At 44.2% G+C, this 60,948-nt stretch overlaps 1 protein-coding gene across 1 annotated transcript; it reads left to right on the top strand.

Annotated features, from left to right (window-relative positions):
- The first annotated feature begins 1,006 nt into the window (after positions 1-1,006).
- UBE2U (ubiquitin conjugating enzyme E2 U) lies at positions 1,007-35,123 on the top strand. The gene is made up of 11 exons (XM_040408826.1): positions 1,007-1,143; positions 1,578-1,666; positions 3,160-3,241; positions 3,788-3,880; positions 13,755-13,852; positions 13,943-14,069; positions 19,957-20,023; positions 25,982-26,127; positions 29,966-30,017; positions 30,108-30,193; positions 34,569-35,123. Exons 2-11 carry the CDS (start codon positions 1,601-1,603, stop codon positions 34,748-34,750), a joined length of 999 nt encoding a protein of 332 aa, XP_040264760.1. The 5' UTR covers positions 1,007-1,143; positions 1,578-1,600; the 3' UTR covers positions 34,751-35,123.
- The last annotated feature ends 25,825 nt before the right edge of the window (positions 35,124-60,948 follow it).

Here is a 60,948-nt window from a genome sequence, read left to right as displayed (position 1 = left end):
GATGGAGATGCAAAGAAACAAAATTCGTTTTTTCCAAAGTTTTTATTTTTTTTAAGCATTAAAACACAAGACGAATTACATAAATGTGGTATCGCTGTAATCGTACTGATCCGGAGAATGAAGAGCACAGGTCAGTTTTACCGCACAGGGAACGCCGTAGAAACAAAACCCATAAAACTGCGGCTGAATTGCATGTTTTTTTTTGCCAATTCCATCCTATTTGGAATTTTCCCCAGCTTCCCACTACACGGTATGTGATAGTAAATTATACCATTAGAAAGTACAACTTCCCCCCCCCCCCCAAAAAAACAAACCCTCATATGGCTATGTGAACAGAAAAAAAAAATATATATATAGGGCTCTGGGAAGGCAGGAGGTAAAAAACGGAAATGTAAAAAAACAGAAAACCCAGACCAGTTTTGATAAATCTCCCTTGTGGGGAGGGTGCAGCAGCTCAGTCTACCCCCCCCTCCCCGCCCCCTCCACCCCCTAGGCCGGTTAACCCTTTCTGCAACCTCTATACAAAACCAAATGTATTGCATGAAGACATTTTAACCCTTTACGCAGTGGGCTGCACTATAGATACAAGTGAGAAGATGACGTGGGCGATATGTCCGGGATCGTGGACCGCCACTGATTTACAGAATAAAAGGGTCAGGCCCTTTGGTACGGCGCAGAGATTTCTACTACTGACATATTGCAGAACTTTCGATGCAAAGTTTAAGGTTCCTCTATATTCCCAGCTCCATTTAGTTTCCCAGTTACCGGATCTCACTTCATGTCATAAAAGCAATTATCGGAAACCGTTCCGTACATGTAGCAGAGCTGAACATGAGGGGCGCTGCACTGTTCCGACACTGTGTGCAGTCCCTGCGGTAATGAAATGGTTAAGTCTTTATTCCGTCCCCTGTCGGCCTCGGTGCTATAGAAACGCAGACAATGGAGTCTAACAAACTGGGCTCCCAGTGCTCCCAGTCACCTGCGAACCCAGAACTGGGAAGGTAACGTCTAGCAGCGCTCCCACCTCCCGATCTGGGGAGGAATTCATGGAAAGTGGAAGCAGGACTGAACGACAACTAATATAAGAGAGAAATCCAGAAACTGGGAGATCGGGATGTGGTGAGGGCGCCCGGAGACTCCTCTGTAAGTGCTGCTAGTTTAAAGGGGGTCTACAAGAGTCCTAAAGGGCCTGCCACAGCGCCTCCCTTGTCTACAGGCTGTGTCTGGTATTGCAGCTCAAGAGCACCACTGATGACTATAGGCACTGCGACATGCTGCGACGCGTCGGTCGCAAAAAATCCATTCGAAATGGAGTGCGACACCATAGACTATCATTATAAAAATCGTTGTGCGACACATGTTGCAGTGTAGTTGTGCCCTATGTGTCGCGCGACACATGTCATCGTGTAGACTTAGCCTAAGTATTGTCTACATTCTCATAGAGAGGGCTCTTACTGAAGGCTGTCAGGACATGCTGGGAGTTGTAGTTTCCCAATAGCTGGAGAGCACGGACTACACTGTAATATAACATACTGTCTGATACTGGCGATGTGTAATTATATCTGTATATCGTGCAGATCGGAGCGCGGAGCCGGAGAACATGCATTCAAGAAGCTATTTATTACTGGAGAGGGAATATCAGGAGCTGCAGGACGCCCGGCTATATGTGAGTCTACTGCCATACTTCATGTCCTGCCTCTTATATCTGTGGTTCGCCTGGAACGATCATTGTGATTAATGTCATAAATGAATGAAGTTCTGCCCATCCCCCACCCTACGAACGCTGGAAGCCTCGACTAAAGCAGAAGTACAGTTCACTAGGACACAGCTACCAGAAGTGACTCCAACTTAGTAGCTTCTTCTGTTGGCGTCTAAGGAAGTCTGAAATCCATCTCCTGCCTCGCCAGAGGTCCAAGCTGCTGTTCTGTCCTTTCCCCATGCTTTACACCAGGCATCCTCAAACTGCGGCCCTCCAGCTGTTGCAAAACTACAACTCCCAGCATGCCCGAACAGCCTACAGGTATCAGCCTACAGCGGGGCATTGTGGGAGCTGTAGTTTTACAACAGCTGGAGGGCCGCAGTTTGAGGATGCCTGCTTTATACTGTAGCACTGCTTCAGATTAAAAAGTGCAAATTTTTACTTGTTTTCAGTTTAAGGCTACATGCACAAGACCGCACCATGTTTTGCAGCCCACAAATTGAAGATTTGCAAAACACGGATGCCGCCTGTGTACGTTCCTCAATTTGCAGAATGGAACGGGACGTCCATAATAGAAATGCCTATTCTTGTCCGTTAAACGGACAAGAATAGGATGTGTTCTATTGTTTTTTTGGGGGGCCACGGAAGGGAGCAAGGGATGCGGGCAGCGCACACTCCGAGTGCTGTCCGCATCTTTTGCGGCCCCATTAAAGTGAATGGGTCCGCATCCAAGCCGCAAAAATAATGTGGCTCAGATGCGGACCCAAACAACGTTCGTGTGCATGAGGTCATAGGGTGTGCGCTGGAACTGTTGCACTATTGGCACCAAAAAATGCATAAAAATTTAGGATAAAATGTACCATAGATACTTTTACACCAACCAAGGGGTGCGACCTGGAAGGTGAACAGAAAGCGTCAAATTTATTAACGATGTGCAACAATTTTTTTAGCAGCCATGAGGTGGGATAAGAAGAGGTGTCCGACATACCTAAGCACGCCCATTTACCAAGTGGCAGGGGTGGCATATAATTGCAAAACAAAAATTGCACATTTTGGTGAAAAAGAGCACATGCACCAAAATTGGTGATTTTTCTACACCAGAAAACTGGTGCGATGAAATAACTTTGGCGCACCATGTAAGCTACTCTTTAGTAAATCTCTCCAGCTGTCTCCCAGCCTGCCCAGTACCTGTGAATGATGAGGCTTGTAGTAGAGCAGCATCTGCAGAACACATGTTATTCCCCGAGCACTCACCCAGATGCCTGCGATCGGCGTGGCTGCCTTGTTTTCACACCGCTGTGAGCTTACGTGTTGGGTTTGCAGTTTTTGGCACAAGAAACCACAGATAAGTCAGATAAGTCATCTGTACTCAGCGCCCAGCAGAGGAATCCATTATTCATTGTTAGGAAGACGCCGGGCAGCGACTAACATGTAACACGTATGCTTCATTTGTATTTTAGGGGATTAGCGTGACGCCGATATCTGACAACTTGCTCAAATGGATAGTTCAAGTGCAGGGGCTGAAAGACTCGTTATGGGAAGGTTTGTATTCCGATTGTTACTTTGTATCATTGATATTGAATTCTGCTTCATGGGGGCTGTAGACTTTTGCAACATTGTTTTTATTGCTCCGATACATTTCAAATAAACAGTTTGTAAACAGTCCTCACTTAAAAAAAAAAAAAAATATTTTTGTAATCACCGGTATATTGATATAATTCCTAATTTTTTGGGATGGGGATGGGCAGGAATTTTTGCAAAAGTGACAGTCTTGCAGTTGTGTACATTTCCATTTGCAGAAGCTCCTCAGCCAACTGGACCACCTGTCATCAGCTACTGGGACCAAAAGACTAAAGAAATAACCAATATGGCGGTAGATCAGCCGCAATACAATAAAAAAATACATAATATACATAAAAATACATAGATGTAAAAGACAAGCAAAGCCTACAGCTGTTCTGTTCATAATGGATGCTACAACACAGGATTGCTGGATCGGTGGCCCGATGGACCCCATTAGAACTTTAGAAACAAAGAATATTTGAATGAAACCCATGAAAAATTATGTTTTCTTTTTATGTAACCCAGGGGCAGTTCTGCAACTCACCCTGACGTATACTGAGCAATATAACCACCATCCTCCAACTGTCATATTTAATACCATCCCATTCCATCCAAACGGTAAGGAAATGTTTAAGAAAAAAAATTATTATAGATGTTTTCCATCCAGATTAGTAATATGGAGCATGCTGGTATAACCTGGGCATTTCCTGTATATAATTATATATGTACAGCTGGTATAAGTTATATATCTTCTTGTATATAGTGATACGGACCATGCTGGTATAACCTGGGTATCTCCAGTATATAATTTTATATGTACATTGTGACACAGTGAGGGGTTGTGTCTGGCAAGGCAGGTATTCTCCTCCCAGCATGTGCGGCTGGGCTGGTTTCCAGCCAGGTGAGGTCAAATACCGGACCGGAGTTTAAGTGCCGGTCCGGGTTTTGGCAGCACCTGGCTGTCCTTAAATAGGCAGCTGGGCTCAGCAGAGATGTCTCTTTTTGGGATCTGAGGCTTTGTGCCGTGCTGGAGGGCTGAGAACCGCATGCTGGGGAAACAGGCCCCCTAAAGCCTGCTGTGGACTATTGGAGGCAGAACTGCCAGCAAGGTGACTTGTGTTATATGAACTTTCCATTGTGTGTGAATTAACACCGAGACTGCAAAGTTACTGCTGTTCTGTGCAATTGCCTCAAGTGCCTCCATTTGTCTTTTTGCTGATGACACAAAGATATGTAACAGGGTTGATGTTCCTGGAGGGAAACGCCAAATGGAAAAGGATTTAGGAAAACTAGAAGAATGGTCAGAACTCTGGAAATTGAAATTTTATGTGGATAAGTGCAAGATAATGCACCTGGGGCGTAAAAACCCAAGGGCAGAATATAGAATATTTGACACAGTCCTGACCTCAGTATCTGAGGAAAGGGATTTAGGAGTAATTATTTCAGAAGACTTAAAGGTGGGAAGACAATGTAATAGAGCAGCACGAAATGCCAGCAGAATGCTTGGATGTATAGGGAGAGGTATAAGCAGTAGAAAGAGTGAAGTGCTTATGCCGCTGTACAGAACACTGGTGAGACCTCACTTGGAGTATTGTGTGCAGTACTGGAGGCCATATCTCCAGAAGGATATAGATACTCTAGAGAGAGTTCAGAGAAGAGCTACTAAACTAGTACATGGATTGCAGGATAAAACTTACCAGGAAAGGTTAAAGGACCTTAATATGTATAGCTTGGAAGAAAGACGAGACAGAGGGGATATGAGAGAAACTGCTAAATACATAAAGGGAATCAACTCGGTAAAGGAGGAGAGCATATTTAAAAGAAGAAAAACTACCACAAGAGGACACAGTTTTAAATTAGAGGGGCAAAGGTTTAAAAGTAATATCAGGAAGTATTACTTTACTGAGAGAGTAGTGGATGCATGGAATAGCCTTCCTGCAGAAGTGGTAGATGCAAATACAGTGAAGGGGTTTAAGCATGCATGGGATAGGCATAAGGCCATCCTTCATATAAGATAGGGCCAGGGGCTATCCATAGTATTCAGTATATTGGGCAGACTAGATGGGCCAAATGGTTCTTATCTGCCGACACATTCTATGTTTCTATGTTTCTATGTGTGAATAAACACTGACATTTTGAGTTAAGAACTTGTATTTTGCCTCTGTACTGCGCCCGCTTACCCTGTCTACCAGAGCAAAACCCCACAACATCTGGTATAAGTTATACATCTTCTTGCATATAGTGATATGGAGCATGCTGGTATAACCTGGGTATCTCCTGTATATAATTATATATGTACAGCTGGTATAAGTTATACATCTTCTTGTATATAGTGATATGGACCATCCTGGTATAACCTGGGCATCTCCTGTATATAATTATATATGTACAGCTGGTATAAGTTATACATCTTCTTGTATATAGTGATATGGACCATGCTGGTATAACCTGGGCATCTCCTGCATATTATTATATATGTACAGCTGGTAGAAGTTATACATCTTCCTGTATACAGTGATATGGACCATGCTGGTATAACCTGGGTATCTCCTGCATATTATTATATATGTACAGCTGGTAGAAGTTATACATCTTCCTGTATACAGTGATATGGAGCATGCTGGTATAACCTGGGCATCTCCTGTATATAATTATATATGTACAGCTGGTATAAGTTATACATCTTCTTGTATATAGTGATATGGACCATGCTGGTATAACCTGGGCATCTCCTGTATATAATTATATATGTACAGCTGGGATAAGTTATACATCTTCTTGTATATAGTGATATGGACCATGCTGGTATAACCTGGGTATCTCCTGCATATTATTATATATGTACAGCTGGTAGAAGTTATACATCTTCTTGTATATAGTGATATGAATGATGCTGGTATAACCTGGGCATCTCCTGTATATAATTCTATATGTACAGCTGGTATAAGTTATACATCTTCTTGTATATAGTGATATGGACCATGCTGGTATAACCTGGGTATCTCCTGTATATAATTATATATGTACAGCTGGTATAAGTTATACATATTCTTGTATATAGTGATATGGACCATGCTGGTATAACCTGGGTATCTCCTGTATATAATTATATATGTACAGCTGGTAGAAGTTATACATCTTCTTGTATATAGTGATATGGAGCATGCTGGTATAACCTGGGTATCTCCCGTATATAATTATATATGTACAGCTGGTATAAGTTATACATATTCTTGTATATAGTGATATGGACCATGCTGGTATAACCTGGGTATCTCCTGTATATAATTATATATGTACAGCTGGTAGAAGTTATACATCTTCTTATATATAATGATATGGACCATGCTGGTATAACCTGGACATCTACTGTGTATAATTATATATGTACAGCTGGTAAAGGTTATACATCTTCTTGTATATAGTAAAATAGAGCATGCTGGTAGAACCTGGGCGTCTTGGTATGGAATAATATAATATTGCACACCATTCTTGTCATGTATAATCTACAGTAAGTGATGTGACTTCACATGGGGTTGTCAAGTTCTTCTTAAAGCAAATTACATCAGAGTTGAATGCACAGGAGTCATATATGAAAGTCATTTACAGTAGATTTTGCCTAATTGTGACCAGATGTCAGCGTGACCTTCCATACTTCAACTACATTGATTGAAGGACATGGAAGGAAACCCCATGTCATATATAATGGCAGCACTTAACCTGCATTCTTGTGTACATAATTATGCTTATTCCGTATGTGTAACAGTCAGGATTGAATGCACCGTTATATGTAACAGCTTGTTGAGCAGCTGCCTGGTGACCCTAAGGACCTGATGATCTGGCATCTGCTTGGTCTATTGATTGTACGACTATTGGACTATTACAACCAGAGGTTGATTATGGTGCTTTGACACAGTTGCAAAGCCCATTACAATATATCAGACCTTTCTTTTGTAATGGGTTAAGCACCCATGTCAATTGGTCATGATCAAGACTGCAACTGGATAAAGATATATATGTTTTAATTCACAGCATTTTAAAAATGAAAGCAAAAATATTGTACACCTGGATGCCCCTTTAAGAACCCCTTGCAGTTGTGCTCCTACTGTAATTTGTACCTTATCAAAATGTCTAACCTACCGTAGCCGCTATTTTTAAAAGATATTCTACCGGTATCTTAAAGCCCAAAGGAATCCGGAAAAAAAGTTGGATACATATTGGGTTGAGTTACTGGTCTAGAAAAATTGTGGTCTAGACTTTAAGATCACAACTAGTAGACAATTGAAGACTATAGTTCCATCAGTAGGAAAATAATAAAAAGCACCAATTGGAGAAAACCGGTCAAGAAGATTTTAACACTGTGTCTAGAAGACATTGGAAGAGATGAATCAAATAGGAAAACATCAAGTTACCCAAATTAGAGGACACTGGTGTAAAAGACCTTCACTATGGCTAGAAGCTGAATGCATAGGAACACACCGAGCTACACAGATTGGAGAAGACTGGACTAGAAGATTTTAAGACTATGTCTATAAGACATTGGAATAGTTGAATCTCACAGGAAAACATTGAGTTGTCTAAGTTAGAGAACACTGGTGTAAAAGATTTTGATTATGCCTAAAATCTTATTGAGGACTTGAGTAGGTCCATGAGTAGGAAGACACTGAGTTTTACGTGTTGGAGAACGCTAGTCTTAGTGTAAGACTATGGCTAGATGACATTTGAAGACTTGAGTCTTATCTGTAGGAAAACCTTTAGTTGAACAGATTGGAGAACAATAGTCTAGAAGACAAATAAAGACTTGAATTACATGGATAGAAAAACTTTGGGTTGCCAAGGATGGAGAACACTGGTCTAGAGGAAAGTGAATACTATAGAAAAAACATAGTGCTATAGAGTTGCCATGGTTTGAACACACTGATCTAGAAGATAATAAAACTAAGATCAGAAGACGCCTGAAGACTTTATTTCCATCCATAGGAAAGCATTAGATCACTGAATTTGGAGAACAATAGTCTAGAAGATCTTAAGACCAAGTTAGTTGGAGAACTCTGGCCTAGAAGATATTAACACTATGGTTATCAAAAAACAACTGAAATCTTAAGCCTCATCCATAAGAAAATATTGAGTAACACAGGTTAGAAAACACTAATCGGGAAGACCTGAAGGCCAGAAGATAAGTGGAAACCAGATTTCCTTCCATATATTCAGTAACATACGTTGGAGGACACCTATCTTAAATAACTTATGACCAGGAGTTGAAGACATCTGAAGGCTGGAGTTATCAGTGGCACAGGTTGGAGAATACTAGTCTAGAAGATCTTGACTATGGCTAGAACATTACTGAAGACTTAATCTCCATTTGAAGGAGAATATTGAGTTGCACAATTTGGAGAATACTTGAAGACAGAGTGGATGTGCTTCTCTGCTAACGTAGCTCCCATAAAAGTTCATTTCAGTTACAGAAACAGCATAGCAGAGCAAACTATGTTGTTTCTGTACCTCACAAGCTACGGAAACATAGCACGCTGTGAGGCTTATTGTAAAGATAGGTGCAGGTTCAAGAGGTTAAACTTGCATCTATGGGATATACCCCTTTAAGACAGGACAATAAAAACTTGATTTCCATCCTCAGAAAACCATTGAGTCGCCAAGGTTGGAGAACCCTGATGTAGAAGATCTTAAGATTATGGCTACAAGATGACTGAAGAACTTGAGATCCACCCATAGTAAAATAGACTCCAATAGAAATGAAGAGGGACCGTGGCAAATTCACTACTACTAGGGTGATATTCTAGGGGTAAAATTGTATGTCTCAGATTGTACCACACATTTCTGGACAAGTGACTCATCCAAGCATGTAGAAATTTACCCATTTGTGACACAAAAGCTATGATCAGGACATATGATCGCCAAACATTTTGGCCCATGAACCAGTTTGTGAATCGGCAAAGTCAAATCAGAAAACAATTCCATTATACTAAGACATGAGTATAAAAAATATATAAAATGTTCTAATGACTGGACTGTGAAGTTGTTCTTAACATCTAAAACCATAAAGTACAAAACCAAGTAACCGGAAACTTCATATTTTCTGTAAGGATGTTTACTGAATGGTATAGAATTGCGCCAAGGTCCGGCTGGGTCTGGCTCACCAAGGACAAGAAGGGTTTTCTGTAAGACGATACACAGGAGCTCAGTCAGGATGCTGATATCTGTGTTCAATAAAGCAATGGGTCGGTAATTTTCATGACACTGGTGGTCGTGAATGGGTTTTGTGTTCACACAAGTATGTAAAGTATTTACCTCAGTGGCCACGCTAGGTTTTTTGAGGATCCTGTCCTAAGACCAAGAAGCAAGAGACGTGGAAGAGAATGCATCTCAAAAGGCTTCCTTGGGGCTTCGTATGTTTAGTAGTGAAGGAAAAACTTACTCCAGTTGATCAAGATTGAAGTGTTCAGGATTGTGGCCATCAAAGATTGTACTGATTGTGGCGTACAGTGGAAAGAACAAATCGGGAACCTCCTTTGTCAGCTTCACATTGAAGCTGAGTGAAATGATAAATGGGCATTATATATATGGCTAGGCATCTGTCTGACTATTTTTGAGCCAAATGCCCTATAGACCCCGACTAGCTTTGTGACTATGTTTTTCTTTATACTTTGGTGCCAAATGGTCAGGATAATGATGAGTGATCATGTGGACTTCAGAGTGTTAAAACAAAAGCCGAAACGCACATAATGCTGTATCAGAGGTCTGAGGGCTGGAATCTTGGAGGAGGTTTTCTGAATGTGTGGAGAAAGTGTAGAGATTTATGAAACTTTTCTTTATATGTCTTATGAAAAACATGTGAGGCCAGCCGAGATTGTGCCAGGCAGCAGAATCTGTAAGTAATCTGTGCAAACCAAGGGCAAAACGGGCTTGACTGACATTGGCAACGAGGCCATTGACATAGCCTTATAGTCATGTACATCGGGGAAGGACTCTACTCCATCACTAGGCCTATCTGTCCTGAGCCTTGGGTCTGCCTCATTTGTTCATGGGAGGTTTTAGTATGTACACTCCTCAACAATGAAATTACAACACCAAGAAGGAAAAGTCTCGGAATGATGGACATCACAGGATGAATAGAAATGTTAATAATAAGCAAATGATAAAAAATTAGAACAAAAATATTCAAAACATCTCAACTTTATACAGTATGGAGTATGAGCAGAACGTGAAGACAAACATGCACTAATACTCCTTGGCTCTCAATAATGAGGTTATCAAAAGTTGTCACGCTGAGTGCACTTGAGCACACAAATCATCAAGATCTGCTGCTGGCAGCTCCCTTTGCAATTGCTGACCAATGACATCCCAGATGTCCTCGATGGGAGACTAGTTCAGAGATACTGCAGGCCATGGTAGCACATTTAGGCCACACAGGCTGCTCACAGTAGCACGAGCAACATGTGGTCTGGCATTGTCCTGTTCAACAAAAGCTCCTAGGACTCTGGAGAAATGGCTGTACCACTGGATGCACGACCAAATCAATGTAACGCCGAGCTGTTGGTGTACCTAAAATAAAGACTAGAGAGGTCCGGCTACTGTACATTATGCCACATAATCCCAAATTCCAGGAGTAGAACCTATGTGATGTTCCCTTGTGAAGGCCTCTTCATGGTGTTGCCCACGTGGTCTCCAGACCAATGTCCGAATATCATTGCATCCGGGACAAAAGTGTGACTCGTCGTTGAAGAGGACAGACCTCCATTCCAGACTACATTGCCGACTTGCTGTGCAACACTCCTTTAAAAGCGGTGGCGTGAGGTCAGTGGAGCACCTGTAGCTGGACATCTAGCTCATAGCCCAATGTCATGCAGACACCTTCTGATGGTGTGTGTAGACACTGTTTGCCGCCCTAGGCTTGGGATTTTACATCCAATTTCACTGGCAGTACAGAGTGGATCACTATGGGCCATTCTTCTAATCAGACGATCCGTCCATGCAGAGGTTCTTCTCTGTGCACCCCTTGCTGTCATTTCTGTTTGTTGTTGTTCTCCCAACCACCAGGACACAAGTGTCAGTGTCATTATCCTGTACCCCAAGTGTCAGTGTCATTATCCTGTACCCCGAGTGTCAGTGTCATTATCCTGTACCCCAAGTGTCAGTGTCATTATCCTGTACCCCGAGTGTCAGTGTCATCATCCTGTACCCCAAGTGTCAGTGTCATTATCCTGTACCCCAAGTGTCAGTGTCATTATCCTGTACCCCGAGTGTCAGTGTCATTATCCTGTACCCCAAGTGTCAGTGTCATTATCCTGTACCCTGAGTGTCAGCGTCATTATCCTGTACCCCAAGTGTCAGTGTCATTATCCTGTACCCCGAGTGTCAGTGTCATTATCCTGTACCCCGAGTGTCAGTGTCATTATCCTGTACCCCAAGTGTCAGTGTCATTATCCTGTACCCCGAGTGTCAGTGTCATTATCCTGTACCCCGAGTGTCAGTGTCATTATCCTGTACCCCAAGTGTCAGTGTCATTATCCTGTACCCCGAGTGTCAGTGTCATTATCCTGTACCCCGAGTGTCAGTGTCATTATCCTGTACCCCAAGTGTCAGTGTCATTATCCTGTACCCCAAGTGTCAGTGTCATTGTCCTGTACCCCGAGTGTCAGCGTCATCATCCTGTACCCCGAGTGTCTGTGTCATTATCCTGTACTCCGAGTGTCAGTGTCATTGTCCTGTACCCCGAGTGTCAGTGTCATTATCCTGTACCCCAAGTGTCAGTGTCATTGTCCTGTACCCCAAGTGTCAGTGTCATTATCCTGTACCCCAAGTGTCAGCGTCATCATCCTGTACACCGAGTGTCAGTGTCATCATCCTGTACTCCGAGTGTCAGTGTCATTATCCTGTACCCCGAGTGTCAGTGTCATTATCCTGTACCCCGAGTGTCAGCGTCATCATCCTGTACCCCGAGTGTCAGCGTCATTATCCTGTACCCCGAGTGTCCGCGTCCTCATCCTGTACCCCGAGTGTCAGTGTCATTATTCTGTACCCCAAGTGTCAGTGTCATTGTCCTGTACCCCAAGTGTCAGTGTCATTGTTCTGTACCCCGAGTGTCAGTGTCATTATCCTGTACCCCAAGTGTCAGTGTCATTGTCCTGTACCCCAAGTGTCAGCGTCATCATCCTGTACTCCGAGTGTCAGCGTCATTATCCTGTACCCCGAGTGTCAGCGTCATCATCCTGTACCCCAAGTGTCAGTGTCATTGTCCTGTACCCCAAGTGTCAGCGTCATCATCCTGTACTCCGAGTGTCAGCGTCATCATCCTGTACCCCGAGTGTCAGTGTCATCATCCTGTACCCCGAGTGTCAGAGTCATTATCCTGTACCCCGAGTGTGAGCGTCATCATCCTGTACCCCGAGTGCCAGCGTCATCATCCTGTACCCCGAGTGTCAGTGTCATTATCCTGTACCCCAAGTGTCAGTGTCATTATCCTGTACCCCGAGTGTCAGTGTCATTATCCTGTACCCCGAGTGTCAGCGTCATCATCCTGTACCCCGAATGTCAGTGTCATTATCCTGTACCCCAAGTGTCAGTGTCATTATCCTGTACCCCAAGTGTCAGCGTCATTATCCTGTACCCCAAGTGTCAGTGTCATTATCCTGTACCCCGAGTGTCAGTGTCATCATCCTGTACCCCGAGTGTCAGTGTCATTATCCTGTACCCCGAGTGTCAGTGTCATTATCCTGTACCCCGAGTGTCCGCGTCCTCATCCTGTACCCCGAGTGTCCGCGTCATTATCCTGTACCCCGAGTGTCCGCGTCATTATCGCGTACCCCGAATGTCAGTGTCATTATCCTGTACCCCAAGTGTCAGTGTCATTATCCTGTACCCCAAGTGTCAGTGTCATTATCCTGTACCCCAAGTGTCAGTGTCATTATCCTGTACCCCGAGTGTCCGCGTCCTCATCCTGTACCCCGAGTGTCAGTGTCATTATCCTGTACCCCGAGTGTCAGTGTCATTATCCTGTACCCCAAGTGTCAGTGTCATTATCCTGTACCCCAAGTGTCAAAGATGAGTATCCTTTGTTCAGGGTCTCCAAGTGATTTTGGCACCTCAATGTCCCAATATCCATGGTCCAACCTTGCCAGAACATGTTTTGGGGCTGTATTAGTCCTTTTGTCAGGTACAAGGGGGTTGGTGCAACCTCGAAGTGCATTGCAGTTATTCTCAATTTTCATTTGGTGTCTACATTTTATGGCAGCCTCAATGAATAGAATTCAATTGACAGAGAAATGTCATAGTGATGAAGCGCATCCCCTCCCCCAGAGTGCAGGTAGTGACAGGGGAGCTGCGTACAGAGTATAGTGTTACCATCCTAGTAATAATAATGAGATGACTCTGCTCATCCAGTTCCAGTGCATAGAGCAAAGCTGACAAGCCAGATACAGAAATCATTTCTAATGTTCCATTGCTATTACTGTATATGCTCCTTTATCTCTTACAGTTGATCAAACGTCCGGGAAACCTTGCATTGATTTTTTGGATAACCCAGCAGAATGGAATCCAGCCTACACCATGACGTACATCTCACTGGTGATCCAGGTACTGGAAATGTCCACGTATTAATGTCCGGTCTGCATTGATCATATGTGTATAGATATGTCCTATGTTCTGAATACCCCTATGATGCAGGCAATGCTTTCCAATCCAGTACTGGAAAATGCAGTCAACCTGGAGGCAACCAACCTGGTGCTGAATAAAGCAGATCTGTACAGGCAGATGGTTCTCGACTGTGTGAAGACCAGCAGAATGATTGAAGGTAAGTCCATGCCATTTTCAAACAGACTTCTATGTTTGGTGAAGCCAGCCTGTCATGGTAGGCTCCAATAAAGCACCACTTGGAAAAACTGCACAAACATTGCCTTGGGTGAACGTTAATCCAGAGCTTTATTCACACTTCTGCAGACTTAAAATAAAAATAAAAAAAGCCCAGCTTATTCAGTGTCTGCACACAGGGTCAGAGGAGGTAGACCTATGTGGTCCCACAAGATGCATCTGTCACACCTACTAAAGGGGACACCAAAGATGGCCTGACACCAAAGGCTTGTGATACAGCTCTGGAGTATAATACAGAATGTAACTCAGGATCAGTACAGGATAAGTAATGTAATGTATGTACACAGTGACTGCACCAGCAGAATAGTGAGTGCAGCTCTGGAGTATAATACAGGATGTAACTCAGGATCTGTACAGGATAAGTAATGTATGTACACAGTGACTGCACCAGCAGAATAGTGAGTGCAGCTCTGGGGTATAATACAGGATGTAACTCAGGATCAGTACAGGATAAGTAATGTAATGTATGTACACAGTGACTCCACCAGCAGAATAGTGAGTGCAGCTCTGGAGTATAATACAGGATGTAACTCAGGATCAGTACAGGATAAGAAATGTATGAACACAGTGACTGCACCAGCAGAATAGTGAGTGCAGCTCTGGAGTATAATACAGGATGTAACTCAGGATCAGGATAAGTAATGTAATGTATGTACACAGTGACTGCACCAGCAGAATAGTGAGTGCAGCTCTGGGGTATAATACAGGATGTAACTCAGAATCAGTACAGGATAAGTAATGTATGTACACAGTGAATGCACCAGCAGAATAGTGAGTGCAGCTCTGGAGGATAATACAGGATGTAACTCAGGATCAGTACAGGATAAGTAATGTAATGTATTTACACAGTGACTGCACCAGCAGAATAGTGAGTGCAGCTCTGGAGTATAATACAGGATGTAACTCAGGATCAGTACAGGATAAGTAATGTAATGTATGTACACAGGGACTCCACCAGCAGAATAGGGAGTGCAGCTCTGGAGTATAATACAGGATGTAACTCAGGATCAGTACAGGATAAGAAATGTATGAACACAGTGACTGCACCAGCAGAATAGTGAGTGCAGCTCTGGAGTATAATACAGGATGTAACTCAGGATCAGTACAGGATAAGTAATGTATGTACACAGTGACTGCACCAGCAGAATAGTGAGTGCAGTTCTGGAGTATAATACAGGATGTAACTCTGGATCAGTACAGGATAAGTAATGTATGTACACAGTGACTGCACCAGCAGAATAGTGAGTGCAGCTCTGGAGTATAATACAGGATGTAACTCTGGATCAGTACAGGATAAGTAATGTATGTACACAGTGACTCCACCAGCAGAATAGTGAGTGCAGCTCTGGAGTATAGTACAGGATGTAACTCTGGATCAGTACAGGATAAGTAATGTATGTACACAGTGACTGCACCAGCAGAATAGTGAGTGCAGCTCTGGAGTATAATACAGGGTGTAACTCAGGATCAGTACAGGATAAGTAATGTAATGTATGTACACAGTGACTGCACCAGCAGAATAGTGAGTGCAGCTCTGGAGTATGATACAGGATCAGTGATTGACAGCCTTCCCTCTATGACCGTGTAAACAGACATAGCTGTCAATCACTGATAGGACCGCCTTCCTGACTCCAAAGTCCAGAATGAGCAGGAATTTAAATGTATAAAATACAAGCTTAGGCTGCGTGCACACGAACGTTGTTTGTTTCCGTGTCCGTTCAGATTTTTTAGTGGATAGGATGGGGACCTATTCATTCACCATGTGCTGTCCGCATCAGTATGTCCGTTCCATAGCCCCACAAAAAAGATAGAACATGTCCTAATCTTGTCCGTTTTAGGCATTGTTACAATGAATACACACAAAAAAAAAACGGATGTCATCGCATTTTGGGCAGATCCGTCATGGATCTGCAAAAACGGATTTATTACAATAATACAACCGCATGAATCGTCATGAACGGATCCGTTTGTATTATCTGTAACATAGCCAAGACGGATCCGTCCTGACACACAATGTAAGTCAATGGGGACGGATCCGTTTGGCTCAGTTTCGTCAGACGGACACCAAAACGCTGCTTGCCGCCAAAGTGGAATGGAGACGGAATGGAGGCAAACTGATGCATTCTGAGCGCATCTTTTCCCATTCAAAATGCATTAGGGAAAACTGATCCGTTTTGGACCGCTTGTGAGAGCCCTGAACGCATCTCAGAAACGGAAAGCCAAAACACCAGTGTGAAATAACTAAATCTTTTCCATAAAACTCTATATAATCTGCTCAGCACCTCCTGCTCTATAACACGCTGCCTGCAGATTACATGGTGACGGGTTCTCTTTATATATAATCTGCTCAGCTCCTCCTGCTCTATAACACGCTGCCTGCAGATTACACGGTGACCAATTCTCTTTATCTATAATCTGCTCAGCTCCTCCTGCTCTATAACACGCTGCCTGCAGATTACATGGTGACAGGTTCTCTTTATATATAATCTGCTCAGCTCCTCCTGCTCTATAACACACTGCCTGCAGATTACACGGTGACAGGTCCTCTTTATATATAATCTGCTCAGCTCCTCCTGCTCTATAACATGCTGCCTGCAGATTACACGGTGACAGGTCCTCTTTATATATAATCTGCTCAGCTCCTCCTGCTCTATAACACGCCTGCAGATTACACGGTGACAGGTCCTCTTTATATATAATCTGCTCAGCTCCTCCTGCTCTATAACACGCTGCCTGCAGATTACACGGTGACAGGTTCTCTTTATATATAATCTGCTCAGCTCCTCCTGCTCTATAACACACTGCCTGCAGATTACACGGTGACAGGTCCTCTTTATATATAATCTGCTCAGCTCCTCCTGCTCTATAACACGCTGCCTGCAGATTACACGGTGACAGGTTCTCTGTATATATAATCTGCTCAGCTCCTCCTGCTCTATAACACACTGCCTGCAGATTACACAGTGACAGGTTCTCTTTATATATAATCTGCTCAGCTCCTCCTGCTCTATAACACACTGCCTGCAGATTACACGGTGACAGGTCCTCTTTATATATAATTTGCTCAGCTCCTCCTGCTCTATAACATGCTGCCTGCAGATTACACGGTGACAGGTCCTCTTTATATATAATCTGCTCAGCTCCTCCTGCTCTATAACACGCTGCCTGCAGATTACACGGTGACAGGTTCTCTTTATATATAATCTGCTCAGCTCCTCCTGCTCTATAACACACTGCCTGCAGATTACACGGTGACAGGTCCTCTTTATATATAATCTGCTCAGCTCCTCCTGCTCTATAACACGCTGCCTGCAGATTACACGGTGACAGGTTTTCTTTATATATAATCTGCTCAGCTCCTCCTGCTCTATAACACACTGCCTGCAGATTACATGGTGACTGGTCCTCTTTATATATAATCTGCTCAGCTCCTCCTGCTCTTTAACGTGCTGCCTGCAGATTACATGGTGACAGGTTCTCTTTATATATAATCTGCTCAGATCCTCCTGCTCTATAACACGCTGCCTGCAGATTACACGGTGACAGGTTCTCTTTATATATAATCTGCTCAGCTCCTCCTGCTCTATATCACGCTGCCTGCAGATTACACGGTGACAGGTTCTCTTTATATATAATCTGCTCAGCTCCTCCTGCTCTATAACACGCTGCCTGCAGATTACATGGTGACAGGTTCTCTTTATATATAATCTGCTCAGCTCCTCCTGCTCTATAACACGCTGCCTGCAGATTACACGGTGACGGGTTCTCGTTATATATAATCTGCTCAGCTCCTCCTGCTCTATAACACGCTGCCTGCAGATTACACGGTGACAGGTTCTCTTTATATATAATCTGCTCAGCTCCTCCTGCTCTATAACACACTGCCTGCAGATTACACGGTGACGGGTTCTCTTTATATATAATCTGCTCAGCTCCTCCTGCTCTATAACACGCTGCCTGCAGATTACATGGTGACAGGTTCTATTTATATATAATCTGCTCAGCTCCTCCTGCTCTATAACACGCTGCCTGCAGATTACACGGTGACTGGTTCTCTTTATATATAATCTGCTCAGCTCCTCCTGCTCTATAACACGCTGCCTGCAGATTACACGGTGACAGGTCCTCTTTATATATAATCTGCTCAGCTCCTCCTGCTCTATAATACGCTGCCTGCAGATTACACGGTGACCAATTCTCTTTATCTATAATCTGCTCAGCTCCTCCTGCTCTATAACACGCTGCCTGCAGATTACACGGTGACAGGTTCTCTTTATATATAATCTGCTCAGCTCCTCCTGCTCTATAACACGCTGCCTGCAGATTACACGGTGACGGGTTCTCTTTATATATAATCTGCTCAGCTCCTCCTGCTCTATAACACGCTGCCTGCAGATTACATGGTGACAGGTTCTCTTTATATATAATCTGCTCAGTTTCTCCTGCTCTATAACATGCTGCCTGCAGATTACACGGTGACGGGTTCTCTTTATATATAATGTGCTCAGCTCCTCCTGCTCTATAACACGCTGCCTGCAGATTACATGGTGACAGGTTCTCTTTATATATAATCTGCTCAGCTCCTCCTGCTCTATAACACGCTGCCTGCAGATTACACGGTGACAGGTTCTCTTTATATATAATCTGCTCAGCTCCTCCTGCTCTATAACACGTTGCCTGCAGATTACATGGTGACCGGTTCTCTTTATATATAATCTGCTCAGCTCCTCCTGCTCTATAACACGCTGCCTGCAGATTACACGGTGACGGGTTCTCTTTATATATAATATGCTCAGCTCCTCCTGCTCTATAACACGCTGCCTGCAGCTCAAACACCACGTTCAGCATAACACGTTCCCTTTAAACTATTTTACTGGAAAGACTATAAACACAATTTTTGGGGTGACAGTAGACATTTCTGCACTGATCGGGTTGAGGGGAAGTAAAATTAAAAGTTGTGAGATATTGACGCTCTGACATACCAGGAGTGAATTCTTCTCTCTCCGCGAGGCTTCACACAGATCATTGCTTCTTCTGGCAGCCCAGCCCGGTGATCTCACAGGAAGACGTCATCTGGCACCAAAAGATTTGCAAATGGCTTTTGCACAAAGTCCCCAATGAGTACAAGTAATGCTACTTTCCGTCCTGAGATTAGAGCTGAGTGTAGAACTTTCCTGTAAGACTATATCATCTGGCCGCACTCCCATTGCTGATTCTTTTACTTTCAGGTTCTGTTCCCAAAAAAACGATCTATAAAAAGCCATTTCTGACTGTCTTATCGCTGTGTGCGCCGGGCGGGAAGCAGGTGGCGCTCATCACAGAGGACGGGGCTTAGGCCTCGTTCACATTTTCATATCAGCATTACCAACGTGAAAAAAAGCGTCTTTTTTTAATCCGTGAAGGATCCATTGATGGTTCGTGTGTCCGTTTTTTTCCCCCTCTGTGCGTCATCCGTAATCCACAGACGTTGCTCAGCTGAAAATGTAATTTCAAGAGCTTTTTCTATCTATCTTCAGTGAAAAACGGACCCCATCCGTGTTGTGTGCGTGATTTTTTTTTTTTACGGACCCATAGACGCATCACGGACCAAAGTAGTGTGAAAAAATACCGATGTGTGAACAGACACATTCAAATCGATGGGCATGTGTGCTGTCTGTGGAAAATGCGTGAAAAATGGAGGTGTGTGGACGAGGCCTTATGTGTTAACCCCTCTCGACCCACAAAAGCGATTCAAATATTATTTATATAGCGCCGACATATTCCGCAGTGCTGTAGTCAGTCACGGTCATTGCTTCATGTTTAAATTGCAGATGGCTCAATACAACGCAGCAACGTGATAAGAAGGACCCCGCCCCCGCTCTGCACCCCCGCACCCAGGTTTGTAATATCTTCTCATTGGTTATTATGAATTGCACGACCCAGGTCACTTATCTCGGTGACATCGTTTTCAGTTTTTTGCACAATGTTTCAGTTTTTCTACTGTGCTCTTGACTGGAGATCGTCAGCAAGCTGCTGTTGACGGACCTGATTTTCTTATATTGTGCTTGTTTCAGCATTTAATTTCATCCTGTAGTAAAAGGACTGGGAGAGATTGGCGCATAAGCACCTTTATACCCCCCGTCAGTGAGCAACGCTATAATATTACCATTACAGATAGCGTAAGGTGGGCAGAAGATGCCCCGTTTATTGTCACGTGATGCATAGGCGACACCGCTGCGGTCAGGCATTGGCTGCAGCGGCCACATGACCCACGTTATTAATACAGGGAGACCCGGGAGCTGTGGCAGAGCCAGGGGAGCGAAGGAGTCGGAACCCAGCATCGGGGATCAGATTCCCACTGCGGGGGCTGGTCACAGCAGAAATGATCCTCAGGGGTTTACAGCCCCTTTAAGAATGAAAGCAAATGCAGTCTTTACAATAGGGTCTGTCAAATGCTATAAGGGGACGGTCACACGGGGGTGGGGGGAATTTTGGTGATTCTGAGGTCAAAAGGTGGAATTTCTGTGAATTTGTCACAGATTTGCAGCAGATTTTACTGCATTGCAAATAGTCATATCCACATAATGAAATACTGCAACTTAACATGCAGGAAATTTAAAATCCGCACCGCAGGTCAATTTACACTGCCACATTTTTTGCAGCATGTGGATACTTGGTACTTTAGAAGGTAGTGAATCTGCTCCAACAAATCTGCAGCGTCTCCGTCCAGTGTGGATCTAGGCAGAACATCCCCGGCATATTACAGTAGCAGTAAGGTAAATCTCATCCAAATAATACAGAACAATCCACCCCGGAAAGTGACCTGTGGTGCAACACATAGGGTGAAATCACAGTGCACCCTAAACAGAGCCTAACACCCTGCACCCATAAAGAGAGCCTGCCACAGTCCACCCATAAGAGAGCCTGCCACGGTTCACCCATAAGAGAGCCTGCCACGGTGCACCCATAAGAGAGCCTGCCACGGTGCACCCATAAGAGAGCCTGCCACGGTGCACCCATAAGAGAGCCTGCCACGGTGCACCCATAAGAGAGCCTGCCACGGTGCACCCATAAGAGAGCCTGCCACGGTGCACCCGTAAGAGAGCCTGCCACGGTGCACCCGTAAGAGAGCCTGCCACGGTGCACCCGTAAGAGAGCCTGCCACGGTGCACCCATAAGAGAGCCTGCCACGGTGCACCCATAAGAGAGCCTGCCACGGTGCACCCATAAGAGAGCCTGCCACGGTGCACCCATAAGAGAGCCTGCCACGGTGCACCCATAAGAGAGCCTGCCACGGTGCACCCATAAGAGAGCCTGCCACGGTGCACCCATAGCCTTTACATGGGGATCAGGAGGTCCCCTTTATGTCCAGATATTTGGCAGTAATACGCAGCCTGTGAATGTGGCCATGTATTCTGCAGTGGCAGGAATCATTTTCTTGGTTTACAGGAAATCCCCAGTCTGAATTCTTCTATTGAATATATCCTCACAGAGCGCAGTGTCTCCTGGTCCAGAAGCTGCGCGCCTCCGCCCCAGAGCATGCACTCTCCAAACAAACCAAACCCTGTCTGCAGTGTGCCCTGCACAGTCCTGACCACCAGCTCTCTGACACTGCCCCCTGGTGGCTGTGCCCCAGCATTGCAAGTCTGCACATACTGCACCAAGATGAGGTGCTATAAACATGTCAATCTAATTTTAATAGAGGGAAATATGATTTTCTGATTCGATTCACACTCTAAGGCCTCATGCACACGACCGTTGTGTGCACCCGTGGCCGTTGTGCCGTTTTCCGTTTTTTTTCGCGGACCCATAGACTTTCAATGGGTCCGTGGAAAAATCGGAAAATGCACCGTTTTGCAGCCGCATCCGTGATCCGTGTTTCCTGGCCGTGAAAAAAATATGACCTGTCCTATTTTTTTCACGGCCAACGGTTCACGGACCCATTCAAGTCAATGGGTCCGTGAAAGAACACGGATGCACACAAGATTGGCATCCGTGTCCGTGATCCGTGGCCGTAGGTTAGTTTTTATACAGACGGATCCGAAGATCCGTCTGCATAAAGCTTTTTCAAAGCTGAGTTTTCACTTCGTGAAAACTCAGAACCGACAGTATATTCTAACACAGAAGCGTTCCCATGGTGATGGGGACGCTTCTAGTTAGAATACACTACAAACTGTGTACAAGACTGCCCCCTGCTGCCTGGCAGCACCCGATCTCTTACAGGGGGCCGTGATCAGCACAATTAACCCCTTCAGGTGCGGCACCTGAAAGGGTTAATTGTACTATCATATCCCCCTGTAAGAGATCAGGGCTGCCAGGCAGCAGGGGGCAGCCCCCCCCCCCCCCTCCCCAGTTTGAATATCATTGGTGGCCAGTGCGGCCCCCCCCCCCCTCCCTCTATTGTAATAATTCGTTGGTGGCACAGTGTGCGCCCCCCCCCCCTTCCTCCCTCTATTGTAATAAATCGTTGGTGGCACAGTGTGCGCCCCCCATTGCCCCCCCCCCTCTATAGCATTAACAACGTTGGTGGCCAGTGGGCAGCCTCCCATCTCCCCCCCCCTCCCCCCCATCATCATTGGTGGCAGCGGAGTTCCGATCGGAGTCCCAGTTTAATCGCTGGGGCTCCGATCGGTAACCATGGCAACCAGGACGCTACTACAGTCCTCGTTGCCATGGTTACTTAGCAATAGTACAATAGTAGAAGATTAATACTTACCTGCTGCTGCGATGTTCGTGTCCGGCCGGGAGCTCCACCTACTGGTAAGTGACAGCCTCAGGTCTGTGCGGCGCATTGCTAAATGAACCGTCACTTACCAGTAGGAGGAGCTCCCGGCCGGACACGAACATGACAGCTCCCAGGTAAGTATGAATCTTGTACTATTGCTAGTAACCCGCTGCCACCAATGATCGGGGGGGGGGGGGGGGGCGCAAGATGGGAGGCCGCACACTGGCCACCAATGTTGTTAATGCTATAGAGGGAGGGGGGCCAATGATTGCCACCAACAATTTATTACAATAGAGGGAGGAAGGGGGGGGGGGGGGGCGCACACTGTGCCACCAACGAATTATTACAATAGAGGGAGGAAGGGGGGGGGAGGCGGGGGGGGGGGGCACACTGTGCCACCAACGAATTATTACAATAGAGGGAGGAAGGGGGGGCGCACACTGTGCCACCAACGATTTATTACAATGGAGGAAGGGGGGGGGGGCCGCACTGGCCACCAATGATATTCAAACTGGGGAGGGGGGGGGGGGTCTGCCCCCTGCTGCCTGGCAGCCCTGATCTCTTACAGGGGGATATGATAGTACAATTAACCCCTTCAGGTGCAGCACCTGAGGGGTTAATTGTGCTGATCACGGCCCCCTGTAAGAGATCGGATGGCAGTCATGTACACAGTTTGTAGTATATTCTAACTAGAAGCGTCCCCATCACCATGGGAACGCCTCTGTGTTAGAATATACTGTCGGAAATGAGGTTTCACGATCTAACTCATATCCGACAGTATATTCTAACATAGAGGCATTCCCATGGTGATGGGGACGCTTCAAGTTAAAATATACCATCGGATTGGAGAAAACTCCGATCTGATGGTATAAAAGGGACTCCGGACTTTACATTGAAAGTCAATGGGGACGGATCCGTTTGAAATGGCACCATATTGTGTCAACGTCAAACGGATCCGTCCCCATTGACTTGCATTGTAATTCAGGACGGATCCGTTTGGCTCCGCACGGCCAGGCGGACACCAAAATGACTTTTTTTTCATGTCCGTGGATCCGCCAAAAATCAAGGAAGACCCACGGACGAAAAAACGGTCACGGATCACGGACCTACGGACCCTGTTTTTGCGGACCGTGAAAAAAAACGTTCGTGTGCATGAGGCCTAAAATTAATAATAATACATTTTTTTCTCTTTATTGCAAATTTGGGGTCGCATCTTATTTCCAGTGAGCGCAGACTGAAGGGGGACAAAGCTGTTATTCATTATGGGCAATGAACAGGCCATGTTTAGACATTTGATCTCCCAATTTCAATATATATTTATTATAAAACACAGATATATAAGCCAAAATAAAGCAAAGATCCACTGAAACTTGAGAATTCGCAAAACACTGAGAATCAGGGCTCTAGGAAACTGAGATGTAAGCAGGTATTTGCACAAAAAAGAAAAGTTGCGTACATGCGTGCAGACATGTTTTCTGTCCCACCCAACAAGGGAGCGCAGTTTAGAGGAAATGGGCCTGATTTCAATGCATACATAAGTGTTACATATGTCAGTCCTCGGAGGGAATTTATCATGAGGGTAATAGTTAAAGTCAGTTCTCCTTCAATCTGCGTTGGCGTACTTGACTTGGCACCAAATTTAGCAAATGACACATATTGGGCTTCATAAAGGGGTCCTTTAATAAATTACCCCCATCCAGGGGCGTAGCTATAGTAGAAGCAGGGGGAGCGGCTGCTTTGGGGCCCTGACCCAGAAGGGGCCCATTCAGGAGGAGGAGGACTAAAGGATTTGGTCAGGGCCCCCTCAACAGTATCACACAATGAAATGATATACAGTGACAGTATAGACAGTGTAGAAAACGGATGGAACAGCGGCCGGGCCTGGTCTGAGAGAGCGATCTTTACTGGCCACAGGAATGGGGGCGACATGAAAGGAAGGGGTTGCGAAAAAATTACTGGGGGAGGGGGGCCCATTCAGAAATTTGCTGTGGGGCGCAGTCATTTCTAGCTAAGCCACTGCCCCCATCGTTTGGTAAATTTGATTAATCTTTAAATCTAACACTTTTGTGAAATGCTTCCCCCGTTTTCCCGCACCCCCTTCCACACTGGAGTTAGTTTTTAACTTTTTTTCCAACTTTTTAAAACTTGCAATGATAAATCTGGAGCGCAGCTGATGAACAGAGCTGGTGAGTTAGGCCTCTTGCACACGACCGTATGGCTTTTTCAGTGTTTTGCGGTGCGCAAAAAACAAATCCGCAAAAAATACGGATGACATCCGTGTGCATTCCGTTTTTTGCTGAACAGAATATCTGGCCCCTAATAGAACAGTACTATCCTTGTCCGTTATGCGGACAATAATAGGACATGTTCTATCTTTGAATGGAACGGGAAAACGGAAACGGAAAAAAAAACTTTTGTGTGCATGCGGCCTTAACCCCAAATGTCGCAAAATGCTATTTTTTGCCAGAATTCCTGCCTGCAGGGTTTGATACATTCCCAGCTTAGTACAAAGGCCTCTTAATAAATTTGGCGCATCACTCGTCAGTCCGTGCATCATAAATTTAAATCTATGCCAGCTATGAATTGGCACGGGGAAGTGAGATGCCCACCAAATCTGAGCTCTCATCAGAAAGCCTAGATTATTATGGAATGAAAAATGCTGAACTAGGTTTATTAGTAAATCAGATATTTGCAGTCAAAGGCATAACTACTGTATAGCCATAGTAACATAGTAAATATAGGGCCCAGAGGTTTGGGGGGCCCAATCAGGTGCAAGAACATTGAACCTTTTTGTGAGGAATAGTAATACGCCAACTTTTTGCTATATTATGTGTTTTTAATAAATGGTGCCTATGATTTTTGCTACTTATAATGCTGTTTTAGTATTCTTACACTAGGCGGTGGGGCATCCCATCTTATTATGCAGTGAATTATAGTTACGCTCCAGCAACAGCCACACAATAAACAATGTAACAGGATGTCCATACAAATATGAAAGCATATTGGTGTTTTTACAGTTTTAATAAAATAATTATAAATGGTGCTTTCCACAAAAAAAGATTTCCAATTTCCTATCACTCTTATTGCATTAAGTTTTGATCCATTTGTGTTTACTGTAATACTTATTTCAGGAAGATAAAATCTGTCTCCTTTGAGAATTACCACAAGACGTGGAGTGAAATTGCCACATCAAAGACAGTCCAGAGTGTAAAGCATAAAAGTAAGCTACAAGGAATACTTCAGAGAAAACATTGTCATAAAACTACTATAATACTACTTACTATGTACAAGAATATAACTACTATAATACTGCTCCTATGTACAAGAATATAACTACTATAATACTGCTCCTATGTACAAGAATATAACTACTATAATACTGCCTCCTATGTACAAGAATATGACTACTATAATACTGCTCCTATGTACAAGAGTATAACTACTATAATACTGCTCCTATGTACAAGAATATAACTACTATAAAACTGCCTCCTATGTACAAGAATATAACTACTATAATACTGCCTCCTATGTACAAGAATATGACTACTATAATACTGCTCCTATGTACAAGAATATAACTACTATAATACTGCTCCTATGTACAAGAATATAACTACTATAATACTGCTCCTATGTACAAGAATATAACTACTATAATACTGCCTCCTATGTACAAGAATATAACTACTATAATACTGCTTCTTATGTACAAGAATATAACTACTATAATACAGCTCCTCTGTACAGGAATATAACTACTATAATACTGCTCCTATGTACAAGAATATAACTACTATAATACTGCTCCTATGTACAAGAATATAACTACTATAATACTGCCTCCTATGTACAAGAATATAACTACTGTAATACTGCTCCTATGTACAAGAATATAACTACTATAATACTGCTTCTTATGTACAAGAATATAACTACTATAATACTGCCTCCTATGTACAAGAATATAGCTACTGTAATACTGCTCCTATGTACAATAATATAACTACTATAATACTGCTCCTATGTACAAGAATATAACTACTATAATACTGCTTCTTATGTACAAGAATATAACTACTATAATACAGCTCCTATGTACAAGAATATAACTACTATAATACTGCCGACTATGTACAAGAATATAACTACTATAATACAGCTCTTATGTACAAGAATATAACTACTATAATACTGCTCCTATGTACAAGAATATAACTACTATAATACTGCCTCCTATGTACAAGAATATAACTACTATAATACTGCTTCTTATGTACAAGAATATAACTACTATAATACAGCTCCTCTGTACAGGAATATAACTACTATAATACTGCTCCTATGTACAAGAATATAACTACTATAATACTGCTCCTATGTACAAGAATATAACTACTATAATACTGCCTCCTATGTACAAGAATATAACTACTGTAATACTGCTCCTATGTACAAGAATATAACTACTATAATACTGCTTCTTATGTACAAGAATATAACTACTATAATACTGCCTCCTATGTACAAGAATATAGCTACTGTAATACTGCTCCTATGTACAATAATATAACTACTATAATACTGCTCCTATGTACAAGAATATAACTACTATAATACTGCTTCTTATGTACAAGAATATAACTACTATAATACAGCTCCTATGTACAAGAATGTAACTACTATAATACTGCCGACTATGTACAAGAATATAACTACTATAATACAGCTCTTATGTACAAGAATATAACTACTACAATACTGCTCCTATGTACAAGAATATAACTACTATAATGCTGCCTCCTATGTACAAGAATATAACTACAATAATACTGCTCCAATGTACAAAAATATAACTACTATAATAGTGCTCCTATGTACAAGAATATAACTACTATAATACTGCTCCTATGTACAAGAATATAACTACTACAAAACTGCCTCCTATGTACAAGAATATAACTACTATAATACTGCTCCTATGTACAAGAATATAACTATTATAATACTGCCTCCTATGTACAAGAATATAACTACTATAATACTGCTCCTATGTACAAGAATATAACTACTATAATACTACTCCTATGTACAAGAATATAACCACTATAATACTGCTCCTATGTACAAGAATATAACTACTATAATACTGCCTCCTATGTACAAGAATATAACTACTATAATACTGCTCCTATGTACAAGAATATAACTACTATAATACTGCCTCCTATGTACAAGAATATAACTACTATAATACTGCTCCTATGTACAAGAATATAACTACTATAATACTGCTCCTATGTACAAGAAAATAACTACTATAATACTGCTCCTATGTACAAGAATATAACTATTATAATACTGCCTCCTATGTACAAGAATATAACTACTATAAAACTGCCTCCTATGTACAAGAATATAACTACTATAATACTGCTCCTATGTACAAGAATATAACTATTAGAATACTGCTCCTATGTACAAGAATATAACTACTATAATACTGCTCCTATGAACAAGAATATAACTACTATAATACTGCTCCTATGTACAAGAATATAACTACTATAATACTGCCTTCTATGTACAAGAATATAACTACTATAATACTGCTCCTATGTACAAGAATATAACTACTATAATACTGCTCCTATGTACAAGAATATAACTACTATAATACTGCCTCCTATGTACAAGAATATAACTACTATAATACTGCTTCTTATGTACAAGAATATAACTACTATAATACAGCTCCTCTGTACAGGAATATAACTACTATAATACTGCTCCTATGTACAAGAATATAACTACTATAATACTGCCTCCTATGTACAAGAATATAACTACTATAATACTGCTCCTATGTACAAGAATATAACTACTATAATACTGCTCCTATGTACAAGAATATAACTACTATAATACTGCTCCTATGTACAAGAATATAACTACTATAATACTGCCTCCTATGTACAAGAATATAACTACTGTAATACTGCTTCTTATGTACAAGAATATAACTACTATAATACTGCCTCCTATGTACAAGAATATAACTACTGTAATACTGCTCCTATGTACAATAATATAACTACTATAATACTGCTCCTATGTACAAGAATATAACTACTATAATACTGCTTCTTATGTACAAGAATATAACTACTATAATACAGCTCCTATGTACAAGAATATAACTACTATAATACTGCCGACTATGTACAAAAATATAACTACTATAATACTGCTCCTATGTACAAGAATATAACTACTATAATACTGCTCCTATGTACAGGAATATAACTACTATAATACTGCTCCTATGTACAAGAATATAACTACTATAATACTGCTCCTATGTACAAGAATATAAATACTATAATACTGCTCCTATGTACAGGAATATAGATACTATAATACTGCTCCTATGTGCAAGAATATAACTACTATAATACAATTCCTATGTACAAGAATATAAATATTATAATACTGCTGTCACGCCTTGCTCTGTGAATGTGCGGAGGTCTGTCAGACTGGCTGCAGATGTCTGACTTCTTTGTTTGTTTTGATTGGGGTTTGAGCTGGATCCACCTTCCCTCAGGTGTACTGGGTTTCATTGTTAGTGAGGCTTTTTATCCCTCCTTCCCCCAGTTGCCTGTGCGGGTTATAGTTCTTTCCTGGGAGCTCTTGATTTGTGGTGGATCGTCTGCTCCAGCTCTTCTCAAGATAAGTCCTCTCCTTCATTTCCCTTTGTGTGTTTTATCTAGGCCTCTAGGAAGACGCTTGCTTCCTCCTCGTTTGAAGAAGCAGGTTGCCTCTTCCCTTTTCCCTACCCAGGGTGTTTAGGTTTAGGCACAAGGGCATGTGCATATCCAAGGGTATGCACATGGGCACAGTAGTTTAGGGAAAGCTTTTAGGGATCGCTAGGAGGTGACCCTTTTCTCCCTAGCTTTTGGGCCTAGTCGTTTGTTCTGTTTGTTTTCCCGTGTTTGGTGATTTCCCTGCTTACCTACCTGTCGTGATAGCTGCCTCCTATGCACAGGAATATAACTTTATTTTCAGTATTTGTGGTATGGATTCCTGGATTTTCTGATCTCACTTCTTTATAACAGAATCAAGAACATCAACTAAAGAATTGGAAGAGATGAGGAATGGAAATAAAGTGTAAGTACGGGGTGTTATAAAGCAGATGTCCAGGTCCCTGCAGCCCATGTGATATTCTACAGGAATAGATGATGTATTTTGTATTTGCAGATACAGCATCTTTATTCATGGACTTCTTAGTGACCGGACGAGCAGAGCGGAGCTTGCTGGGGGATGTACGCTGTGCAGATTGACAGGTATGAGGTGTCCGGTGCTGGATACACGGTATGGCTGTATTATTGGGGGTCCTAAGTACAGGATAAGATTGTCTCTTCAATATGTACAATTATTAAAGAACTGAACTGAATGGTGTTCATTTTGTTCTTTGTAAGAGAGATTTTCTGCTGATACTTTCCAGCAATGATCCTCCATATCATAGTAACATAGATTGTTAAGCTGAAAAAAGCCCTCCTTCCATCCAGTTCAGTCTGTTATCCTGCATGCTGATCCAGAGGAAGGGGGAAAAAAGGGAGGTAGAAGGCAATTTTCCTGATTTAAGGGGGAAAAAATGATTTCCCTACTCCAATCAGGCATCAGAATAACTCCCCTGATCAACGACCCCTCTCTAGTAAATATAACCTGTAATATTATTACACTCCAGAAATACATCCATATTTATACATAGTTATTAGATCTCTCCTTAGTTATTTTCATTGTGGTACTCCAAGATAACATCTCTGTCACGGGGTAGCGTCACGGGTATAAAGATAGAGGGGAGGTGCACCCCCTGAGCTGCGACCCGGTCCCCCGACCCTGCCTACTTGCACCACCCGCCCTAGGTGACGGGGCGCAACTGGGCGACAGTCCCTGACCTGAGTAAGTGCAAGCAGAGAGATATAGACAGCAGGGAAGCGGGGAAGCGGACAGCCAATGAGAGGTAGCACTCGAACGGACAGAGAGGTGGACCAAGCAAGGTACCACCAAAAACGGAAGGGCGAGGCGGGTCAACTAGCCGGGGTCAGTCCAGGAGGTCACGTCAGTACGAGAGAGGAGACAGAGACAGATCCGGGAGGTCACGTCAGTACAAGAGAAGAGGCAAAGACAAAATCCAAAAGCAAGCCGAGGTCAGGTAGCGTCAAGGTTCAGGGAGCAGGCAGAAGAGGTGTCAGGAAGCAGATCAAGGGTCAAATCCAAAGGTAAGCTTAATAACAATAATAATACACAGCCTAAGAAACCAAAATCACAGGCAACCTGTAGCCAGCAGGTTGCCTATATTTATAGTGGGAAGAGAGGGTCATGTGACGTGGCCAGCGTCACATGACCGACAGACAGACAAGTCGAGCACCGAGTGATCAGCTCGGCGCTCAAGGCAGACCTAGGAGCAGGGAGCCTCCCAGCTAGCAAAAGCCGCCCTGGGAACGAGGCCGAACACAGATCCTCGCTCCCGAAGCTAAGCAGCAGGTCTGTGGCTGATGGGAGACCGAGTGTGCCTTTGGCGCCCCGTTACAATCTCTTAGAAAACCTTCAAACAGTTTACCCAAAACAGATGTTAAACTTACCGGCCTATAGTTTCTGGGCTCTGTTTTTAGACCCTTTTTGAATATTGGCACCACATTTGCCATGCGGCAATCCTGTGAAACACTCCCTGTCAATATGGAGTCCTTAAATATCATAAATAATTGTCTATCTATGACATTACTTAATTCTCTTAGGATACGGTGGTGTATGCCATCTGGTACCGGCGATTTGTCTATTTTAATCTTTTTAAGACGCTGCTGTACTTCTTCCTGGGTCAGACAGGGCACTTTTAATGGGGAATTTAGGCCTCATGCACACGGCCGTTGTTTGGGTCTGCATCCGAGCCGCCGTTTTGGCGGCTCGGATGCGGAACCATTCACTTCAATGGGGCCGCAAAAGATGCGCATGTCCGCATCCGTTGCTCCGTTCCGCGGCCCCCGCTAAAAAAATATAACATGTTCTATTCTTGTCCGTGCTTTGCGGACAAGAATAGGCATTTATATTGACGTTCCCCAAATTGCAGAAGGCACACGGGCAGCTTCCGTTTTTTGCAGATCTGCGGTTTGCGGACCGCCAAAAATGGAACGGTCATGTGCATGTAGCCTTACTCTTACATTCTGCATTTCATCTGACAACTTAGTTTCCTCAGTGAATACAATAGAGAAAAAAATATTTAATAGCTTTGCTTTCTCCTCATCACTGTCTGCAACTTCCCCCTCATCACTCTATAAAGGGCCGACACCTTCAGATTTATACTTTTTACCATTTATATAACTGAAGGTCCCTTTAGGGTTAGTTTTACTCTCTTTGCCAATAAATATCTGTCTCTAGTTTGGCTGCTTTTATTTGCTTTATACATATTCTGTTAGTTTTTTTCCTTATAGTTTTTCAGTGCTTCCTTGCTAACCTCCTTTTTTAGTGATTTAAATGCTCTATTTTTGTATTGCTTCCTTTACATTTCTATTTATCCGCATTGGATTTTTTTCTTGTTCCTTACCCTTTTATTCCTATCAATTTGAGGGAAATTAGATTGTAAGATTATTTGGGGACAAGAACTGACTCAGAGCAAGAAAATGCTACAAAACAGGCAACGGGAAAGAAAATACACTGCTCAGAAAAATAAAGGGAACACAAAAATAACACATCCTAGATCTGAATTAATTAAATATTCTTCTGAAATACTTTGTTCTTTACATAGTTGAATGTGCTGACAACAAAATCACACAAAAATTAAAAATGGAAATCGAATTTTTCAACCCATGGAGGTCTGGATTTGGAGTAACACTCAAAATTAAAGTGGAAAAACACACTACTGGCTGATCCAACTTTGATGTAATGTCCTTAAAACAAGTCAAAATGAGGCTCAGTAGTGTGTGTGGCCTCCACGTGCCTGTATGACCTCCCTACAACGCCTGTGCATGCTCCTGATGAGGTGGCGGACGGTCTCCTGAGGGATCTCCTCCCAGACCTGGACTAAAGCATCTGCCAACTCCTGGACAGTCTGTGGTGCAACGTGACGTTGGTGGATAGAGCGAGACATGATGTCCCAGATGTGCTCAATTGGATTCAGGTCTGGGGAACGGGCGGGCCAGTCCATAGCATCAATGCCTTCGTCTTGCAGGAACTGCTGAAACACTTCAGCCACATGAGGTCTAGCATTGTCTTGCATTAGGAGGAACCCAGGGCAAACCGCACCAGCATATGGTCTCACAAGGGGTCTGAGGATCTCATCTCGGTACCTAATGGCAGTCAGGCTACCTCTGGCGAGCACATGGAGGGCTGTGCGGCTCTCCAAAGAAATGCCACCCCACACCATTACTGACCCAATGCCAAACCGGTCATGCTGGAGGATGTTGCAGGCAGCAGAACGTTCTCCACGGCGTCTCCAGACTCTGTCACGTCTGTCACATGTGCTCAGTGTGAGCCTGCTTTCATCTGTGAAGAGCACAGGGCGCCAGTGGCGAATTTGCCAATCTTGGTGTTCTCTGGCAAATGCCAAACGTCCTGCACGGTGTTGGGCTGTAAGCACAACCCCCACCTGTGGTCGTCGGGCCCTCATGGAGTCTGTTTCTGACCGTTTGAGCAGACACATGCACATTTGTGGCCTGCTGGAGGTCATTTTGCAGGGCTCTGGCAGTGCTCCTCCTGTTCCTCCTTGCACAAAGGTGGAGGTAGCGGTCCTAACGCTGGGTTGTTGCCCTCCTACGGCCTCCTCCACGTCTTCTGATGTACTGGCCTGTCTCCTGGTAGCGCCTTCATGCTCTGGACACTACGCTGACAGACACAGCAAACCTTCTTGCCACAGCTCGCATTGATGTGCCATTCTGGATAAGCTGCACTACCTGAGCCACTTGTGTGGGTTGTAGACTCCGTCTCATGCTACCACTAGAGTGAAAGCACCGCCAGCATTCAAAAGTGACCAAAACATCAGCCAGGAAGCATAGGAACTGAGAAGTGGTCTGTGATTACCACCTGCAGAACCACTTCTTTATTGGGGGTGTCTTGATAATTGCCTATAATTTCCACCTGTTGTCTATCCCATTTTCACAACAGCATGTGAAATTGATTGTCACTCAGTGTTGCTTCCTAAGTGGACAGTTTGATTTCACAGAAGTGTGATTGACTTGGAGTTACATTGTGTTGTTTAAGTGTTCCCTTTATTTTTTTGGGCAGTGTATATAACATGTATACTTTATAAATGTTACACTATATCTATGTACATGTAATACTCATCAATGACCACTGGAGGGCAGAGGTGAATTTCATATGCAATAGTCATATAGTTTTGCTTAGATTGAGATTCACATCTGGCAAATTTATAATAATTAAATTTTAATTTCTATTAATTTATTTATTTAACATTATTACATCTGCAAAACTGGCACAAACTGTACAGGACTTTCTGTAAAAAAAAAGTTCTATGGGGGGAGATGGTTTGTTAACTCCACCTATATTATGCACAAGGCCTCAGGAAGCTCAGCTATGAGGAGCTGTTTGCCGTGGTCTCATGCTGTAGAGCTGCTTTAGCTGCCCCTCTGCTGCCGATGTTATGGGGGGACAGTGGGGTCCCTGGGGTGTACTCTTCCTTATATATATTTTATTTCTTGTCCTTAGAGGGTCACATTTTGGCATCCATTGTAGATATGAAAGCTGATGCTGAGAGTAGTTTTCAGAAGAGGCATCACACAGACAACACGCTGGCGTCATCAGCCCGGGAGGCAGAACCACTGGAGGACGAAGTGGACAATTTGGTGGCCTGGACAAATACCCTCAGCGCTGAGCTACTGGAAGACTGATTGATGGGCGGTTCCATCCTTAAAAGTATTAACCCCCAATCCCTCATACATTGCCCAGTTAGGGGGATAGAACTAAGTAGGGGATATATTTAATAACCAGTTGCTGACTGTTTTCCATAGGAAGCAGCAGAACTGTGAGTGCAGCTCCGGAGTATAATAAAGAAAGTTGAGTATCTATGTCATGTCCTGCTCCATATGAATAGCACTGATGCCTTGCAGACCTGAAGTTCTGGGTTCAAATCGAACCAAGGGCAACATCTTCATGAAATTTGTATGTTCTCCCCATGAAGTTAGATTGCTCCAGTGGGGACAGGGACCGATTTTAGGGACGTTAATGTCTGTACAGCTCTGCAGAATATGTAAGCGCTATATAACTAAATAAAACCTGCTGCAGATCATCAACACAATGTTCATTTGTATGATTCCAACCTCCATGGGTCACACATTTTATTTCAAGACACGGAGGCTCCTATTGCATAAATCTCTCTTTACTGACAACCGAAACTTAGCATATCACCATGGCACCTGGCCCTCCCCTCCTGAGCCCCTATAAAGTGTTCATGGGCCAGTAGCACCTCCTCTTTCTTTGCTGCTGCCACAGATAAGTGCATCTTTCTTCTGTTCAGCAGGTTTGCTGGTGTCTAGTATTGTTAATTGTTCCTCATTTGAGATTTCGTCACAGTGCTTGTTCTTTTCCATACGGAATATATTCTTAGATTCTTACTCTTATTCATATCGTTTAGTGCCATATTTTTCCTGTGTGTACATATATCTATTTATTGTATTCCACCTTTTCTCTGTCTGGTCTGGTTTCGTCTCCGTTCACCCTTCCCCGCTTACCGTCACTTTCTCTGCACCGCTCCGCTGTTGTGTCCTTGCCCCTCCGACCCTCTCGCTCCGGCCCTCCTCCTTTGGCTGTTCCGCTACCCGCATTACATCGCGGCAGAGTTCTCGCAAGATCTCGGCCGCTCGCGCGTTTTCAGTCGGCCATCTTTCCAGGTAGTCTCCGGACTCCCCGCCTTCTTCTTCTCCTCAATTTTGCACGTTTTTCTGCGCTCTGATATCGGCTCTGATGAGGAGGCCGGGTTTGAGGACCTAGAGGCATATGATGAGTCCCCGTCAGGGTCACCTTCACAGCTCCCTACTATCATCCCTTCAGCTCCCTCAGCGGGAACATTTGGCCCCGGCCCTACCCCTGCCACTGCCGTCTCCTAAAGGGATTCTGTCACCAGGTTTCACCCCTGTCAGCTAAACATATGCTGATGTTCAGGGCCTCATCAGGATTCCTAATGTGGGCTTCTAACTGTGATCCGTAGCCTTATTTTGCTAAAAAACAGCTTTTACTAACCTGTCACTCAAAGAAATAAGGTGCCCAAGGGGATGTCAAGGGATGCAAGGTGCCCGCCGCACCCACCGCCGATCGTGCCTAGCGCCGCCTTTCCAGACTTCTGCACCGCCTCCTAATCCTCTGTGCCGCCTCTCGCTCTCCCTCCATCCCCCCTCCTCCTGCTGTAAGATCTCGCGCCTGCGCACAGGGCTCTGCCTGATGTGCCCGTGCGGACTTCTCGATTTGGCTTTTTGAAGCAAAGTGCGCATGCGCCAGCACTTCGCTCAACCCAGGTATGACCTGCACTCTGGCGCCAGCCTCTCAGAGCCCTGTGCGCACGCACGATATCTTACAGCAGGAGGAGGGGCGAGGGGGGATGGAGGGAGAGCGAGAGGCGGCACAGAGGATTAGGAAGCGGTGCAGAAGTCTGGAAAGGAAGGGAGATTGGATGGTAAAACTCGACCTCAGGGACGCGTACCTCACCGTTTGGTTGCAGAGTCTTCCAGAGATCTTCTTTGTTTTCCGTGGAACAACGAGATTTGGCGCTTCACCTGCCTACCATTCGGCCTTTCCTCAGCCCCATGGTGCTTTTCCAAGCTCATGCGCCTGGCAATGGCTTGGCTCCACAGCCGAGGGATTCGATTAGTATACCTGGACGACATCCTCCTGTTGGCCCAGGAACCCACAACCCTTCTCTGTCACTTGGATTCTACTACAGTCCTCCTGTCTCGTCTGGGGTTCCTCATCAATTTTGAGAAATCGATTCTGATTCCCTCCCAGACTATGGAGTTCCTCGGGTTCTCGGTGGAATCCACGGCAGAGACTCTCAGCCTTCCGATGTCGAAGATTCGTGCGATCGCAAGGAACTGCGCAGAACTCTAGCCATGCCTCAGTTCTCCTTGAGACATCTGTCCCGGATCATCGGTCTTCTCTCCTCATCCGTTCAAGCGGTCCTCCCGGGCTCCTCTCCACTACCGGTCCCTACAACGCCTGAAGACTGCCCATCTTCAGGCGGGGGCCTCTTATGCGGATTTGATCTTTTTGGACCCAGAGACCAGAGACGAGCTCCAGTGGTGGATCCACAACCTCGAAGTTTGTAACGGGAAGGCTATTTGTGGTCCACAACCGGATTTCACGGTGGATTCGGACGCCAGCCTCCTCGGCTGGGGAGCACATTGCGGTGGAGTATCCACCGGCGGCCATTGGTCGGAGGACGAGACCTCTCTCCATATCAACGCGCTGAAACTTCTTGCAGGCTCTTTTGCCATTTGCAGTTTCACGAAGGGCATTGCCAGAGCTTGCATCAGATTACGTATGGACAATGTCTCCGCGGTCCGTTACGTAAACGCCATGGGCGGAACTCGCTCGGCCATGCTCTCTCATTTGGCCAAGGAGTACTGGTCCTTCTGCCTTCACCAGAATATCACGGTGGTTGTGGAGTATCTTCCCGGCCTACACAACGTTCAGGCGGATTGGTGCTCTCGATATCTCAAGGATGGCAGCGACTGGAAATTGGACGCTCAGGTATTCTCCAGCATTTCATCACTCTGGGGTCCATTTTCTATCGACCTCTCTGCTTCCCATCTGAACGCGCAACTTCCCCGTTTCTTCAGTTGGTGCCCGGACCCAGACGCAGAAGCGGTAGACGCTTTCCTTCAGGATTGGTCCGGTCTTCTGCATTATGCCTTTCCCCCCTTCTCCATGATTCCTTGAGTCCTCAATCAAGTGCGCTATCAATTGGCGGACCTCGTCCTCATCGTCCCCTTTTGGAGTTCCCAGTCGTGGTTCCCTCAACTTCTGGAATTACTTATCCTTCCTCCCTTACTTCTTCCATCGTTCCCTTTTCTCCTCCTCGACTCAGGAGGTCTTCAGCATCCACTTCTCGCGGACGCCTCCCTGCGTCTGCTGACCTGCAGAATATCAGGTTTGCCGGAGCCTGCTATGAGTTTTCGGAGGCAACTCAAAGACTTCTGGAGAATTCATGGGCTCCCATCACGAGACGAGCCTATAGAGCAGATATAGATTTGGATAGAACCGGCACTCAAAACAATTGGAATTGAGCCTATAGAGCAGCCTGGAGATCTTGGGCTAGCTGGAGCTTGGCACGAAGTGTGGATCCCGTTTCAGCCCCTGTAACGGACATTCTCCAATTCCTCACATCCTTGTTTGAGGAGGGAAAAGCATATCGTACCATCAACCTCTTCAGATCCGCTATTTCGTCACTCCACCAGGGTTTTGAGGGTGGCCCGGCGGGCCAACACCCATTGGTTTGCCGCTTGCTTAAGGGCGCTAGGTTATCCCATCCTCCCAGGCCTCGATTTTCTTCTTCGTGGGACGTCTCTTTGGTCTTATCCTTTTTCTCCTCTTGGCCTTCCAATTCTGAACTTTCCCTTCGTCAGTTATCTGCTAAACTCGTCACTCTATTCTGTCTCATATCTTGTAAGAGAGTGTCTGACGTTCGAGCTCTGGACTATGACGCCAGATCCTTCTCTCCCGAGGGTGTTATCCTTAATATCACTCGTCGGACCAAGACGCAAATCCGTTCCGTCTTGTATCCCAGTTTCCCAACAGTTTCGGCTCTTTGTCCGGTGGCTTGTCTCCGTGAGTATGAAGTGAGAACTTTTCTGGATCGCTCTCCCGACTCTCCAGTTATTTTTTTCCTTCCGTCGACCTTTCGCTCCGGTCACTTCCACCACGCTGGCGCGCTGAGTCAAATGGATCATGTCCCTAGCAGGAGTGGACACTGCTAGGGACAAGATTGTTCCGTCTTTACCGCCCACTCTTCGCGGAGCGATTCATCCACTTCTATACTTGTGGCCGGCGCTCGTTTGGAGGACATCATGAGGATCTCTGATTGGTCCAGAGTTTCTACGTTTAGAGAGTTTTACTTTCGTCCTCAGCCACACGCTTTTTCCTCTATCGTTTCTCAGCTTTGAACCTGCAATAGGAGCCTCCGTGTCTTGAAATAAAATTGTATGATTTTCCTAGTCTATGACGTAAAGTCATGATTTTATGAAAGACACGGAGGCGAGTATTGCCCACCGCTCTCTTTTTTTCCCCCCCTTGACTTTTTTACTTTAGGTTATCTACCCTATGGGTTTATAAAGTTAAGATTGATGATTGTATTCTTAATCCTGCGTACGTTAATACATTTAGGATTTTTGTGATTGTATTCTGAATCATGCATACTTCTCTACCTCTAGGGGTGTTAACACACTCTTCATGCACTTTATATTTTCGCAGGATGAACATCTAATCTGCTGTACCTGAGTTACGTCCATACGGTTCCCTAGTCTGCTGTATCCAGGGTGCATCCGGACGGTTATTTTTTTTGGTTCCTGTTCCTACGGTTCCATCGGTTTTTCGTTAAGCGGTTTCGGTGTGGCATCCGCCAAGAAAGAGGAGGTGCTACTGGCCCATGAACACTTTATAGGGGCTCAGGAGGGGAGGGCCAGTTGCCATGGTGATATGCTAAATTTCTGTAGATTTTCTTTGCTGCTGTGGTTGTCAGTAAAGAGAGATTTATGCAATCTCCGTGTCTTTCATAAAATCATGACTTTACGTCATAGACTAGGAAAATCATACAATTTTACTTCCCCAAACCTGAGCCAGACCTTTTTAGAAAGAGTGGTCATTCCACATTCTACCACTAGATGGTGACATCAGACTGCAGTCACTGATCATCCCACACAGTCTAGCAATGTGTATTTGGTTGCAGTTTTTTTATTCTGTCTCCACCTCCCCATAGGTTTATATGAGTATACGTGAAGAGTACCCACCTATAATCCAAGTACTTGACCTTACAGCTCAACCTGATATGTTATTTGTCACGTCAAAAAACACTTGATATTTCTGATAAACGTCATCACTGTCTGGTCCTGTCAATCAAAGGGCAGAGGGCGTGGTAAAGCAGAGCCTCTAGGAGTAACGGTAATGCCCCCGTTTGTCCTAAAGGCTCACTTACATATATTAAACCATCATTTTTCTCAGCAATGCGGGCACATATGAACATGGAACCAACACAGATGCCTTCAGCTGCCAAGTGCACATGGAACAGGTCAGCCAGTGTCATAGGTACAAAACTGCTGACAGATGCCCTTTAAGGGGTCTGGGGTCTGAATTAATTTAGGGGTCTGGTCTATGGTCTAATTTTAGGGGTTTGGTCTATGGTCTGAATAAATTTTGGGGTCTGGTCTATGGTCTGAATGAATTTTGGGGTCTGGTCTATGGTCTGAATAAATTTAGGGGTCTGGTCTATAATCTGAATGAATTTTAGGGTCTGGTCTATGGTCTGAATGAATTTAGGGGTCTGGTCTATGGTCTGAATGAATTTTAGGGGTTTGGTCTATGGTCTGAATGAATTTTAGGGGTTTGGTCTATGGTCTAATTTTAGGGGTTTGGTCTATGGTCTGAATAAACTTTGGGGTCTGGTCTATGGTCTGAATGAATTTTGGGGTCTGGTCTATGGTCTGAATAAATTTAGGGGTCTGGTCTATGGTCTGAATAAATTTAGGAGTCTGGTCTATAATCTGAATGAATTTTAGGGTCTGGTCTATGGTCTGAATGAATTTAGGGGTTTGGTCTATTGTCTGAATGAATTTTAGGGTCTGGTCTATGGTCTGAATGAATTTTGGGGTCTGGTCTATAGTCTGAATGAATTTAGGGGTTTGGTCTATGGTCTGATTTAAGGGGTCTGGTCTATGGTCTGAATACATTTAGGGGTCTGGTCTATGGTCTGAATACATTTAGGGGTCCGGTCTATGGTCTGAATAAATTCAGTGGTCTGGTCTATGGTCTGAATTAATTTTGGGGTCCGGTCTATGGTCTGAATGAATTTAGGGGTCTGGTCTATGGTCTGATTTTAGGGTCTGGTCTACGGTCTGAATAAATTTAGGGGTCTGGTCTATGGTCTGAATGAATTTTGGGGTCTGGTCTATGGTCTGAAGGAATTTTGGGGTCTGGTCTATGGTCTGAATAAATTTTGAGGTCTAGTCTATGGTCTGAATAAATTTAGGGGTCTGGTCTATGGTCTGAATGAATTTAGGGGTCTGGTCTATGGTCTTAATGAATTTCATGGGTCTAATCTGGCATCTGTTACATAAAAGTTGAGAAAAGTGAGTCAAATTTTTATATATTGAAGAACAACGTAATGGAGTTAATGGTAAGAGGCACTTTTCACATTGATTTACTGTAATTATATCATCATTGGATGTTGGGGATAGTGTTTTTGACTTTGCCCAGATGTCCATATTCCATAGAAACTGCTCGATCTTCTACTGCAGAGCATTTTAGATGTGTCTATATTTTTTAATGAAAAAATGCAAAGTAATTAAATTACTCTGTTCTGGAAATAAATGTAGAATGAAAAACTCACATCATCTTCCAAGACCGCGGTCACATGACTTCCTTCGCCCAAAAACAGATCTCCACAATTAGGTTCTTATGATCTGGAATGTGTCAGATGTGCTGCCGCTAATTCAATCATCAGAAAATAAAAGCAGAACATTCAGTGTCTTGTGTTATTAGTCAGACAAGCCGCGTTACTATGAGGCTGCGTAGTGGGGCGGATACACGTCTGTGCGGCGGTCATGTGAACTCCACCCTAAGGCTACAATCAAGACGGGGGGAAAACTGCATTTTTGTAAAAGAAAGTCATTAGGGCTATTCACATAGCGCACGGCCGTTTCACCATGAGTGCATTCGTCTTACAGCTGTGCACTATGGGTACACTAGTGAAAAATGGCCTTTTAGGCGTTAACATAAATAAAAAAAATAATCCCTCACCTCATCCACTTGCACATGCAGAGGCAGTCGCTCCTCTCTTAAAGCAGAAGGACCTGGGAGTACATGGTGACATCATCACAGTTGAGCGCAGGTCCTTCAGCATCAAAAGAGAAGCGACTGCCTCTGTGTGTGAAAGTGGATGAGGTGAGTATAATATTTTTCGCCCTATAAGACGCACCCCCCCCCCCCGAAAGTGGGGGGAAATGTTAGTGCGTCTTATGGGGCAAATACTAATGAGTGCTCATTAGTACAGGAGGACCGGGAAGCGGTGAATGCAGCGCTCCCCAAGATCAGTACTCACCTCCTCCTGGTCCTCTGCTGGGTGAGTACATCGGCACTGTGTGACCTCGCGCTGTGCACATGGGATCACAGCACTGCACGCCGCAGGAAGAAGAAGAAGAGCTGGATGACAGGAGGGGCGAAGGTTTCTGGAGCAGAAGAGGTAAGTTGATTTTTTATTTTTTTATTTGCTCTTAGCATGGGGTTCTGATCTGAGGTCTGGGGGTCATTCCCATTGGGGGTCTTATCTGAGGTCTGAATGGAGCGGAGTCTTATTCATATTGGGGTTCTAATCTGAGGTCTGGGGGTCATTAACATTGGGGGTCTGATCTGAGGTGTGAATGGGGGTCATTCACATTGGGGTCTGATCTGAGGTCTTATTAACATTGAGGGTCTGATCTGAGGTTTGAATGAGCGTGGGGGGTTTAATTCATATTGGGGCTCTTATCTGAGGTCTGAATGGGGGTCATTCGCATTGGGGTCTGATCTGAGGTCTTATTAACATTGAGGGTCTGATTCGAGGGCTAATTGGGGGTCTTATTAATATTGCGCTCTGAGCTGAGATCTGATTGGAGTCTTATTAACATTGGGGGTCTGACTGTAGCTCTGATCTGAGGTCTAATGACTTTTATTATTCTCCTCCTTTAAAACCTAGGTGCATCTTATGGGCAGGTGCGTCATATAGGGAGAAAAATGTTAATTAATGTATTCATTTTTTTGCTTAAAAAGAAAAGAAAACAAAACACATTATTACAGCTGAGGACAACTATGGGGGGCATTATGTATACTGCAGGAGTTATTGGGATTTAATAAAAAATAAAAAAATAGCCAAATTAATTATATTTTTATTTATTTTACGAGCTTATATAGCGCTGACATAATCCACAGCGATTTACAGACATCATCATCACCTGGGGCTCACAATCTAAGTTCCCTATCAGTATGTTTTTGGAGTGTGGGAGTAAACTGGAGAACCCGGAGGAAATTTTTAATGGCGGCCAGAGGGCCAGAAAATGGATGCAAAACTGGTTGTAAAATCACCATGAAAAAATAAAAGTGTGCATTTTTAATGGCCATTTTTTTCACTATCGTGTGAATATAGCCTAACTGGTGCAACTTCCCATAATGCAAATCACCAGATCAAGCTGTCTGCACTGACACTGAACAAACACAGGGTATCAGTGACATTTCAGCTTTTACTGAGTGCAGCTCTGGAGTATAATACAGGATGTAACTCACGATCAGTACAGGATAAGTAATGTATGTACACAGTGACTGCACCAGCGGAATAGTGAGTGCAGCTCTGGAGTATAATACAGGATGTAACTCAGGATCAGTACAGGATAAGTAATGTAATGTATGTACACAGTGACTGCACCAGCAGAATAGTGAGTGCAGCTCTGGAGTATATTACAGGATGTAACTCAGGATCAGTACAGGATAAGTAATGTAATGTATGTACACAGTGACTGCAGCAGCAGAATAGTGAGTGCAGCTCTGGAGTATAATACAGGATGTAACTCAGGATCAGTACAGGATAAGTAATGTAATGTATGTACACAGTGACTGCACCAGCAGAATAGTGAGTGCAGCTCTGGAGTATAATACAGGATGTAACTCAGGATTAGTACAGGATAAGTAATGTATGTACACAGTGATTGCACCAGCAGAATAGTGAGTGCAGCTCTGGAGTATAATACAGGATGTAACTCCGGATCAGTACAGGATAGGTAATGTATGTACACAGTGACTGCACCAGCAGAATAGTGAGTGCAGCTCTGGAGTATAATACAGGATGTAACTCAGGATCAGTACAGGATAAGTGATGTATGTACACAGTGACTGCACCAGCAGAATAGTGAGTGCAGCTCTGGAGTATAATACAGGATGTAACTCAGGATCAGTACAGGATAAGTAATGTAGGTACACAGTGACTGCACTAGCAGAATAGTGAGTGCAGCTCTGGAGTATAATACAGGATGTAACTCAGGCTCAGTACAGGATAAGTAATGTAATGTATGTACACAGTGACTGCACCAGCAGAATAGTGAGTGCAGCTCTGGAGTATAATACAGGATGTAACTCACAATCAGTACAGGATAAGTAATGTAATGTATGTACACAGTGACTCCATCAGCAGAATAGTAAGTGCAGCTCTGGAGTATAATACAGGATGTAACTCAGGATCAGTACAGGATAAGTAATGTATGTACACAGTGACTGCACCAGCAGAATAGTGAGTGCAGCTCTGGAGTATAATACAGGATGTAACTCACGATCAGTACAGGATAAGTAATGTAATGTATGTACACAGTGACTGCACAAGCAGAATAGTGAGTGCAGCTCTGTAGTATAAGACGAGATAAAATTGTGCAAATGTAAACCCAAAAAAGTCCTGCACTTATTGACTCTTTATAAACCCATTTCAGGCAAATTGCCAAGAGGACCTGAACAGAGACAATTCTTACAGTACACAGCAGAGGGCGACAATGAGCACAGGGCAAAGCTCCACCCAGGAGAAACAGAAAATGAATAAGGCCTCTTGCACACGACCATATGTCTCGGAGCGGTATACATCATGTGCACGGGAGCGCACAGCATCATAGGTTACTATAAATCTGTGCGCATTAGGCCGCCCGTGGGACTATTGTCCCGCACTCACCTATGATGCTGTGCGCTCACGTGCGCTAACGGACCGTATGTCTCGGAGGGCATATGCTCGTGTGCAAGAGGCCTAAAACCTTTGTTCCATGCTGAGGTTTCATGAGACTTAAATTCACCATAAAAATAAAGGCATTTAACTAAAGTTGTTCTTGAACACGTCAGTTTAGGTTACAAGTAATATTTCCTGCGTCACTTGTGGCAATATCAGTTATGTATAGAACCAGCCATTAAATCACTGTCCAGGGCGTTCCCCTCGCATTGCTCTGATCTGGGCGGTCCCACAGGTCTGCACTTGGCTGCCGCAGGGTCTAGATGCAGTTGTGGCCCCCACCTCAGCTTTGATAGGACGTATTACAGATGCCCCAATCAATAGGGAGCGTGCCCTGCTGACGGGTGCGGAGACAGGAATATGTGGACTATAAAGTCTGATCATTAACTCATTGACCTTGATGGATCCGGCTTGGAGGACTGTGCCCCTCGCTGCTCGGTCCAGTGTCAACAACCTGCAGATAACAGCCGGATCTGTCTTGACATGTTAAGAGCCTGTGAAATTCCCTGCGCTGTCATAAGGCCCCAGTCACATTCCCATCGGGCTGTGTGGATTTCTCTGCATCTGACAGAAGTTTATAAAGTCAGACTGAGGAGCAAAGTGGCAAGAGGGCGCAAACAGTATGAACGCCAGATAGAAAAAAACTTTCTGGATAAATTCCAGTGATCATATCACTAATAAAATGGGTGGAGGAACCTATAAGGGAAGAAGATCGGACTGATACCGCAGAACCCTAAAACTATATCAGTCACCAGAAACACTATGCAGAGACTGAACGAGCAGTACGTACACAGTGACTGCACCAGCAGAATAGTGAGTGCAGCTCTGGGGTATAATACAGGATGTAACTCAGGATCAGTACAAGATAAGTAATGTAATGTGTGTACACAGTGACTGCACCAGCAGAACAGTGAGTGCAGCTCTGGAGTATAATACAGGATGTAACTCAGGATCAGTACAAGATAAGTAATGTAATGTGTGTACACAGTGACTGCACCAGCAGAATAGTGAGTGTAGCTCTGGGGTATAATACAGGATGTAACTCAGGATCAGTACAAGATAAGTAATGTAATGTATGTACACAGTGACTGCACCAGCAGAATAGTGAGTGCAGCTCTGGAGTGTAATACAGGATGTAACTCAGGATCAGTACAGGATAACTAATGTATGTACAGAGTGATTCCACCAGCAGAATAGTGAGTGCAGCTCTGGAGGATAATACAGGATGTAACTCAGGATCAGTACAGGATAAGTAATGTATGTACAGAGTGACTACACCAGCAGAATAGTGAGTGCAGCTCTGGAGGATAATACAGGATGTAACTCAGGATCAGTACAAGATAAGTAATGTAATGTATGTACACAGTGACTGCACCAGCAGAATAGTGAGTGCAGCTCTGGAGTGTAATACAGGATGTAACTCAGGATCAGTACAGGATAACTAATGTATGTACGGAGTGATTCCACCAGCAGAATAATGAGTGCAGCTCTGGAGGATAATACAGGATGTAACTCAGGATCAGTACAGGATAAGTAATGTATGTACACAGTGACTGCACCAGCAGAATAGTGAGTGCAGCTCTGGAGGATAATACAGGATGTAACTCAGGATCAGTACAGGATAAGTAATGTATGTACACAGTGACTGCAACAGCAGAATAATGAGTGCAGCTCTGGAGTATAATACAAGATGTAACTCAGGATCAGTACAGGATAAGTAATGTAATGTATGTACACAGTGACTGCACCAGCAGAATAATGAGTGCAGCTCTGGAGTATAATACAAGATGTAACTCAGGATCAGTACAGGATAAGTAATGTAATGTATGTACACAGTGACTGCACCAGCAGAATAGTGAGTGCAGCTCTGGAGGATAATACAGGATGTAACTCAGGATCAGTACAGGATAAGTAATGTATGTACACAGTGACTGCACCAGCAGAATAGTGAGTGCAGCTCTGAAGGATAATACAGGATGTAACTCAGGATCAGTACAGGATAAGTAATGTATGTACACAGTGACTGCACCAGCAGAATAATGAGTGCAGCTCTGGAGTATAATACAAGATGTAACTCAGGATCAGTACAGGATAAGTAATGTAATGTATGTACACAGTGACTGCACCAGCAGAATAATGAGTGCAGCTCTGGAGTATAATACAAGATGTAACTCAGGATCAGTACAGGATAAGTAATGTAATGTATGTACACAGTGACTGCACCAGCAGAATAGTGAGTGCAGCTCCGGAGTATAATACAGGATGTAACTCAGGATCAGTACAGGATAAGTAATGTAATGTATGTACACAGTGACTGCACCAGCAGAATAGTGAGTGCAGCTCTGGAGGATAATACAGGATGTAACTCAGGATCAGTACAGGATAAATGTATGTACACAGTGACTCCACCAGCAGAATAGTGAGTGCAGCTCTGGAGTATAATAAGGGAGGTACACAATGACTTGGTAAATGCATTTGCTTCAAGTGGTTTATAATTATTTCCAATGTTAGGGGTCAGTCTCACACGTGTCTCTAATAGTTGTCAGTGATGAGGGGCCGCACATCTTCTCTGTGTTACCTTCTTCTTGTTTTTCACATTGTAAGACTTTTTTTTAGTTCTCATTATTTATTTTTGAGTGGAATCTTAGCCGCACGAAAACAACAAAATTCCTTTTACAAGAACAATGTAATTTCTATCATATGTTGCTGGATTGTTGATTTTTCCCTTTTTGTACATTTCTTGGAAATTCTGTATTTACATTACAATCATGAAGCAGAAAGATGGACTTGTCTTAAAGGGGCTCTCACATCTCAGGCCGATGGGGCGATCAGAGGATTTCCGCAGGTTGCGTCCCGGCCACAGCTGATTCAGATTATTGACCGTCCACGTAATTCAAGGCGGATGAAGTTCACCATAACTGGAGCCACGTGCACCGAGCCGTTCTCCATTCTCACTTCTGTGTTTTTGGATTGCTCTATTATTTTGCAGGTTTCCAGATACCAGTGATGGGACTGGTCTATGATGATACTGTTGGGGACCACCCCGTGTTCAGCCATCTTTATAGTCAGGGTGTGGCCATTAGGTCACATGACTGTCTGCCCGGTGCACGTAAACTGCTTACAGATTCCAAGGAGACAGCGGAGATAGAATTCTTTCTCCCTGCAGCCACCACTAGAGGGAGCTCACTGCAGACTGTGTAATCATTGGGTTCAATGTACCTGATGTATGGTGTGAGCTCCCCCTAGTGGTGACAGTTATAGTTTTGCACTGGGGCACCCACTTCTCCATGCTCTGGTGTCGAGTTCTACTGATGTATAAGAAATGATTGCATGCCTATAGACAGTGGGGCGGCTCTTTAGACTATGCCTAACTTCAACTCTCATCATGGACCTGTCATTGTGCAACGTAGGGAAAGACTGATGAAGAGTTTATAAAATTGCTGCTAAATGACCTGATGATGGGATCTCCTGGCATCTCCCCAACAGGAAAGCAGGATCGGGTTCGGTTAAACGATATTCAGTTGTTACAGAGCGGGGGAGGGGAGGACGCAATGATAGGTGTAATTGCTCATTAAAAACACAACGGGCGATGAATGCAAATGATTCCCCAAATTCAGGAGCAGAGATTTTGTATCTGAACCGTTATAAGGTTTATTATCTACGGGACCTGATGATATCCAGTCTGCAGGATTTCTTCCAGATTTACAGAAAAAAAACAAAGGGGGGGAAATGAGGCGGCACCGCTATAATATATGCAAATCCTCTGATAAAGAATGCGTATTGTCTGCGGCCGGGACACAAAAGCCAACTTTCATGGTTCATACAGCTGCCGAATACTTACTGCAGCCATGTGGTGATGATAAGAGTTGTAGTACATGCATACTAGTGCAATCATTACCAAAGCGGTATACCATGCACTGTACTAATCAAGTTGTACCTACCGACCATGCTGCTATAACCTGGGCATCTCCTGTATATAATTATATATGTACAGCTGGTATAACCTGGGCATCTCCTGTATATAATTATATATGTACAGCTGGGATAAGTTATACATCTTCTTGTATATAGTGATATTGACCATGCTGGTATAACCTGGGTATCTCCTGTATATTATTAAATATGTACAGCTGCTATAACCTGGGCATCTCCTGTATATAATTATATATGTACAGCTGGTATAAGTTATACATCTTCTTGTATATAGTGATATGTACAGCTGCTATAACCTGGGCATCTCCTGTATATAATTATATATGTACAGCTGGTATAAGTTATACATCTTCTTGTATATAGTAATATGGACCATGCTGGTATAACCTGGGCATCTCCTGTATATAATTATATATGTACAGCTGGTATAAGTTATACATCTTCTTGTATATAGTGATATGGAGCATGCTGCTATAACCTGGGTATCTCCTGTATATAATTATATATGTACAGCTGGTATAAGTTATACATCTTCTTGTATATAGTGATATGGAGCATGCTGCTATAACCTGGGTATCTCCTGTATATAATTATATATGTACAGCTGGTATAAGTTATACATCTTCTTGTATATAGTGATATGGAGCATGCTGCTATAACCTGGGTATCTCCTGTATATAATTATATATGTACAGCTGGTATAAGTTATACATCTTCTTGTATATAGTGATATGGACCATGCTGGTATAACCTGGGCATCTCCTGTATATAATTATACATGTACAGCTGGTATAAGTTATACATCTTCTTGTATATAGTGATATGGAGCATGCTGGTATAACCTGGGCATCTCCTGTATATAATTATATATGTACAGCTGGTATAACCTGGGCATCTCCTGTATAGAATTATATATGTACAGCTGGTATAAGTTATACATCTTCTTGTATATAGTGATATGGACCATGCTGGTATAACCTGGGTATCTCCTGTATATAATTATATATGTACAGCTGGTAGAAGTTATACATCTTCTTGTATATAGTGATATGGAGCATGCTGGTATAACCTGGGTATCTCCTGTATATAATTATATATGTACAGCTGGTATAACCTGGGTATCTCCTGTATATAATTATATATGTACAGCTGGTATAAGTTATACATCTTCTTGTATATAGTGATATGGAGCATGCTGGTATAACCTGGGCATCTCCTGTATATAATTATATATGTACAGCTGGTAGAAGTTATACATCTTCTTGTATATAGTGATATGGACCATGCTGGTATAACCTGGGCATCTCCTGTATATAATTATATATGTACAGCTGGTAGAAGTTATACATCTTCTTGTATATAGTGATATGGACCATGCTGGTATAACCTGGGCATCTCCTGTATATAATTATATATGTACAGCTGGTAGAAGTTATACATCTTCTTGTATATAGTGATATGGACCATGCTGGTATAACCTGGGCATCTCCTGTATATAATTATATATGTACAGCTGGTATAAGTTATACATCTTCTTGTATATAGTGATATGGAGCATGCTGGTATAACCTGGGTATCTCCTGTATATAATTATATATGTACAGCTGGTATAAGTTATACATCTTCTTGTATATAGTGATATGGACCATGCTGGTATAACCTGGGCATCTCCTGTATATAATTATATATGTACAGCCGGTATAAGTTATACATCTTCTTGTATACAGTGATATGGAGCATGCTGGTATAACCTGGGCATCTCCTGTATATAATTATATATGTACAGCTGGTATAAGTTATACATCTTCTTGTATATAGTGATATGGACCATGCTGGTATAACCTGGGCATCTTCTGTATATAATTATATATGTACAGCTGGTATCAGTTATACATCTTCTTGTATATAGTGATATGGAGCATGCTGGTATAACCTGGGTATCTCCTGTATATAATTATATATGTACAGCTGGTATCAGTTATACATCTTCTTGTATATAGTGGTATGTACCATGCTGGTATAACCTGGGCATCTCCTGTATATAATTATATATGTACAGCTGGTATAAGTTATACATCTTCTTGTATATAGTGATATGGACCATGCTGGTATAACCTGGGCATCTCCTGTATATAATTATATATGTACAGCTGGTATAAGTTATACATCTTCTTGTATATAGTGATATGGACCATGCTGGTATAACCTGGGCATCTTCTGTATATAATTATATATGTACAGCTGGTATCAGTTATACATGTAGCGATAAGTAATTTATTCTCTAGAAGTTTCCGTCTGTTCCTCGCTGTACGCGGTGAATTTATTATTACGGAGGCTTCAGGTTTGTTCTACACAAAATGTCACCATAAAACTGACAATGCAAATCAAGATTATTTTTGCAGCGCTGATGAAAGCGGCGACAACGCAACAAACTTTCATTGCCGGTTGCTCAGCGAGTCCCGACAGACCGCGTTGGATATAAATTTAATACCTGGGCTGCATTCATTAATGATTTCCTCCGTTAGAAGCCGTCATTAGAGCTGTCATGTGGCAGGAGCTGTCCCCAGCTTCACTTCTCTGCCGCCTGCGCTCCATTGTTTTCTGTCTATCACAGATATCGCCCCAGCTGAATACACCGCCGCTCCTTGGTGCCGTATCTGCCAGCCATTAATTCCATCCTGCGCGGCTGCCGCTTTCTTCTCTTGTTTATTACAGACTCGGTTTTCAGGATTTGTTTGCAGTTTCAGCGTTTTTTACCTACAATTAACGACAATTTGTTATTTATTGTAACCCAGCTTTCCAAGGATCCTGAATGGCATCAACTGATCCGGCAGCTCGATGTGTAGACATGACGGACCACCCTTCATGATGCAGCTTTCCAAACAACTAGCAGCAGTGGAACAAAGGAGCCGAAACCCTCTATCACACTCCAGAGCTGCACTCACAATTCTGTTGGTTGTTCTCTGAAATTGCCAATTTGATTACTGTACAGAGTCCAGTGCAAAGTGCATTTCCCATATGCAACTCAGCATGACCAAATCTCTGCAGATACTGAATAAGCAGGGGATGCTGGAAGATTTCAGCCTGATGAATTGTAAATTATGCTCTGGAATACAATGCCAAATGTAACTCAGGAACTGTACGGGATAAACAATGTAATGTATGTACACAGTGACTCCACCAGCAAAATAGTGAGTGCAGCTCTGGAGTATAATACAGGATGTAACTCAGGATCAGTACAGAATAAGTAATGTATGTACACAGTGACTGCACCAGCAGAATAGTGAGTGCAGCTCTGGAGTATAATACAGGATGTAACTTATTGATTTTCCTAGTCTACGACGTAAATTTATAGTTTTATTAAAGACACGGAGGCTCCTATTGCTATCTCTTCCTTTACTGTTCCATCAATAGCAGCAAAGAAAATTTACATAATGAACATGGTAACCATAGTAACACAATGTCCCTCCCCAGACAGCCCCTATAATAGGCAGCTCTTCCTCTGGGTCTTCCTCTTTCTTTGAACCTGGCACCGTAACTGGACATCAACTGGAACCGTCAACTAGAACCGGAAACTGGAAGCGAAACGACACAGCTCCCACCGAACCATTCAATCGAAGCCAACGTGGCTAACACTTTAGCAGGAAATTAGAAGGACGCAGATCCTGGAAGTCAGTGAACTCTCACCCTGAAATAAAATAAAGAATATGGCCAGAGTGAATATCATTCTGTAACAAATCAAGTCAGATAGTCGATAACCGGAAATGAACCGTCAAGCCATCTATTAAACTTCAATAGAAAAGATAAATGCCATAAATACAATAAATATATAAATAAATATATAAATAAATAAACATAATAAACATAACCTCCTCCGAACAATACATCAATAAATATACAAATAATTAATCATTAATAAATAATTTATAGCTGGGCGGGCCATCGATCAGGGTGGGCAATACTCGCCTCCGTGTCTTTAATAAAACTATGACTTTACGTCGTAGACTAGGAAAATCAATAAGTTTTACAGCAAGCCACGGAGGCTCCTATTGCTAGTTCAAAGCTGAGAAATCACAGAAGCAAACAAATGAGGAGGAGGACGAAAATAATACTCCCTGAACGTCGTGACACTAGACCAGTCCGCCAGACGTAAGATGTCTTCCATACGCGCACCAGAAATCGCCAAAGCGGTGGCAGATGCACCTCTCGCCGAATGCGCCGTAAATATAGCAGTATCGATACCCGCAAGGGACATAACCCACTTCATCCAACGAGCCAAAGTCGGACTGGAGACCGGCCCGAAAGGATGGCGAATAGAAAGGAAAAGCTGCGGGACCAAGGGAGAGCGGTAAGCCCTTGTCCGGGATTCGTATTCCCGCAAGCAAGCCACCGGACAAAGAGCCGGAGAGGACGGGAAACTGGGATATGACACCTCTCTAATGTGTGTTTTGGTACGTCTAGAAATATTGAAGGATACACCTTCCGGAGTGAAGGATCTAGCGTCATGATCCAGAGCTCGAACATCCGACACCCGTTTGCAGGAAATAAGGCAGAAAAGTACAAGTAACTTGGCAGATAATTGTCTCAAGGAGAGCTCCGGATTGCTGGGCCAAGCCGACAAAAATGACAAAACCAACGAGACATCCCAAGTGGTCACAAATCGAGGACGAGGAGGACGAGCAAGACGCGAGCCGCGAAGTAAGCGGGAAACCAAAGGGTGCCGGCCCGCAGGTCTACCGTCGAAGCCCTGATGAGTAGAGGAGATAGCAGACCGAAAGAGGTTGATCGTTCTATAAGCTTTACCAGCCTCAAACAAGGAGGTAAGAAATTGTAACAAATGACTCACAGGTGCCGAAATGGGATCAAGGTTCCGTTCAAGGCACCAACTAGACCAAGATCTCCAGGCTGCCCGGTAAGATTTTCTAGTGCCGGGAGCCCATGCATTGTCCAGGAGGCGTCTAGTTGCCTCCGAAACGCCCTCGACTTCTCCAGGTATCCTGAGACTCGGCACGCCAGCAACGGTAGGGATCCTTCCAGCCGAAGCGGGTGGCTCAACCCTCTGGGATCGCGAAGAAGATCTACGTGGTCTGGGAGAAGAAAAGGTATGTCCACAAGAAACCAACTCTGAGTCCCCCAAAAGGGAATCACCACCATCAATTCGGCCCTCTGGCGACGCACCTGAAGCAGCATCCTCGGAATCATCGCAAAAGGAGGAAAAGCATATAGAAGGGAGCTCGACCAATCCTGCAGGAATGCGTCCACCGCCTCTGCTCCCGGATCCGGGCGCCAGCTGAAGAATCGAGGAAGCTGTGCGTTGAGTCGTGAAGCAAACAGGTCCACAGAGAAGGGACCCCAGACGTCCGATATCGTGGAAAATATGTTCGGGGCCAGTTGCCAATCGCTGCCGTCCGTAAAGCAACGGGAGCTCCGGTCCGCCCGAGTATTGTGGAGGCCGGGCAGGTATTCCGCTTGGACCACAATGTCCCTGGAAAGGCAATATGACCAAAACTCCTTCGCAAGCCGAGCCAGAGTTGCCGACTGGGTACCACCCAAACGGTTGACGTAACGAACCGCAGACACGTTGTTCATACGTAGGAGGACGCAGGCATGAGCCATCCCATTGGTGAAACTCCGAATGGCAAATGATCCGGTCAGCAGTTCCAGCGCGTTGATGTGAAGGCGTGTTTCGTCCGTCGTCCAGCGGCCGCCCGTGGAAACCCCGTTGCAGTGGGCACCCCAGCCCTGCAGGCTCGCATCCGATTCTACCGTAAACTCTGGTTGAAGGCCGAAGATCGCCTTGCCATTCCATGCCTCTAAGTTGTCGATCCACCACTGAAGCTCCTCCCTGGCTTCAGAGTCCAAGGTCACCAAATCCGCAAACGCCGCACCTGTGCGGAGGTGTGCAATCTTCAGCCGTTGCAGGGCTCGATAATGCAGTGGAGCAGGAAACACCGCCTGGATGGAAGAGGCGAGCAGGCCAATGATGCGGGCCAGATGCCGTAGGGTCAACTGAGGGGTAGACAGGGCGTGTCGCAGTTCCTTCCGAATTGATCGCAGTTTGGATGTCGGGAGACTGAGGGATTCGGACACTGAATCCACCGTGAAGCCCAGAAATTCCATCCTCTGCAGAGGGGTCAGGCAAGATTTCTCCAAATTGAGGAGAAAACCGAGGCGTGAAAGCAGATCTGACGTCCAGCCTAGATGTATCAGCAAGGTTGATTTGGAATGGTGCATGATAAGAATGTCGTCCAGATAGACGATCAGACGTACACCCCGACTGCGAAGCCAAGACATGGCCGGACGCATCAGCTTGGTGAAGCACCAAGGAGCCGAAGACAGGCCGAAAGGGAGGCAGGTGAACCGCCAAATCTCTTCTCCCCACTGAAAACATAGAAGGTCCCTGGATTGGGGGGCAATCGGTACCGTCAGGTAAGCATCCTTCAGGTCCAGTTTCACCATCCAATCCCCCGTCATAAGCAAGTCTCTGAGGAGGTGAATCCCCTCCATCTTGAAGTGGCGATAGCGCACTATGGAATTCAGAGAACGCAGGTTTATAACCGGGCGCATCTGACCCCCTTTCTTCTGGACCAGAAAGATATTGCTGAGGACCCTCCTGTGAGAAGGAGGCGCCCTTTCTATCGCACACTTGTGGGAGAGCGATACTAGCTCTAGGTCTACCAGGGAACAATCGGGTCTTAAAAGAACAAACAGGGGGGGAGGAGGTAGGAGGTAAGGCGAGTCTATGAGCTCGATGTGAAAACCCATGACTGTGGACAGAACCCATGGGTCGGAAGTGATGACTGACCAGGCACGGGAAAAATGACGGAGTCTGCCTCCGATACAATGATCCGAAAAATCCCCCACAGGGTGAAGACTTACCAAAAGGTCTCCTGGAGTTGGGGTTTCCACGGAAGGACCTGGAACGCCAGTTGCCGCCTCTGGCCGGGAGGAAGGATGAGGAGCCTCTTTGATCCTGGAAAGGAGGTCTCTGGTGATAGGAGCCTCTGCCCATGCCTCGGGCTTGGAAATTGGAACGGCCGGACAGACGGCCCCTGGTACTGCCGGCCCTGCTGGAGACCCGTCCCTGAAATACTCTGCGCATAGAGGACTGGGCCTTATCTAATGCCGTAAATGAGCCAACAAATCGGCCAAGATCCTTAATAAAGGAGTCGCCGAACAGCAGCCCTTGTGCATCCTTACCTGCCTCCGTAAGGGCAAGGTTAGCCAGCTTGGGGTCTAATTTAAAAAGAATGGCCTTACGCCGTTCAATACATAAGGATGTGTTGGCGTTGCCCGCGACACAAATCACTCTTTGAGCCCAGCCACGAAGCTCTTCGGGATCTATACGTGAGCCATCCGCTCTGGCAGTTTCAGCCAATTCTAGCAGTTTAGTAAGGGGCCCGAATACATCTAGGAGTTTGTCCTGGCAGCTCCTCAAGGCGGAGTCTAACCCTCTACGGGGGTTCCAGCCTGATTTCGCCAAAAATTGGGTCATTTTGGGGTCGACCACAGGGGTATCACAGACCTTATTAGGGACCACGGGTCTAGGGCACTCGGCACGAAGCTTGTTACGCGCTTCCTTACTTAGCGGGTGGCGAACCCGAGATTCCAAATATTTTGCCACATGATCGGACGGGAGCCATTCCGCTGACCGGGGGTGGTGGAGAGTGTCCGGATCGAACATAAGTTCGCCCACAGGGTCTACCAAAGCAGACGTCAGATCAACCGCTGAAGGGGCTGAGCTTACTAAGGAAGTAGAGGGGACGGGGCCCCTGGTAGTGGGAGTCGGATCAGGGGTCTCCTCATCAGAGGGATAATCATGATCCTCAAACGCCTCTAAATCTGAGCCCAGATTAGAATCTGAATTGGTACCTGGTTGTGCTCTGGCACATTTCCACGTACGCGCCTTTTCTGCCTGGCGCGGTAAGGCTCTCTTGCGTGAACGTAGCACGCTCTCATGGGTGGCAGTACGCACACCAGCTCTATTATCCTGTGAAACAGGAGCGACAATGGCATCAGATGGCGTATTTATACCATGGGCAGTCTGCAAGGCCTCTCTAGGAGGGTGTGCAGCGAGGGCCTGAGAAATAGTGGCAGCCAGTATAGTGGACATGGAGTCCATAGCAGTCATTATGGCACTGGAGACCGACTGCTGTAGGGCCAATGTATGAGGGTCATCCCTCTCTACCTCCATCTCATCTGCAGGCATTGGGCAGGTCTGGGAGGAGGGTAAATCGGCTGCTGACATAGCGGTATGAATATCTATTTAGTCAAGGATAAGAAAATAATAGGGAGTGAACTAACTATACCTAAAGCGACGACGCAAGGGTTAATCACCCAGGCGCGATCGGTATGAGCGGGAGCAGGAACGGGAGAGCCGGGTAAAGCGACCGTACCTGAGCGCAGCAATGCGGAAATGAAATGCCGGCCGAGATCCCGCGATAGGCGCGAACCAAAATGGCCGCCGGGATCTCGCGAGACTACGCGCAAGCCCGGGAAAGTGGAAAAAGAAGATCCGGCCGTCAGGGAAGGGAGATCTGAGCTAAAGACGCCAGGAAAGAAGCGCCAAACACCGGTAAAAAGGGGGGGATATGTAGCGGATCGCAGTAAGAGGGAATGAATGTGGAATAATAATATGAGCTGACGGGGGGGGGGGGAGACCCCCCCGAAAAGGGTACAAAACAGCAAAATAACACCCCCAGGGAATAACAAGGGGGAGAAAACCAGCAAAAAACAGGAGATATACAGTAGTAGAATGCAGGTGTTCTAGCAGAAAGCAAATATGGGATAAAACCGATAGATAAAATATATATATATATTCTAAATCAAAGGCAATAAATGATCTGAAATAATAGAGTTCCTAAGGTAAAAATTGCAGCACTTATCTGGTGGCAGCAGCAAAGAAAGAGGAAGACCCAGAGGAAGAGCTGCCTATTATAGGGGCTGTCTGGGGAGGGACATTGTGTTACTATGGTTACCATGTTCATTATGTAAATTTTCTTTGCTGCTATTGGTGGAACAGTAAAGGAAGAGATAGCAATAGGAGCCTCCGTGTCTTGCTGTAAAACTAATGTATGTACACAGTGACTGCACCAGCAGAATAGTGAGTGCAGCTCTGGAGTATAATACAGGATGTAACTCAGGATCAGTACAGGATAAGTAATGTATGTACACAGTGACTGCACCAGCAGAATAGTGAGTGCAGCTCTGGAGTATAATACAGGATGTAACTCAGGATCAGTATAGGACAGTGGTGGCGAACCTGTGGCACGGGTGCCAGAAGTGGCACTCAGAGCCCTCTCTGTGCGGCACCCACACCCTGGAAAAAGTCTATGGTGTACCAATATGCCTTAGACTTCTCCTGACATTCATCAGCGAAGGGAGCGCTATGAACAGCACAGGCAGTGCGCTGAATGTAGGCAGGCTATTATAGCTAAATGATAAAGTACATAGAAGATATACTATACTGGTATACAGGTTAAATTGCTGTGTTGGCGCTTTGCAATAAATACGTCATTTTTGCGTTGACGTTTGGGCACTTTGTCTGTAAAAGGCTCGCCATCACTGGTATAGGATAAGTAATGTATGTACACAGTGACTGCACCAGCAGAATAGTGAGTGCAGCTCTGGAGTATAATACAGGATGTAACTCAGGATCAGTACAGGATAAGTAATGTAATGTACACAGTGACTGCACCAGCAGAATAGTGAGTGCAGCTCTGGAGTATAATACAGGATGTAACTCAGGATCAGTACAGGATAAGTAATGTATGTACACAGTGACTGCACCAGCAGAATAGTGAGTGCAGCTCTGGAGTATAATACAGGATGTAACTCAGGATCAGTACAGGATAAGTAATGTAATGTATGTACACAGTGACTGCACCAGCAGAATAGTGAGTGCAGCTCTGGAGTATAATACAGGATGTAACTCAGGATCAATACAGGATAAGTAATGTATGTACACAGTAACTGCACCAGCAGAACAGTGAGTGCAGCTCTGGAGTATAATACAGGATGTAACTCAGGATCAATACAGGATAAGTAATGTATGTACACAGTGACTGCACCAGCAGAATAGTGAGTGCAGCTCTGGAGTATAATACAGGATGTAACTCAGGATCAGTACAGGATAAGTAATGTAATGTATGTACACAGTGACTGCACCAGCAGAATAGTGAGTGCAGCTCTGGAGTATAATACAGGATGTAACTCAGGATCAGTACAGGATAAGTAATGTAATGTACACAGTGACTGCACCAGCAGAATAGTGAGTGCAGCTCTGGAGTATAATACAGGATGTAACTCAGGATCAGTACAGGATAAGTAATGTATGTACACAGTGACTGCACCAGCAGAATAGTGAGTGCAGCTCTGGAGTATAATACAGGATGTAGCTCAGGATCAGTACAGGATAAGTAATGTAATGTATGTACACAGTGACTGCACCAGCAGAATAGTGAGTGCAGCTCTGGAGTATAATATAGGATGTAACTCAGGATCAGTACAGGATAAGTAATGTATATACACAGTGACTGCACCAGCAGAATAGTGAGTGCAGCTCTGGAGTATAATATAGGATGTAACTCAGGATCAGTACAGGATAAGTAATGTATATACACAGTGACTGCACCAGCAGAATAGTGAGTGCAGCTCTGGAGTATAATACAGGATGAGTACAGGATAAGTAATGTAATGTATGTATACAGTGATTCACCAGCAGAATAGTGAGTGCAGCTCTGGAGTATAATACAGGATGTAACTCAGGATCAGTACAGGATAAGTAATGTAATGTATGTACACAGTGACTCCACCAGCAGAATAGGGAGTGCAGCTCTGGAGGATAATACAGGATGTAACTCAGGATCAGTACAGGATAAGTAATGTAATGTATGTACACCGTGACTGCACCAGCAGAATAGTGAGTGCAGCTCTGGAGTATAATACAGGATGTAACTCAGGATCAGTACAGGATAAGTAATGTATGTACACAGTGACTGCACCAGCAGAATAGTGAGTGCAGCTCTGGAGTATAATACAGGATGTAACTCAGGATCAGTACAGGATAAGTAATGTAATGTATGTACACAGTGACTTCACCAGCAGAATAGGGAGTACAGCTCTGGAGTATAATACAGGATGTAGCTCAGGATCAGTACAGGATAAGTAATGTAATGTATGTACACAGTGACTTCACCAGCAGAATAGGGAGTACAGCTCTGGAGTATAATACAGGATGTAGCTCAGGATCAGTAATGTAATGTATGTACACAGTGACTGCACCAGCAGAATAGTGAGTGCAGCTCTGGAGTATAATACAGGATATAACTCAGGATCAATACTGAATAAGGAATGTAATGTACAGTGGGGGAAATAATTATTTGACCCCTCACTGATTTTGTAAGTTTGTCCAATGACAAAGAAATGAAAAGTCTCAGAACAGTATCATTTCAATGGTAGGTTTATTGTAACAGTGGCAGATAGCACATCAAAAGGAAAATCGAAAAAATAACTTTAAATAAAAGATAGCAACTGATTTGCATTTCATTGAGTGAAATAAGTATTTGAACCCCTTCCAACCATTAAGAGTTCTGGCTCCCACAGAGTGGTTAGACACTTCTACTCAATTAGTCACCCTCATTAAGGACACCTGTCTTAACTAGTCACCTGTATAAAAGACACCTGTCCACAGAATCAATCAATCAAGCAGACTCCAAACTCTCCAACATGGGAAAGACCAAAGAGCTGTCCAAGGATGTCAGAGACAAAATTGTAGACCTGCACAAGGCTGGAATGGGCTACAAAACCATTAGCAAGAAGCTGGGAGAGAAGGTGACAACTGTTGGTGCGATTGTTCGAAAATGGAAGGAGCACAAAATGACCATCAATCGACCTCGCTCTGGGGCTCCACGCAAGATCTCACCTCGTGGGGTGTCAATGGTTCTGAGAAAGGTGAAAAAGCATCCTAGAACTACAAGGGAGGAGTTAGTTAATGACCTCAAATTAGCAGGGACCACAGTCACCAAGAAAACCATTGGAAACACATTACACCGCAATGGATTAAAATCCTGCAGGGCTCGCAAGGTCCCCCTGCTCAGGAAGGCACATGTGCAGGCCCGTCTGAAGTTTGCCAATGAACACCTGAATGATTCAGAGAGTGAC

The sequence above is a fragment of the Bufo bufo genome, chromosome 9, assembly GCF_905171765.1.
Source record: "Bufo bufo chromosome 9, aBufBuf1.1, whole genome shotgun sequence".
In the NCBI taxonomy this organism is placed as follows: domain Eukaryota; kingdom Metazoa; phylum Chordata; class Amphibia; order Anura; family Bufonidae; genus Bufo; species Bufo bufo.
The sequence above is the reverse complement of the archived record's forward strand: the minus strand, read 5'-3'. Positions and strand labels throughout refer to the sequence as shown.

What these genes read in the sequence shown, in the direction of transcription:
- UBE2U (XM_040408826.1), top strand. Translation starts at nt 1,601, where the DNA reads ATGCATTCAAGAAGCTATTTATTACTGGAGAGGGAATATCAGGAGCTG. An exon ending in ACATCTCACTGGTGATCCAG is followed by an intron (nt 13,853 to 13,942) that starts GTACTGGAAATG and finishes CCTATGATGCAG; the next exon opens with GCAATGCTTTCCAATCCAGT. An exon ending in TAAAACTACTATAATACTAC is followed by an intron (nt 26,128 to 29,965) that starts TTACTATGTACA and finishes TCTTTATAACAG; the next exon opens with AATCAAGAACATCAACTAAA.